The 72,089-nt window shown below is 39.1% G+C and overlaps 1 long non-coding RNA gene across 1 annotated transcript; it reads right to left on the bottom strand.

Annotated features, from left to right (window-relative positions):
* Positions 1-24,604: 24,604 nt before the first annotated feature.
* Positions 24,605-36,276, bottom strand: LOC106049334 (uncharacterized). The gene is made up of 4 exons (XR_001214443.3): positions 35,730-36,276; positions 35,014-35,184; positions 27,441-27,500; positions 24,605-25,124 (listed from the first exon to the last, which is right to left on the bottom strand). It is a non-coding gene; the product is annotated as an uncharacterized lncRNA (long non-coding RNA).
* Between the last annotated feature and the right edge of the window lie 35,813 nt (positions 36,277-72,089).

The raw sequence follows: 72,089 nt of genomic DNA, 5'->3' as shown, positions 1-72,089 counted from the left end.
ATCCATAGTCAGTCAGTCTTACGCTGATCAACATCTTCAAACACATCAAGAAAAATGTGTAAGTTCATGCTTTACTCTCAGAATGTGTAGATATCTTTTGAATGTTAAATATTTATAAATGCACACATCATTCTGAAAAATATAAAATCTGCAGTGGGAAATTGGTACAGTCTCTTAGTACAGAAGACAAGGTGGAGCAAACCTGGGGAATCAAGAGTCAGAAATTCTTCATTCTCCTTCTTTTTTTTGATTAGGGTGGTTCAAATGACTGAATTTGATTTGTTATTCATTTAGCAAGTAAAGAGTCAAAATTTTTGTTTGTTTTTGTTTTGTTTTCCTGGAGGCTCAAAATAAATAAAGAAAATCAGACTCACAAAACAAACAGTACCTGCTATATTCCATATAGTCAATAGTTACTTTGAATCTCAAAATGTGGAGGACATGAAACCAAGTGCCCTCTATATGATACAAATATACTCAGACCACAAATGTATAGAGGATTCTGTGCTAAATTTCAATCAATATCTGTAGACAAAGTTGTTCCAGAAAGAAAATAAACTTTGCCAGTTAAGTGACAATATGTGTTTAAGAATAAGCTATAATCACACAGCTTTAGGCATGGTACGTTTCACTCAGCCGCTCACTAATTATGAATCTTAGGACAGAACTAACTGGATAAAATTCAATAATTTCTCCAATATATGCATTCAGATCACACAATTCAGACCTTAAGCCTAATATCAAGCAGATGTCAAATTCTACTCGTCTAGATTCTTGTATTGACATTGAAGAAGCATTCTTACCATTAGGTAGGAATTCAAAGTACATCAGAGTCTGCTTAACTTATTCTCTGTTTAGCTCCATTGTCTTCACAGAAGATACATCACTAGATCAGCATCCACGTCTATGTTACAGATGGTTACAGCCAGGTGAAATGTATTCCACCTTGGGGGGCTGAGCTGGAGTGTAAGGAAAACTTTAACTTCCTTGCATTCCTCCTCCAAAACAACCTCTTTTCTAAATGCTATCCTTCATCCTTTCCCCCAGCTGAATGAAAGACCAAAAATCACAATCATGCTTTCATAACTACTATGCATTTTGTGCGTGTCTGGTAGCTGAAATATATGAAGACAAGGTCTATTCTTATGCCTGCAGCAAAGAATTTAAACATATTTTTGTTGACCTACACATCAACAGAATGGAAGACAGTTTATTATGTGCATTTTATTACAGATATACCCAGACATTTGTTATTCAAATCTTCATGATGAACTTGCATCATACTCTCGTTTCATGCAAGTTATTTTACCTTCTGCTTGGTCTGAAAGACAATCAGAAGAATAGAGTAATATCCAAAACAGAACTACATAAGCCATAGTCAAAGCTGTGGAGTTCACATAGCTCAAGAGTTTATTATCAGCTTACAAACAGAGGAAGCAAGTTATTCAAATAAATGGGCTGCTTGAGAACGTTCAGATTAGTCAAGTGATTTTGTTGGGTATAAATCACATTATGATACTTCTTCAGGGAGACCTTTCTGTGACAGATATTGAAATTTGCTTGGGAACCTGTAGAATAGCATTGATTTAATTAAAAAGGATTTCATTTGAGGTGATTTTTTTTTTCAGAACAGTTTAGTGTTTTATATTTAACGTGATGTTGATTGTTAAGAACTAAAGTAAGAATTTTCATAGTCAAAGCCCCAGATCCCAACTGGAAGAAAGCTAAAATAAGAATTTGATGAACTTTTTGCACCTCTCTTTAGAATTGCACCCCAAAAACTTCAGTTCAGCTTTACACAGTCTAACACTGTCTAACACAGATTTACCAAGGTAAATCAAACCTAATGTAAAAATTCTCAACAGGAAAATGTTTAATTTGCCATTTTTGTTTGTTGGATATTGTTCTGTTTGGAGAGGGGACACTATGAAGGGACACTGTTCAAAATTAACTAATGTGAATGAGATATGCATGTACTGTCTGTAAGTGGTACCGCTGTATTTGCTAGTCCTAGAACCTTGAAGATTTCCTTCATAAAGTACATTGTGACCATGAGCCTGTGCCCATGTTCACCCAATGCCCCAGTCTCACCCCAGAAATGTGTGTTAATTTTTCTTCTCAAGATTAAGGTGTTCAGATTCACATTTTATACCTCCTGTAAAACTAGCTAAACCACCATATTGTAGTTTTGGTCAGCTGGATCACCTCCAACCCTGGTGAAGTTTGCTCACTCTGCAGAAGGGAATGGAAGTCCAATGGTCACTTGGAGGATTAGTGATAGAATATCTCTATAGACTTTTGTTTTGGAAATTCAACTAAGAAAAGGCAATCAGAAAAAGAAAATCTTAGTTAACCATAGGGCTATAGATTTTGTGACAAATATATGGCTCTGGTCTGACTTACTCAAAGATCATTCACTTCAGTTATGCCATTTAAAATCAATTATATCATTTCCACTGCAACCAAATTCTGCAGGGACTGTTTAAGTTCGTCCACCTTCTGGATGGACACTGGGGCCATATTAGTGCGTAAGCATAGCTTGTTTGTTTGTTGTTTTTGTATTTCTTTCATTCCAGTTTAAAATACACCAGATATATACATAGGCATTTAGAAAATAATTATTTTAAATTGAAATCCACTTCTTGGTGAATTTCAGGTGACAATAATAGTACATAATTCATATTTTTGTGCATAAAATAAAAATCATACAAATGCAAATATATTTCACATTGTTCAAATAGAAGAAATGGTAAATCACAAGAAAATTTTAAAATACATCCCTTTGAATTGGGGTATCTAAAATAGGGGGCACTATACAGAACACTGACCATTCTCAGGCTGTACAGAAAGTTAGTAATCTGACTGAAGGCAATTAAAATGCCTGAAAAACACTGTCTTCACAGACCTCACACAAGATTTTGAAGCACAGAGCACTGGCTGAATAAATAAATAAATAAATAAATAAATAAATAAATTAAATGGCAGGTTTGAACAAAAACAGAAATGCTGTTTTTCTACAGTGCTGAACAACATTTGCCTGGCTCTCTTCTGGTGCTACAAAGATGCTGGCCACTCTTTGTGAATAAAATCAGCACTAACAAAGACTATAGAAGGAATTTCTCTCATTCTTCCGTTCTTTTATTTGTCAAGAAAAAGGTTACTGTATAGCTGAGATGAATAACATTAAATCACAAGATACAATATTGTTTCAATGTTTCAATGTCCCCATTGTTTTAGCTCAGAACATTCAACATAATAATATGTTCAATTTATTTTTTTTTTCCAATACAATACACGTATTTTTGTAAACGTAAATTGAGGCAGTAATTGTATTCACCAAGTCTTTGGGACTTTCATAGATTTTTAAAAATCTTTTCAAGCTATTGGATAGAAAAATAATATTTATGGAATACAGAAATATTTATGAAATACAGAAAAAAAAAAACATACATTACGTCATATTGAATCAAACTGTGGTAGTTTGGGGTTTATATTTTTATTAAATCCTGCAACCAATGCCAGAATAGACGTCCATCTGTCTTTCTCTATGAATTCTTCTACAGAGAAACAAGTCAGAATTTTCAGAAAGCATCTAGACAAGATATAGATTTCTTTAAAATTCTTCTTTTCATAAAAAGAAACAATCAAGCATCTGAACTGTTTTCATTTTTAAATGCCTGTGAAGGAAATGTTTTTTCATAAATTGGATGTGATCTAGCTTCTTTTGACAGAAGAATTCAATTGAATAGAACAAGTTCTAGTCAGTTACAGCCTGGAAAGAATACAAGTAAATCTTTTCTTATACAATTCACTTTTTAGCTTTAATAACAAAGAGGGTATCAAGTCCATAAAAATCAAATATAGCAATTTTACACTTGTGTAGTTTCATTGGAAACACTTCTATTTTTGAAAATTTTATGTTTTGCTTTATTCTTTGATGTACTTTTAAGGAGAGGAGAAACCGTTATTGGTACGAGATAACCAAAGACAACCTAATTTTACTGGATTTTAGAATATGCCCTTATGCCCTTTGTAGATGAAATCTTTGTAAAGTTATATTTAGACCTCTGGTATTTTGATTTACCAGTACACTTTGTGAATCACTTCTAGAAATTTACATTCCAGTAAGAGAAATTACTCTGTTTTGACAGCCAGCTGATGGCATCAGTTTGGATTTCAGCACAGACTGGGTAATGTTTCTCGCTGCCTCTTTCTGGACTAATTGACCAGTACACAGCTAGAGCAATGCATAATGCGGTGGGTGAACAAGGGGCTGATGGGTCGGGCTCCAAGGGTTATCGTAAACGGAGTTGCATCAGGCTGGCGGCCAGTCACTAGGGAGCTTCCGCAGGCCTCCATTTTAGGGCCACTTCTCTTGAATGCTGTCCTAACTGATTTGCATGTAGGACTTGAAGGCATATTGAGCCAGTTTACGGATGACGCTAAACTGGGAGGAGCAGCTGACTCCATTGAGGGTAGGGAGGCCTTGCAGAATGATCTTGACAAAGTAGAGAGCTGGGCAATCCCCAGTGATATGAGGCTTAGCAAGAGCGAATGCCAGATTCTACACCTGGCAAGGGGCAGCCCTGGCTGTACAGACAGTCTGGGGGGTGAAGGGCTGGAGAGCAGTCCCACAGAAAGGGATCTGGGGATTTTGGTTGACAGCAAGTTGAACGTGAATCAACCGTGGACCCTGGCAGCCAGTAGGGGCAACCACATCCTGGGGTGCCTCCAGCACAGCATCACTAGCCGGTTGGGGGCAAGGATTGCTGTGCTCTGCTCTGTGCTCTTTCAGCATCACCTTGAGTCCTGTGTGCACTTTCGGGCACCGCAATATTAGAAGGACATAAAACTCTTAGAGAGTGTCCAAAGGAGGGCTTCAAAGTGGTGAAGGGTCTGGAGGGCAGGACAGATGAGGAGCGGCTGAGGTGCCTGCGTTTGTTCAGCCTGCAGGAGGCTGAGGAGAGGCCTCGTGACGGCCTGCAGCTTCCTCATGAGGGAAGGAAAAGATTCTTCACTGACAGGGGGCTTGGCCACTGAAACAGGCCTCCCAGTGAAGTAGTGAGGGCAGCAAGCCTGCTGGAGTTCAGAAAGCATCTGGGCAATGCTCTCAGACACGTGCTTTGGTTTTCTGGGGGTCCTGTGTGGAGCCAGGAGCTGGACTCAAGGATCTGTGGGGGGTCCCTTCCATCTGGGGACATTCTAGTATTCAATGAAGGCTCCCAGTCACAGGCATCCATTGCATATCCATGCAGTGGGACAAGCTGGAATACACTGTGACCATATCTGGAAGATTTCAGAGCCTTTTTCCCACTTTCCCCACACATTTCTGCCCCGGCCACACCTCCCCATCCTTCTGCCACTTTCTCAGTGCTGGTGGAAATTCTGGCTGACTGCCTGGGCCCCCTGACCGCCAGCCTTAGCCCCACATGCAGAAGCACCGATGCCTGTTGGTCCAGGGGCTCTCTGACCTCCCTCAAACAAGCACCACTGCAGGAACTTGGCAGCAGCGCCCATCTTTTCTCCTGTCCCTTGAAGACCCCGCTAAGAGTGGCTGTCCAGCAGCTCCCGGACAGGAAGCCATTTTGGAAGGAATGGCCTGGACACCTCCCTCTTCCCAAAGTCTGGTGGGCACAAAGCCTGTGGCTGACCAGGCCTGGGCCACCCCAGCGCCATGACACTGGGCAGGGGACACACATGCCCACTGGTGAGACTCACATTGGAGCTGTGAGCCCAGGCAGCTGCTGGGGCAGACAGGGCTGTGATGACACCCAGCAATGGGCTCTGAGGTCACCCAGCAACTGGTTGTGACCTCACGGCCCTCGCTGCTTATATTGGGGCACCGGCAGAGCCCGTCCCAGCCTGGCTCGTGCCTGGACTCCCGCTGAGCGTGTTTGCGAGGCTTGGAGAGACGAGCAAGGATTTGGTGGCGCTGTGCTGTGGGGCCGTCGGCAGCTGCTCTCGGTGCCCGTCCCCGCAGGCAGTGCCTGTGTTTCCCCGGCCCTGCCTGGCTCAGGCAGCCGGGGCCCTGTGAGGCGTGCTCGCAGCAGCGCAGGTGAGCTGTGTGGGGACAAGTGCCCCGGGGCGGCCCGCGGGGGGCATGAGACGGCCCAGCCGCGGGGCTGGGGCTGGGGCTGGGGTTGGGGGGTTTCCTGCTGAGGGGCCGGGGCACTGCTGCTGCCCGCCCCGGCACAGCCACTGACCCTGGCCTCTCTCCTTCTTGCAGCGCGCAGCACCTGTCTCAGCGGCGCCAGCGAGGGGAAGCAGCTCCCCATCCGCAGCTCTCCCCAGCCCGCCGCAGCGAGACAACGCCATGGCCACAGAGGCTGACGTCACCTGCCCTGTGTGCCAGGGGACCCCAAAGGAGCCCAGCATCATCAGCCCCTGTCAACACCAGTTCTGCTTTGGCTGCATTATGCGCTGGGCCAAGAGAACCGTCAACTGCCCCCTCTGCAGGCAGGACATCACCTCCATCCGCTACTCCATCTGGTCAGAAGATGACTTTCTGGAGGTGCAGGTCACCCGCCGTGCAGAGACACAAGAAGAAAGCCACCAGGACGAGCAGGGAGCTGTAGAGCCGGTGCTCCAGACTGCTGTGAGCAGCCTCCTGCCTGAGGAATGGGCAGCCCTCTTCAGGGAACACCCCAATCTCCTCGGTCCGCTGCGGCCCTGGGTGCGCCAGCAAGCCAGGGAGTTGTTTGGGGCTGCCTGGTGGGACCAGGATGCGCTGGAAGCCAATGTCATTTCGTGGCTGTGCCGCTGTGGGCTGAATGAGCTGGCCTTGGTTCGGGAGCTGCAGCCATTCCTGCAGGGCCATACGGCGAGCTTTGTGCACCAGCTCATTGATGAAACTGTAGAGATGTGCACTGATCAGTTCCTCGAGGAGCTGGGGCTCCTGGAACCCCCTTCTGCCATCCAGCACCAGAATGGCCCTGAGGTGGACCTCGAGGTCTCCCAAGAAGCCTGGGAGACAGAAGACAGCCCTGTGGCCACCCCCAGACCTGCTGCCTCCTCCCAGGACACTCCTCTTACCATCGTGCTCTCCTCCAGCAGCCAGGAGGCTTCTGACATCGAGGAGCTCCCCAGCACCTCCAGTGCTGCCTTGCATGGGGGTCCTGGCAACCCGCCCACCACACCTATCCCCAGGGAGCAGGAAGAGCCCTTCACAGAGCTGGGACAGGAGGAAGCAGAAGATGCTGTGGTGCAGGGCTGCAGCCACGGGCCCTCTCCTCCTGGCCAGGGCAGGGACAGCTCTCCTGGGGGGCCGCAGCGCCCTCCAAAGAGAAGGGCCGACAGCAGCCCAGAGTCTCCCCAGCCCTGCAAGAGGCCGCCCCCCCGGCGCCTTTAGCAGGGCACATTTGGTTTTCATTAAAAAAAATAAAAGTGGTGACTGCTACAGACAGTGTCTTGGTATTCTTCATAGAATCATAGGATCACACAATCATACAATCATAGAATTGTAGAATGGCTCAGGTTGGAAGGGACCTCAAAGATCATCTAGTTCCAATCCCCCGGCCATCCCCAGGGATGCCACCCACTAGATCTGGTTGCCCATGGCCTCACCCAACCTTGTCTTGAGCACCTGCACAGATGGGGCATCCTCAGCCTCTCTGGGCAACCTGGTCTAGTGCCTCACCACCCTCTGAGTGAAGAATTTCCTCCTAACTTCTATTCTAAATCTCCCCTCTTTTAGTTTAAAACCTCTTTTCCTGTCATCAACAACATTGTAGCCCTCCTCTGGACCCCTCCTTACAGACCCACATCCTTCTTGTGCTGGGAACACCAGGCCTGGACACAGACTCCAAATGAGGCCTCCAGGAGCAGAGCAGAGGGCTGCAATCACCTCCCTCGTCCTGCTGCCCACACTTCTTATGATGCAGCCCAGGATGCAGTTGGCCATCTGGGCTGCAAGCTTGCACTGCTGGCTCATGTCAAGCTTCTCGTCCACCAGGACCCCCAAGTCCTTCTCTGCAGGGCTGTTCTCCATGAGTTCTTTTGCCCCAACCAAGGTGCAGCACCTTGCACTTGGATTCATTGAACTTCATTAGGTTCACGTGGGCCCACTTCTCAAGCTTGTCCAGGTCCTTTTGGATGGCTTCCATTCGTTCTCTTGGATCGACTGCACCACTCAGCTTGATGTTGTCTGAAAACTTGCTCAGGATGCACTCAATCTCATTTTCTATCTCATTGAGGAAGATATTGAAAAGCACCAGTCCCAGGATAGATCCCTGAGGTATACCACTTGTCACTGGCATCCACCTAGACATAGAACCATTGACCACCTCTCTCTGGGTCCAGCCACTGAGCCTTATTCACTGCCCGCTCAATCTGTATCTTTCCAATTTAAAGATTAGGTTGTTGTGTGGAATCGTGTCAAAAGCCTGACAGAACTTCAAGTAGATGACCTCAGTTGGTCTTCCCTTGTCGACTGATGCAATTACTCCATCACAGAAGGCCACCAGACTGGTCTGGCATAATTTGCCCTCGGGAAAGCCGTGCTGGCTGTCTCGGATCACCTCCTTGTCCTGCATGTGCCTTAACATTGCCTCCTGGAGGATCCATTCCATGATCTTGCCAGGCACGGAGGTGGGGCTCTGGAGTTCCCCCAGTCTTCCTTTCTAACCCCTTTAAAATTGGGAGTGATATTTCTCTTTTGCCAGTCACTGGGGACTTTGCCTCACTGCCATGACTTTTGAAATATGGTGGAGACAGGCTTGGTAACTACATCAGCCAGTTACCTCAGGACCATGGGATGCCTGTCATCAGTCACCAAAGACTTGTAGTTGCTGTATTAGGAGGACCCAAATTTGCTCTTTGTTTACAGTGGGAGGGTCACTGCTCCCCAAGCCCCCACGTAGAGCTTTGGGTTCTCAAGAGATGTGGGAATACTGACTACAAGTAAAGACCAAGGCAAAGAAGTTGTTAAGTACCTCAGCCTTCTACACGTCTGTTTCTACCAGTCCTCTGTCTTCATTTGGCAGAGGTGGTATGCTCTCCTTGGTCTTCTGCAGCCAATGTATCTAGAGAACCCCTTCTTGTTATTCTTTGCATTCCTTTCCAAGTTCAATTCCAGCAGTGCCTTGGCTTTCCCTGCATATCTGCACAGTGTTGCTGTACTTTTCCCAGGCCACATGTCCCTGCTTCCACTGCCTGTGCATTTCCCTCTTGTGCCTCAGTCTGACCAGCAGGTATTTGCTCAGCTATCCCGGTTTTCTGCCCTATCTGCTCGCTTTCTTACACAGAAAGACAGAGAGTTCTTGTGCTCTAAGGAGAACATCCTTAAAGAGCTGCCAGCTCTGCTCAGCTCCTTTGTCCCTGAGGACAGCATTCCAGGGGATCTCATTCACTAGGACCTTTAAACAGCTGGAAGCTCGCTGTTTGCAAGCTCACAGTCCTGACTTTGCACTTTGCCAGGCCTATATTCTTCCAGTGTGCTCCCAGTACTTGCACTCCTGATGCCTTTTACATCTTTGCGAGGGACATAAAGTCCCTTTTTATATTTTGGAGTCTCCCTGTTGCAGCCTTCTTTCATCCTGTGTGAAAAAGTAGGAAGGGGTGGTAGGGCGTGGATGGGCTTTTTAGGTATGTAAAGGCTGGGGGCAGCTTGGGATGCAGCAATCATGAGATGGTGGAGCTCAAGATCTGGAGTGGAAGAAGAAAGGCAAAAAGTAGGATTGCTACCCTGGACTTTTGGAGAGCCAACTTTGACCTCTTCTGGGACCTGCTTGGGTATATCTCTTGGGCTAGATTACTAGAAGTTATGGGTGCTTGTGAGAGCTGGGCAACATTTAAACAGCATTTCTTCCAAGCTCAGGACTGGTGCAACCCTAAGAGTAGGAAATCGGGGAAGGGGTGCAGGAGACCTGCGTTTTTTTTGTTTTAAGTATTTAAACAGTAAAAGGAAGACTAGGGATAATGTGGGTCCCCTGCTGAACGAGGGGGGTGTCCTGGTAAAGGGGGACGCTGAGAAGGTGGAGATACTGAATGCCTTCTTTGCTTTTGTCTTTGCTTCAAAGATTCCCCCTCGGCACTCCTGGACCCTGGAGGGAGGAGAGAGTTTGGGAAATGGATAGCTCCCCTCTGCTTGAGGAGCAGGTGGTCTGGGAGCATCTGGATGGGCTCAATGCACACAAATCCATGGGCCCTGATGGGATGCATCCATGTGTGCTGAGGGAGCTAGCAGAGGTGATCATCGAACTGCTCTCTATCATCTTTGAAAGGTCCTGGAGAAGAGGAGAGGTGCCTGAAGACTGGAGGATAGCCAATGTCACTCCGGTCTTCAAGAAGGGCAAGAAGGTGGATCCACGAAACTACAGGCCAGTCAGTCTCACCTCTGTCCCTGGAAAGGTGTTGGAACAGCTTGTTCTGGATGCCATCTCCAATCAATTGGAAAAGAAGTTTATGAGGAGTAGTCAGCATGGATTCACCAAGGGGAAATCATGTTCGACCAACCTCGTAGCCTTCTATGATGGCATCACCAGCTGGGTAGATGGGGGGAGAGCAGTGGATGTCATCTACCTTGACTTCAGCAAGGCCTTTGATACTGTCTCCCACAACACCCTGCTAATGAAGCTGAGAAAGTGTGGGATAGATGAGTGGACAGTAAGGTTGTTTGAGAACTGGCTGACTGGCTGAGCTCAGAGGGTGGTTATGAGGAAAGGCTGAGAGAGCTGGGCCTGTTCAGCCTTGAGAAGAGAAGACTGAGGGGAGATCTCATCAATGTCTATAAATACCTGAAGTGTGAGAGACAGAGGGATATGGCCAACCTCTTTTCAGTGGTTTGTGGGGACAGGACAAGGGGCAATGGCCACAAGATGGAGCCCAGGAAGTTCCGCACCAACCTGCGAAAGAACTTCACAGTGCGGGTGACGGAGCACTGGAACAGGCTGCCCAGGGAGGTTGTGGAGTCTCCTTCTCTGGAGATATTCAAGGCCCGTCTGGACGCCTACCTGGGCAGCCTGCTCTAGGGAACCTGCTTTGGCAGGGGGTTGGACCTGATGATCTTTCGAGGTCCCTTCCAACCCCTACAATTCTGTGATTCTGTGAAAGATAAGTAATGGGCAGTGAAACTTAATATTTGGAAAATTATGTTCTTAATTCTGTTTTTGTGAATATTTTTGCATGACAAATAAATGTCATTAGTGATAATATTCTCTTTCCCTAAACAAGTGTAATTAACCCAGACAGAACTGATAATTTGGATATTCCATGTCCATTCTGAAGGCTAGCACAGTCAGATCCTAAGACACTGTATGGTGTTGACACATTCTGAGTTAGAAATCAGAGAGAGGGGAGAGTTGATGTTTCCATATATTAACTGTTCAACTCCCAATATGGCAAAATCCCCTATGATAAATTCTTCAAAGATTGAATTTTCAGATTGAAATGGAAAAGATGGATGCCACATAATACCCTTCTATTCCAATGAAAATAGAAACAAGTTAGATCAGAGGATCAGTGAGGATACCAGGGGGAAAAAAAAAAAAAAAAAAGAAAAAACAGTAAAAACAGTACTTTATGATTAGTGATTATTCTTATTGAAATCCTCTTAATAGTTCTAGAGAGTCATATTCAAACAGATTCATTTTTCCTTATTACTTGTCTGATCATCTCCATGTACTCTTAAGATGCAACTGTTTGGGATAGGTACATGAATTGCAGAGAATATTTGCCTTTCATTACTGCCAGCAGCTATCTCAGGTTCAAATTTGCAGTGCAAATAGAGGTGAACATAAATTGGTTTTTATAAGCTTTCTGAATCTGTTGCTTAATATTCTCTTTCACTGAACTTATCAGAGACTTATTTATTTATTTTTTAAATAACTGCAAACAGGAAGGTGACAAAGATCTTCAGAAGCTATTTCATTTAAAAAATAGAGCTTTGTGAGACATTTTTCAATAGCTATGCATTTTCCTTACCATACATGACAATGGTTTATCATATAATGAGGTGTGAAGTTTTGTTTTGTTTTGTTTTGTTTCCCATATTTTAATCTGTAAAATGGACTTCAGACTGTTTCACTAACTTGAATAGACTTTTTGTAGATAATTAAGTCATCTTACATGCATCGGACTAGGAAGGAGGGAAGAATTGCATTGATATAACCCAAACCACTTCAAATCAATAGCAAGTAAAATAAATGATTTGTAATATCACATTCTTGCAGCAATCAGCGAGGAACATTCGAGAACTAAATATGTTGAATAACTAACCCATATATGAGCGTGGGGGAAAAAAAAAAAAATATTGAACATTCACGTTATAATTCAATGATGTTTTACAATATTTCATTCTGTAAAATCTTTAGCAGAAAGATCCTTTAAAAGATTATAATATTAAATCTTGAGAAGTTTGGTTACAGTACATGTGCAATTCAGAGAGGAAACATTCTGCATTGAGATGCTTCATTAGTTTTAGGAGGTAATGTATTTCTAAAAGTTTTTCAGTAAGCAAGAGTTACATGTTTCCAGTTAAGCTTGTTGGGAAAATATATCTTGCTGCCAAAAAGAGCAGCGTGTAAGACTTTCTTTTGTAGTGGCACCCCTTTGGTAGATATCCACCAGTTTTGGATGTATTCTCAGCTTCTCCTTCATTGACATCTTATAGTCACAAACAGACAAACAAATAAACAAATAAGCAAACCCACAAAATATGCTTCCCAATGATATGTTATTATTGGAACCTGTTAGGGAAACTTGTTGCTCTCAAAAACAATAAAAAGAAAGGTGGAAAGGACCACTCCTTCTCTAGTTTGTTGCATAATGATCAGAAAAAGGAGGATAAACACATCAAAATTATCATTAACAAATTGCAGCCCTGGATCACAGAAGAATTGCTGTGAAATAAGAAACACTGAGCCATTGTGAAACTGCAGAGTCTGATACATCCATTTATCTTATTCTGCAGACCTCACCAAGTCATTTGTACTGACCTCCACAGGGAAAATAGGCTAGAAATGCTGCCAGTAAATAAATTGTTGAATGTAGTTGTCCATTGATAAACTTGATCTGCCCTCCCCTTCCTTCTCCCCTTAAAATTTCACTGCCAACTTGTGGAAAAACTGAGGAACCTAATGCAGAAATTGAGACTGGCAGCACTATAATGAAAAAATTGTGTCACTTTTCTTTTGCAAATAAGATTATATGTAAGAACAAGTAGAAATCAATATTTCTCTATTTTTGTGTCAGTAAAATCCATTCTCTCTCTTAAGAAGTGTGTTACTGTCACAGAGACAAAATAAGAGTTTAGAATACTGCAGAGAAATAACAGCTGAGCCCTACCTATTTATATATAAGGTTGACATTTTCACAGTGGTACAGTGCAGCAGGACATTCTGCAGAGTCACATAGGTATATATCTGACCTCAGAGAATATCTGAGCATTAGTGTTTCACACTATCACTGAAATAATTTATACCGCCCTACTGGAATTACATGTAAATGTGCACAAGTAAACTCCACCAGGCACAGGTTTACACAGGGACTGATGTGCTGTTGCTCATGCAGTACCAGTCCTACCTCCTGCCCTGACACGATGATGGCTAATGCCAGCCAGCACTGCTCCAGTGTCAGGCACAACCTTAGAGCCAGCTCTTGCCAGAGAACAAAGACCAAGATTCAGGCTAGTGAAGAGTGTAAGAAAGAGAATAAATAAATAAATAAATAAACCCAGCTTTTTTGGATCCAGCTTCTAACCTGTAATTGAAATTTCCATTTGCAGTAGACAATATCGCTTTGCCAGACATTCAGCTAAGCTCTCCTTTTAAAGTCCTCCTAATTACCAAATATCAGCAAGAATATTTTACCTCATACAGTAACATGCAGCTCCAGAACTTTTACTCTGATGAATACTGAAACCAAGCTTTTCAAGGTATGTGGTGTACCTGGGAATAGTAAAACAACCTCATAGGGAGCTGTGAAGCAGGACGGTGGCCATGTTTCTGCTAGCAGCCTCAGCTGTCACAGAAAAGTAATAAAAAACTAAGATATTTCAATTTAAAGTGCTGCATCCTGGCCATAAATTAACAGGGGCAAGAGAGAGTAAAGGCTTCATAACTAGGCTATGAACGCTATCCATATTGTGGAATGGCTTTTCTTCCATCTGTACCTTGTTTCCTGTTTAATAAGCAGAATTGCTTCTCCAAGATGATGTTTCTCAAAAACAGCCTCATTCCCTTAGCTCTGGTTCTAACAGCGGACAGTTTATTTTTGTTTAACAGAGTACATCCTGAAAAAAAGTTAGACTTCCAGAAGTCTATCCTACAGGAATAAAATCTGAATGCTATGTGAGCTATTCCTTAAAATTGTGTTATAGAACTGACAGCATGCTTCAATAAGTTTTGACAAAATCACAGTGAAAAGTAAACAGAATAAATGATTTTTGGACAACACAAGGCAGCAAGCTTTCAGCAATGTTAATAAAAAGGAGGCTACATCAGGGGAAAAGAAGTTAGCTCAGAATGTTTCTTTTCCGTTTATTTAGATTTTTTTTTTTTTTGTGAACACTTTAAAGATTATCCACAGTGTACAATTTCTCCACGAAACAGTGAACTATGTTTGACTGCGTTAAAGTTGTAATGGCAATGGAAATATGCACCTTCAAAAAGGAACTACTTATGCTTTGTCTCTAAAAATGTCTCACATTGTTGCACTTTGCAGTTCAGCCTAACTTAAAGGTTTATTGAAAGAATATAGAAGAATACTCAGAACAATACATAAAATAATAAGTAACATAAAGTAATATACAATTTTGTACATATATGTTTTCTCTATTGTAAATAAATAAAGAAATGATCAAACAAGGAGGAAATAGTAACACCTCAATAAGTAATGTCATTATAGTTACACAAAAGGCATTCTGGAATTCCTGGTATCATTACCCTATCTCTTTCAGATATCACTTATATCAGAGACAACTGAAAAAATAAATAAATAAAAAACACCAACAAAAACACCAACAAAACAGTAAAAACACTAAAGGAGGTAGGTCTGCAAAAATAAATACTTAATCTGTAGCACTTTCTCATTTTTCAGTACAGTTTTGTTATTTTTGAGATTTATGTAATAGTTTGTCCAAAGTGTCTGACTGGATGAACAGCCTAGGGTAGATATTACACACAGCTACTTCTCTCACATCTCAATGTGGGCACTTATTCTGTGATTTTCTCTGACCTTCTTGACTTTTAGGAGAGGAATTGAGCTAAACTAGATAAAAGATTGCCACTTCATTCTGTATTTGTAGGAAATAATGTAGCAACAGCATAGCAAACATGATGCCTAGCAGGAGGGGAAGGTGATTTTTCCTTTGGAAGGAAATTGATTTCTCTCATTTTCATTCATACTCTTGTGTTACGTGCTCACAGGCAATATGACACGTGTTTGTCCAGCAGCTGGGTCTTTTTTGTGTTGCCTGAGCTCTTCTAAGGTGGGCTTTTGGATATGACTTTCGCATTCTTTTGAAGACAAAAGCCATCAGTCCACACTTTCCCTTCTCTTCCAATCTCTTCCTGTCTTCTGGGAAGCAGTATATAAAGATCTCAGTCATATCTTAATGGCCTTCTGCTACTGTCACACATATAATATCATGGCTACCAGCTTGCAGTTTGCAGATCCTAGGAAAGATATTGAGAGAAAGATGAATATATGTCACACTAGTCAGGTTCCTTGACTGTGCTGACCACATTATTCTCCAGTGAATGGTCGAGATGACTGCATATCCAGATCAGCATGTTTGAGAAGCATCTAGGTGAAACTGAAAGCCACAAATCCATCAATTGAAAAATTTAAGCAGATATATTACTGACTCAAACTGGCTCTGCTGCCTGTGTGGCTAAGAAGATAAGCCAGAACCCTCCACCATGCAACTGCATTGTTGGCGAGATACATACTCAGTGCATAAGCTCCTGGAAGAGGAACTTTGTTGTATGAATGTCAGTCTCTCTACATTTCTAAAGTAAGTAATAAAAAGCTCACTACACTGGGTCTGGAGATCTCACTTTGAGTATGACTACTAACCAGTGAGTGTAACATGCAGTCAGATAAGATATCATTAGAAGCAGGGACAGTCATGGGATTATGATGTGGACTAACAAATTCATTCAGTTTCATCCTCTGACAAATTTTGTAGTTTGAATGTCTAACATTAAAGCACCTCTGAAGGCTTTTTTTATTGTTGTGATGCATCTTCTGTGTTTATAGGTACTTTATTGTCCATTTTGTCTTGAAGCAATATATAAAAAACATCCTACTGATATCTCAGAATTACGTGATAACTGTGCTGAGCCTTAGTATCTTTTTTCATAGTTTTGCTTTTATTTATTTCAGAAACTTTATCAAATCTTTCTGTGATTTATTTTTTTTTACTAAGAAAGTGAATACTTCAGTTTTCACCTACTCCTCCTACACTTCTTGTATTCTTCCTCCACTCCTGTTAATACAGCCTTTTTTATTTTTCAGATCATGCTTTATTCCTCCTTCTTCTGTTTCAGACAGTGTCACAGACTGTGTTCTTTTCATTATTATTATTTTTTGATCTGTAAGTAATTTTACATAATAATGATAAAAAAAGAATTGTCAGTCTGGGGAAAAAAATAAACATTTTATATCCCAGAGCCTTTACTGTTACAATCTCACTGCCCCAAAAATTAACTGAGGAGAAAAAATTACATAGATGAAATTATGTATCTGAGGATACTATGTCAATTTAATAATTTTAGGACATTTTACCATAAGACATTTCTTCTGAATGACTTAGGATGGATGATTAAACACCAGCACAGAATTTTATTCTCCTACTTTTTCAATTATACAGCAGGTGGCGGGGATGGAGAGTAAAATGGAGAAAAATAAGCCATATGAAATGTACTGTGAAGTTTCAGATGTTTATGTATTTAATTGATGTTGTTTCCTACAAGAGTTTGTAAGCAAATTTAGATAATACCTTAATAATATTTCTTCACCACTTTGACACACATGTTATGAAAAAACAAGCATACAAACAAAGCAGGCTGAAGTCTCTGTCTTCTTTATTTTACCTTAGGCAAATCTACCCATAGCTGCAAAGTATCTCATAACTGGTTGCCTTTGTGCCTCAAGTAGGAGGCTAAGAAAACATTGAGCAGCCAGGTATGTTTAACAAACAGTTCAGTCTTGAAGAAGAAACTGCTTAGGATCAGTTCCAGTCATTAACTCTTTGACATTTCTAATGGGAGCCCTTCTAGGGATGGCACTCAGAGGCACTGAAGTGACATATAAAGCACTGCACACCATGCAGCCCTACCTCAGAAGTGAAGCAACAGCAAAAGGAAAAGTTAACTAGCATCAAATAGCTGTAACAAAAGCACTTGACGCAGCTCTCTGTGTACATGAGGGAAGTTGTCTTTGCTGCAGGCACTAATAACAACAGAAAAAGCCATCATCCCCATGGTGCATTAAAAAGGCAGATAGAGGATGGTACAGCTAAGACTTTCTGGCTCAGTGGGCTCTCAGAAACCACTGGACTGTACAATGTCAGAAGAAGACCATCACCAATTGCCACAGCTGAAATAATCATGTACAGAAGATGGCCAGAAATATTTTCTAGCAATCCCGTTTTGCAAAAAGTTTATATTTTTGACTATTATTTGCTTCACAGATTACATAGCATTATATAGACTGTATCACCTTTATTGCCTTGCACCTTTAGCAGCAACAATACATTTGATTTATGGAACTGATACATGACAATTGCTAGACAAACATGAACTTTTGTTAGAATAATTATTCCATTTAGAAATATGCTGCAGCAATTAAAATTCACTTTACCAATACAGCACAACAGCAATGGTTTCAGCATACCTCATAGTGCTAAATTACCAGCTGATAGTCTTTACTCTGAACTTTTTAGGAAAATGTTAGGATCCATGAACAGACATATGTGGTATACCTGATAGATAACTGATTAACATATTCTGTGCTTTTATTAAGGTTTCTTCCTTCTATTTAAAGTTATATTATTTTTTCTTCTAGGCAAGAAAAGCTATACCCATTATCCTAAACAGGAAAACTAAATTAACAGGACATATTCACTTTGCTAAAAACTAAAGAAAATGTATGTTAATGAAAAAAATGTGTTTCTGAAAAAGCAGTTCTCTCAATGTGAAATGCTAATTGGAAATGCAAAAAAAAATAAATATATATATACTTATATATATTGTTTAAAAAAATAGAATTGACATTACTATGTTAATTTATCCAATTAAAAATGGCCAAATATGCATTCACAGGGCTTAGGGTTAACAAGCAGGAGCTACATTTCACAGCCTGTTAGAAAACTGACAAGCTGGGTTCAAGGTTATTTTATGCAGTTTAAGTAAGTAAATGTCTGTTACCTAAAAATGAATTCATTCTGTGGCTGTTTTCTTTAACTGTATTGAAATTAATTAATTAATTAAGTCTTCGTTAGTCTGCTATCAGAGTTGCACTTATTTGTCACAAGACTAATATAAAAGCAAACCAAACAGTACTGCTGCACTCATGTTCTTCTTTCAAGTATGTTTAGTTTTGAGACAATGCACTTTCTTACTGCTGCCAGATGAAGCTGAATGAACAATAACCCCTTGTTGTCTTAGTTGTTTTCTTCTAAAGCTTTTGTTCTTTGGACAACTTAATTCATATTGAAAAAAGTAATGAATAAGTTAAACTCCCAATAGGTATACTTACTAAATAAATACAACTTGGAAAGCGTCCCTCTATAAAAGCTCAGGATCTTGGATTTTGAAAGCTTCCAAATCAGAATAAATTGGGAGTCAGTACAAAATTTGCAACTGAATAGGGGTTTCTTCTGTTTTACACTTTGTGGTTAATTTCTTGGAAACATTTCTTGCTTCCAAGAATTCAGTCACTGCAGCTAAGAAAAGACTCATCAATGAAAGATTGCAAGCTGTGAGTTTGCTTATGGCAATTGCTGTCCCATAACTGTTTATAAGTAAATAAAAATCCCCACCCCACTGTGGATAAAAAGTGAAGTCTGACTATTTAGATATTTCTATTTTGAGTCCCATTTCATTTTTAATATTTGAAATTCAATGTTTGAGTTCTGTTAGTTGCTCTCTTAGTCATTAAAAAGTAGAAATACAATGTCAGCTAAGTAACATAGCAGCACCTAATGGAATTTCAGCAGCTGACTGAAGTAGTCAAAAATCAATTTAAATGTGGGGGGAAAAAATCCTAAATAGAATTAACATATAAATGTAAATGAAGAATCAATTGGGACTGGCTAATCATATAAGAAAGGACATAAACTGAACATTCATTTGGTTGAATTTCCAAACGATGTTGCAACATACATATAGAACAGAGTATTTTCATTAGAAGGGACCTTGAGAGCTCATCCAGTCCATCTGCCTGACCAGCTCAGGGCTGACCAGAAGTCAAAGCACAGTACTGAGGGCATTGTCCAAATGCCCCTTGGACACCGACAGGCTCGGGGCACCCAGCACCTCGCTAGGAAGCCTGTTGCGGTGTCTGGCCACCCTCAGGGTACAGAAATGCTTCCCGATGCCCAGCCGGGCCCTCCCCTGGCGCAGCTCTGTGCCGTTCCCGTGTGCCCTGCCAGCAGCTCCCAGGGAGCAGGGGCCGGCACCTGCCTCTGCGCTTCCCTCCTCAGGGAGCTGCCGGGAGCAGTGAGGCCGCCTCTGGGCCTCCTCTTCTCCAGGCTGGGCAGCCCCAGTGTCCTCAGCCTCTCCTCACAGCACGGCCGTCCGGCCCTTGCTGCCCTCCTCTGGGTGCTTCCAAGGGCCTTAACACCGTAACACCCATTGTAGGTTGGGGAACCCAGAGTTGCACACAGTGCTCCAGGGGAGGCCTGCACACAACGTTGAGGCTGCATCAATGCTAAATACTGTGGGAACATCACCCCTTTAGACCGGCTGGCTGTGTTGTGTTTAATGCACCCCATTCTGGGGCAGTCAATGCCTCTGTTCCTTTTAACATCTGCAGCACAGCTGCAGTGCATCCAGAAAAGCTGGCTGGCCACAAGGTGTGTGACTGAGGCCTGTGTGCACACTCCCTGTGAGGTACCACCATGGTGCCGGAGCACATGCGGCTCACCAGAGACTTCATCTTGCAGGTGTTCATCCCAAGGCACCTGCCAGGTTCACTGCACCTGCGATATACTACAGCTCTGGGCCAGCATATTCGGTCCAATCTTTCCCTTGACAGCTGAATGTACTGTGTGTTTCCAAAGTAACTGCATAAAGATGTGCAAACTAGTCTGTTCAAGACTGGAATGTGGATTGTGACCCTTGTGAGCTCCAGCCTAAGCACCAGCTGGGTAAACACCAAGAAATGATATTATTTATCTGCAGGGGCTTCAGAAATCAGACACTTACATCTAGAAATTATTTTTCAAGGCCTGTTTTTTTTGTTTGTTTTTTTTTTTTTGAGCTACTTCAGAGAAATACTGAAACAGGGATGTTCAAGATACTCAACACCTTTTAGAAACAGGCTTAATTATTAAAATATGAACATTATTAAAGAGATTTAAATGTTTGTATATACCTCAATCATATAAAATCATATCTTCTGGACTTTTTTCAGATATTTAATTAAAGACTGATTCTTCAGTCACTGCTTTGAATGCAAAACTAGACTGAAATCATTTTTGAAATTCTTGAAATCATTTAAGTACACTGATTCTTTTTTTTTCCTGCGTCAGCTGTACAAAATATGTCTAATCATCAAGCATATATTTTATTCATAATTAACCCTTTCTTATATATTGAAGTACTTAAGTATGCATGAATGAAATATATTCATCCATAAAGCATGGTGATAAAATATTTTACAGATTTCTCTTCTGAAGCACAGTATTACCTCCATGAGTACAAGAGAAGGCCCTGGAAATTACAGACCTGCTAGACCTGGAAAAATTACGGAGATTATTCTGAGTGCCATAAGAAGCGACTTAAAGGATATTGCAATCATCAGGCCCAGCCAAAATAGGTTCATGAAAGGAAAGTCCTGTCTCTCTAATTTGATATCCTTCTATGATAAGATCATCTGCTTAGCGGATGAAGGGAAGGCACCGGATATAGATTTTCTGTACTTTTCTTCCAGCCACTCCAGCCAGTAAGACAGCTTCATGAGGAGCCCAACGTAAATGTCTCTATGCTAATGCACATAGCATGGGGACTAAAATAGAGATATATGCATGCCTGCAGGGCTATGACCTCATTTGCATGGCTCCCGTGGGATGGAGTATTGGAATGGAAGGATACAGGCTCTTTAGGAGGGATAGGTAGGGGACACAAGGAGGGGGCATCACCCTCTATGTCAAAGAGCAGATGGAGTCCATGGAGCTCTGCCTGGGGATGGGTGGGGAGCTGACCGAGAGCTTGTGGGTCGGGATTAAAGGGAAGGCAGGGACAGGTGACATTGTGGTGGGGTCTGCTGCAGACCACTTGATCAGGAAGACCAAGCAGATGAGGCCCTCTACAGACAGTCAGAAGCAGCCTCACTTTCACAAGCCCTGGTCCTCATGAAGGACTTCAACCACCACCATTGCAGGGAAAAACAGCAGGGCATAGGCAATCCAGGAGGTTCTTGGAATGTGTTGATGATAATTTACTTTACCAAGAGATAGAGGAGACAATGAGGACAGGTGCTTTGAGTGAGCTCAGGCTCATTCTCACCACCAAGGAGAGGCTGGTGGGGAATGTGAAGCTCAAGGGCAGTCTTAGTTGCAGTAATATTTCAAGCCCCTTCCCTTTGACTGGAAGGATTGGTGAAAAAATTACCTGTGCTCCGGAGTCTCTTACCAGCACTCTGAGGGTTCTGTAGTCCTTCTTGATACTCCCTAGACTGCTCCTGGCTGTTTCACTCTTACCCACCTGAAACTGCAGCAACAGATGAAACAAGTCGGAGGACTGTACTAGGCTGGGTAGTCTCTCTGATATTCTCTGTTACGAACCCCTCATAAGCATCACACCTCTCTACAGAGTGCATCAGGCTGGAATATAAGTACCTCCATACCTCACAGAAGAAATCCACTTTCTGCTATTACCTGTTGCCTTTTCTTGGTTGTTATATGGGGAGCAGACTGGGCTGCCTTACTAAGCTTCAGAGTCTCTCCTGGTCTTTCCCCTTCAGTCTGCAGAGAGGTGAGGAGGTTCTGCCATAGCACCTCAGGCTTCAGGGGAAGTCACTTCCTCCTGCTGGTCCTTGCCATTGTAAGCTTCCACTCTTCTGCATTATTGCCCTTGTTCCCTTCTGTGTGTGCCAGCTGGGGAGTTTTTGGCTGGTTGTCCGTGGGCAGTGGGTCCCCTGCAAACTGTGCTTGAAACCAGCTAACTCATTATCAGCCTCCTGATGTTAGCCTTCTCACCACACAGCCTTCTCAGCCACCTGCTGCAGGAGGTCCTCCACCCAGGCATGCTTTTTGCAGGCAGGTCTTCTGCCTGTCCCTGTCCCAGGAGAAATGTTTAGGCTCTTCCTGCAGCCTGGTGTCTGCAATGCAGCCTCTCCCTTCAGATCAAGGACAATCAACAGCACTTCAGTTGAAAAATGGGAACAAAGTGTCATTATTTACACACAGTAAATTTTTGAGTATCAACTGAATGTTTTTTAGAGCTGTGTTATCTATAGGGGCAAAGACTTTACCAATTTCAAATCAAATAATAATTTAAATCAGACAGCAAACATTATTTTGAAATTAGAAAACAATTTCTTCAGAACCAAACATTCACAATAAAATGTCAAGCTATATGCAATCAAGATGGGGAAAAAAATCCTTTGTACTCTTTCTGCAGAAAAGAATCTGGGAAAACAAACAAACAAAACCGTAATAATGGTAGAAGGTTTAATTAGTTGCTTCAATTTTTTCATTTCACCAAGGAGATGTAGAAAATGTCCTATTCAGCACATTATGATATAATTAAAAAAAAAAAAAAACTGATTTCAGAGGCTAAACTGTCTATCTTAGTATGTGAAATACTAAGCTACAGGACACCTTTAAGATTCGTATCAGGAAAAAACTGCAAACATCTCTCCATGCAATGATCTCAGGATATGTCTTCTAGCTGCCTTGCCTACAGGCACACCATAAATTTACCTGCTCAACTTTGACTAAGATGAAATAGTCAAAAAATGGCCAAACTAGTTTGTTCCAACCAAACTAGACTGTCAGGAGCTTGAATCAAATCTGGAGAAAATGTTTGTTCTGAGAAAAAATGGCAGGTAGATTACAAAGCAAATTATAGCTGTGAGTGAGGAGTCACCAAAATGGTTGTTAAGGTATCGCCGCAGACACAGTGGACACAATTTGAGAGGCACTGTAATATCAGCTTGGATTCAGAGCCTATATATCAAGTCTCACTTCCAAGAAGCAAATGGAACAAAAATGGGGAAAGGCTGCCTTTGATAAATTTTCTGTAATTGCCAGATATACTCTAGCTCTTAATCAGAATTCAAACAGATGAATAGTACTTTTCCGTATGTGCATCATCAAATCACATAAATGAAAAGTCCCCAAACAAATATTTGGGGATTAACATGAGTTAATTAAATTTCATATTTTATCACAAATTATGACAATCAGTCAAAATAAAGGGTTGTGTATAATGTTTAACTCAGAAAAACACAAATTTATTTGTGCTCAAGTAAATGAGCTCAGGTAATTTTGGCCTGAACTCAAATAAATGCTGAGTGCTGGCCAGCTTTGTATGTATTCATCTCAGGTAAACTTCAGTTCCTAATCGTTCTCATTTCTCTGCAGGTGAAAATTATATTTTCATGTACAATGGTGGATTTATGTTTTCCAGACATTTACAGGAGTTATATATTCATACAGTATATTTTTTACATTTTTCTTTCCTTTCTACATGTATATTTTTTTCAATGTTCTGAAACTTGAACTGAAATAAACTTGCAAGTGTGCTTATATATTTTCTTTTGCCTAAACAATTAGAATTTACTGGCTAGAACACATGTTGTTAGGATAACTTTAAATATATGTGGAAATCCATTATAAACAAATACTTAAATCTAGTCTTGCATATAAACTTGTAAATTGAGGTTTCTGGCATCTGTGATACCAGAAAATTTATCATCCATGAGGATTAAAAATAATTAAGAAAATTAATCAAGCTTTGAAAGATTGCCTTAGTTATGAGTTTTAACATATATTCCTGTGCTACAATCTGATTCCTTTGGGGAGAAAAAAAAAAAAAAAAAGCATATAACCTTCTGGCACTTTAGAGACAGATCGACTTTCATTACTGTCTAGTTTTGTCCTTCTGTGTCTTTTTTTTTTTTTCCTCCTCTGATGGGAAGTGGAATGGACTATCTAAATATTTATGACTCTGTGATCAGGCCTCCAGCTAACACTCCATTTACCCTTTAGCACTTAATCAGGATGGACATATTTAAAACATCTACTCTGAATCTTGGCCTTCCTGTAGTCAAAAGATATTTTTCCAAAAATTTAAAAAAGTTCATGAATTCATTCTTTGAGGCTAGCTGCTTTGGAAAATATTTTTGTGTTATTTACTAGCTATTTCTGGAAGTTAGTTGTTAGCAAGCTCTTCAAAGAGTGCAGGTTTAACAAGAAGTGTAAGATACTCTCAAACGTAGTGCTAGCCAGACTTCTGTATGAATTTTCAGATAGTCCTTTACACCTCTTCATGACTTTCAGAATTTGTTTTTTATTTTTCTCAGACTGCCTAAGTGTGGTTCACAATAAATTAAAAACAATCACTTTCAAGTAATTCAGATGCAGGTCTACCTCTTCATATTTCTTTATACTTCCATACTAAGAACTACTGTCCTTTAAACCTTTCATTGTATTTTACACAGGTATTTCTGTAGAGGTAATCACAGACTTTTACATAAATTAAGGAGAGATGAGCTAGTGAGAAAAGTTATTTCTGATAAAATAATTACAAAATGTGACTCATAGATATTGACAACTGTTTTCAGGTTTTATTATATTTTGCAATTCTAACCACAGAATACAACACACAGCAATGAACATAACAAAATAGTTAGAACCTCATTTAAGGATATTGGTGAATTCAGTTTAGTTTAAGTTCTAGTTAAGATCTTCAGTCTAGACCAGAAAGAGGTGTTGCATCCTGGAACAGATGAGCCTAAAACAGAGAAGCTCAATTTACTGTTTCCGTTGTGGGTGTATCAGTGGGATTTGATAGGTGCAAGACTAAAAGTGCCATCTGGATGTTAAATAATTTAGCAAATTTATCATTAATAAAGACAACAAATTCACAGTTCATTTCAAATTACTTCTATATAAATTGTGCAAGCTTTTCTTTCTGGGTTAGTTTTAAGTCTTTGTTGTTCGTATTGTTTTGTGGTTTGTTTGTTTGTTCCTATGGAATTTCACATACATAATGAATTATTTTTGCATTGACTGCATAGCCATTTCATATAAAACATACATATCACCACCTCTGCTTTGAAATGTTGGTGTCATTTCACTTAAGCTCTTAATGGAAAATTCAGGTGTACTGTTCGATGCTACATCAGTACAGTTCTAGATTTAAAGAAAACTCATATCAAGGATCAAAAGTAGTGGGAGAAAAATCACAATGTGTTGGATTGAAATGGTGATATATGATGTATAAATCATGTAAAATCATGTAGCTGCCAGGATGGAAAACCACAATTTGTCATTCTTTTATAATTGGAAACAACACTAATCCAATGGCAAGACCTATTGATCACTATAATAGAATTGTTGTCTAGCTCCATATAATCTGATGTTGCATCTCACTGATCCTAACCTTATAAGAAAGGTCAACAGCAAAATTTTAGCTTAGCCATTTACATGTAGCTCTGTTTTGAAAAGCAGACATGTCAGGTTACATAGCACACTGTTGTCAGCACAGATTCTGTACTCGTGAATGTGGTGGTTTTACCGTGCTAGGCAGATGAACACCACAACCGCTCTCTCACTCCCCCTCCTTAGATGAGGAGGGGAAGAAGTAAAGGAAAGAACAAATCACGGGTTGAGATAAGGATGATTTAATTAAAGGAAAAAAGAAATAATTACTAAGGAAAGATTATTATTAATTAAACAATTTAACTAAACAATTTAACTAAACAATTAACAATTTAACTAAAGGGGAAAAAAAAAAAAAAAAGGAAAGGTGAAAAGGGAGGGAGAAAGGGAAAACTAAACAAAACAAGTAAAGGCTATGTGGAAGTGCAGAGGAAAGAAATTACTCTCTACTTCCCACAAATGAGCGGTGCTTGACCACGTCCTTGAAGCAGGGCCTCAACGCACGTAGCCAGTGTTCGGGAGGAGGACAGACGTTTTCACAACAAGAGCCCACCCCTCCCCTCTTCTTCCTTTTTCCACCTTTTATTGCTGAGTGTGACATCATATGGTATGGAATATCCCTTTGGTTGGTTTAGGTCAGCTGCCCTGGTGATGTTTCTTTTCTCACATTTTTGCCCACCCCCTAGGAGGGTTACAGAGAGTCCTGATGCTGTGCCAGCACTGCTCAGCAGCAGACACAACACTGGTGTGATACCATTGCTGTTTTAGCTACGAGTGCAGAGCACAGCACTGTATGGGCTGCTGCAGGGAAAGTTAACATCCCAGCCCGACCCAGTACAGTGAAACAGACAATTATGAATGCCTATAGATATATGACTCCCAGTGAACAGCTACAAATTGTAGATACAAAAAGGTTTTATGCAGCAGCATTTGACTTGTTTCGACCCAAAGCAAGAGAGAAGAGGAAGGAAAGGAGAAAAGAGATTATTAATGTTCCCTGGGTATGTTGACATTTGGGTATGTTAGATTTGGGTATGTTAGGGAGAAATGTCCAGAAAAGTCAGAAAAACAAACAAAGAAACACAAAGTGTCAGTTATTAGCTTGCCCAGTATACAAGATGAATAGTATAGACTATTTTCTATACAGCAAATCTTCCTCTATCTCTTGTAGTTGACTGCAAGATGCCAACTAGCATCATGGGGGAGGAATTTATAAATTGAAGGCAAACTTGTAGACCCAATACCCAATTAACAAAGAGGAAAGTCTGTTTCATGCAAGGGATGCCCTGTACAAATTTCAGCATAGATTTCTGTCTGCCAGTAGCTGAAGAGACCAACCACTAATTAACAATGATCATTATGGACCTTCAGATTGTTTGTTTGGTGACCAAATTCAGATATGGTTTTACTCAAGTGAAAAAGGATATTGCCTACCATGAAAATAGCATCTTCTCTGAACAGCAGACCATGAGAAATATATGTAGGCATTTTTGTTAAATTTTGCAAGTATAACAGTATCTTGAAGTCTAATTAAAATAAGGCTCTTAAAATAAGAAGCATCATCATATTTACTATGAAATAAAATTTCAATATTATTTACACTAGCAAATATATTATTTACAATATTTATAGCAATTTATGGCTGAATTACACATTCAAAACTTGCCTGGGAACTATTAACATCTTCTCCCTGGAGCTTTCTATAAATAATTTGGTATAATACTCTCTGGAAAAAAAAAAAAAAAGACAGCTATTAACTCAGTGCTTTAATGAAGAGGTAAACTGAAATCAAAACTGATGGGAACAAAAGAGATACATATAATATTATTTCTGCATACATAATATTTTCATTATAAATTTTGTCAGTCAGTTTAGAAGACTCACCAAAGAACAAACATGAATACTTTTCCTGGTCTCTATTTTTGGTCACTCTTTGCTTTTAAGCACATTGAGAGCCCTAAAAAGGATAATTATTATTACTATGTGAAGACTGAAGTTCCTGAAGTCCACTGGAGAATAAGCTTGTTCTGTTGCCCTTCTACAGGGCCACCAGATCTGCCACTTCTCCTGGCTTATACTTCTGAATCGATCTCTGAATAGGGACATAGGAGAGGGTGATAGACCTAGGCATCTTCCTGTAACAGTCCCATGATTGCAACACACAGTGAGACCCAGAAGGTGAGAAATGCTCTCAGGTCTTCAGGACAGGTGTTGACACAGCTGTTAATTGGACTTGGTGTTGAGAGACAGGTGAGGATATGTTCTTGGAAATAAGGCAAGGATGCAAAGGAAGTCTTTCTGAAAGTGACTCACTCAGTAATTCAGCCAAGATAGTAGTCTGATGGATTATTTTATTTCATTATTAATCTTACTATATACTTTATTATTATTATTATTTGTTTAATGCTGAAAAAATATTAGTATGTAGTAATTGGTAGTTAAAATAATTCTTATAGGTCCCACTGTTTACCCATAAAATATTCAAAAAGTACTTCGTTTGAAAAAAAATTGCAAAATGTTTGTGATTGTAGACACACATGGTAGAGGTGTTCTGGTAACAGCCCTGGTAGGAAACCATTAGTACTACAGATAATGAACACTTTGGCATTTAGAATCTTCAACACTTCGCTGAATAGCTGCTTGTATGTCAGATTGTGCCTCTGAAAATGTTGAAGTTTTCCAAGCTTGGCCAAGCTGTCACCCATACAGAGACCACTGTTCTGTCTTTCCTAGTTCCTTCAAAGTCTTCCACTTGTTTTGGTTGGTTGGTTGGTTGGTTTGGTTGATTGGTTTGTTTTGTTCTGTTTTGGGTTGTTGCTGGGCTGTTTGTTGTTGTTGTGGGTTTTTGTTGCTGTTGTTTTTGTTTTGTGGGAAGGTCTCTTGTCAAAATAAACCCTGAATTTTTTGTCAGATTTTTTTTTTTTTAAGCTTTTGTCTCACATTAAATTTAGCGTAGAAATCATGTAGTTTGCCCAGCTCTCTCAGCTGAGGAGAATAACCTACAGAGGCACAAAACTAGAAGCTGAAATGACAAAAGTGTTTGAACTATAGCTTTCTGGTGTTTGCATCGTCTTGAAGTTTGTAGCTCCTGCTACATTTTTATGGCTGTATTTACAGCATAAGATTCAACGATTGCCTCGATTCTATTTCAGACTATCATGTGTTCAAAGTTAATAATGCAGTGTTTAGGATTAGAAAGCATGATAAAAGAAATAATATACATATATAATATATATATAATATATATATATATCCTGGCAGGTCAGAATTCCATCACAATGGCCCTGAGCAGTAACACTGGTCACTAGCTAGCTGTCATAGTTTCCAAACCACAATTGTGTCCTTCTGAAGAGAAGAGCTCTAGCATCAGTAGACTGTCAAGGAAATAGTATTTGCAACTTGCTGCCTTATGCAGCAGGAAGTTACACGGACAGGTTCAGGCTTCAGTAGGAAACAGCTGTCTGCACATGTGTGACTATAGCAAGCCAGCTATTTAGCAGTGTCTGAGGCACCATGGGGCTCATGTACCACAGCAAGTGTGAGCTATTACCACGAATATGTAGACAAAGCTCAAGTTACAGTAACCATTCTTTAGGTGGATGGCAAGCACTAACCTTAACATTTGAGATTATGCTCAAACTCTGTCTTTGGGTTTTGTTAACTCGTGCACAAGACTGACTTGGAAGATGAGAGAAAAACAGTGGGTATTGCCCTCCTGGACTTCCGTAAGATTTTTAGAAACTGGTTTGTGTAAGATCCTCATAGAGAAGATGGTGAAGTATGGGCTGGATGAGCAGACAGGTAGATTGAAAATAGCTTTGTTTTCAGTGGTGTCCAGGGACAAGAGGCAATGGGCATAAACTGAACACAGGAGGTTCTATCTGAACATCGGGAAACACTTTATTGTGCAGGTGATGGAGAACTGGCACAGGTTATCCAGAGAGGTTGTGGAATCTCCCGCCTTGGAGATCTTCAAAACCTATCTGGACACAGTCCTAGGCAACCTGCTCAGCATGGCCTTGCTTGAGCAGGGTGGGTTTTGATTCTGTGAAATTTCTAGTGGCATCCAAATCTTGGTTAAAAGGCATAATGTAACAGTTTGTATCTATCTGGTCTAAAAGAAAACCTTATTTTTATCTTTCACATTTTTAATATAGAGTCTTGATACAACAACACTGTTTTGGTAGAGAGGTAGAATTCTTATCTGAGACTAAATGCAGTCTCACTTCAATGGCTTTCTTCTATGCTTACGTCTATTCCATGACTGAATTACACATGAGCATAGCAAGGTATATTTGAATCATTTCTGTAACCACCAACCAAATAAAGTATGTCATGCAGGCTGAATTTATAGGTGAAAAATACACAAGAGTCTGTCCTGTTTCATATTCTTTTTAAAGGCTTAATAAAAAAAAAAAATCATTGACTTTAAAATAGTTCTTAGTGAAGGACAGCAGTAAAACTACTTCTTAAAATAACCTGGAAAAAGAAATCTTCTAACTACTAACACATGTTCTAAAGAAACAACTCACCACATCAGAACCATCCACCCTCCTTATTTGGTTTAAATGCATACATACCTCTACATACTAATGCAGTTGTAGTCTAGAAATATGAAACATTTTTTAAAGGAGCAATAAATTTATAGTGTGTATAAGTGAGAAACAATCTATTATTATGTAGGTTATTTATTATTATGTTAGTTATTAGCATATTATGTTAAATTTCCCTCCTGTTTTCCTCTCCATCTTTCTTTAGTACAGATGGAATTAATTACTGCCAATGAGTTAAAATTACTTAGATACGCGAGTCAGAAAAATGACAGAATTAGAAATAAATCAAAAGATAACTCATTAGTAGATATAATGAATTATGAATCAAACTGTGCTCTCCTAAGAAAAACAGCAACAAAATAGTGGAGACAGACACTACAATGAGACATATTGAAAAAATATTGAAAATATTATATTGCTAATCCTATTTCCTTGTTGCCTTGTTCCAGTTACAGCATATGGTAATGACAACTGACATTAACACAAGAGTGAAGGTCACGTAGTGCAACCAAACACATGTAGTCTATTATTACATAGGATCTCTCTCTAGGAACTTGGAAATATGTATCAACATAGGCAGAGTTTATTCAGCCTAGCTGGGTCTAGTTAAGCAAAGGAAAAATATAGAAGATGTTCAGGTTATAATTAAAAATAATAAAGATCACCTTTAAATGGAAAAATAACTTAACCTGCTGTAAGGGGTGATGGAGGAGGTGTACAGTCCTGGCTCGGTCTTTAGTATTCTGTGTGACCTTGTAGAAAGTTACTTCATCTCACCTAATGTCAGACATCTATAATACAGACATCTACAGCTAAGCTAGTTATCTGGACTCCCTTTACAGTTGTCTGAGAGAAATAGGCACAATTTATTTGATCTATTTTAGACACCTATTTTAGGGTAAAATTAATTGTGCTCTAGAAATGACCCTTTTCCTTCCATTGACTGTATCAGATATATGTGTGCCTATAAAACTGTTATCTAAACATGAACTGATAAATTCCACTTTTCCATCTCTATTTCTTCTTAACCTTTTTTCATGGTTACCTATCCAGCTCTAGGATATCTGAAGCCTCTTCCAAGCTGTCATGGGGTCTTAAATCAGTCAAGAGAGTACCATAATTGCGTCTCTAAACAACCAAGGCCCTCTTTCACGTTTGAAGTACCAGCATTGTTAACATGTTTAGAAATGTTTTCTCCCTAACCCCATACTTAGAGTTGGGATAATTTTGTATTCTCTGGCCCATAAACCAGCAAGCAGTCTTGTGTCTTTGATTGTTTTGTGAAGGAGGAGACCAACTTGATATCATGTGTTGTTTGTCCATACAAGCTCCTTACAGCTTTCATGGCCATATCACCAGTACTAGCCAGAATTAACCTGAACAGTTGTAAGACTCTTACAAAAATATTTGAATTCATCAGATGCTTCTTTTCCAAAAAACTACTGATATTTTTTCTTTTTTTTTCTTTTTTTTTCTTTTTTTTTTTTTTTTTCCTTTTAATCACAGGATCACCCTCTGTTATTTTTACATTACATATCATTTCTTTCTTATTAGGAAAATATAACCAGGAAAAAACTAGCCTTGATCTTGCTCTTTAAAACTCTTTAAACAGCAATAGCATATACTTAAGTCAAGCATGTGGCTTCGTAGAGTAAGACACCACTCAGAAGGTGAGAGAAATGTTAATGAGTAAATAACATGGGGGAAAAAAAAAAAAAAGAAAAGAAAACAAAAAGAAATACTCCTGATTTGCCATTTGACTGTCAATGTTTTTTTCTTTTATTACCTATTCCCTCCTCTCACAAGGTTGCATTCAATAGGATAGATTAGAACAGAACAGAATAGAATAGACTAGTTCAGCTGGAAGGGACCTTCAGAGATCACCAGTCCATCTGCCTGACCAGCTCAGGGCTGACCAGAAGTCAAAGCACAGTACTGAGGGCATTGTCCAAATGCCCCTTGGACACCGACAGGCTCGGGGCACCCAGCACCTCGCTAGGAAGCCTGTTGCGGTGTCTGGCCCCCCTCAGGGTACAGAAATGCTTCCCGATGCCCAGCCGGGCCCTCCCCTGGCGCAGCTCTGTGCCGTTCCCGTGTGCCCTGCCAGCAGCTCCCAGGGAGCAGGGGCCGGCACCTGCCTCTGCGCTTCCCTCCTCAGGGAGCTGCCGGGAGCAGTGAGGCCGCCTCTGGGCCTCCTCTTCTCCAGGCTGGGCAGCCCCAGTGTCCTCAGCCTCTCCTCACAGCACGGCCGTCCGGCCCTTGGGCCGGGCTTGCTGCCCTCCTCTGGGTGCTTCAGGGGCCTTAACACCCGCTGTATGTTGGGGAGCCCACGGCTGCACACAGTGCTGCACACAGTGGACTTTTATAACACCAAAGGCAATACTTTTTTTCCTGCTTGTCTCCCCTGCTTCTTCATGACTTAACACCTAGTTCCTTGAAATGACTATATATTGGAAATAGAGTACAACTTCTGTCCTTAGATGAACACGCATTTTGTGCTGATAGAGTTAATAAATGTGACTCACATCCTCCTTATACCTCTTCAGTTCTGCAGAGAATGTTCAGGAAAAGCAGATGCTATCCTCTTTGCAGAAGTGGTTCTGCCAGGCACAGTGATATTTACTCATCAAGATGAAAATAATGAAAAATTAATCCTGTTACTATTAGTGGTAAAAGGAAAAAAATCACACACACAGACACACACACACACACACACACACACCAACAACAACAACAACAAAATTTAAAACAGATGGGTCCTGCTACTCTTTAAAAAACAATGCATTTGTGTTTTGACAGAAGGAAGCCTACAGGCACTCGAAAATATCAGGCAGTGTCAGCCTGGGTTAGGATAAAGTGTTGTTTTCTCCCAGTATGTTTCTTTTCCCTTACCATGGCCCCCTCATCTATGAAAGGGGGGCAATGATATAACCTTTTCCTGTAAATCTCTGGATACCTGTAATTAAAGATGACATACAAGAGGGAGAGATTATTCTCCTAGCTGGATCAAAAGGTAATAGATACAATGAGAAATATTTGTTCATTGTTTGTTTATATTTTTATATATGACTACAACACCTAATATCCATAAATATGGGACACAAGGCTTCTATGCCAGGAACTAAAAAGAAACCTTTATCCAGGCTCTTTTAAATGCTATCACAAGAAAAAAAATAGATAAATATAAATGAAGGGATGAAAAACAGGTGATATCTCCATCCTCACTATTGAATACCTTGTACAGACATTAGAGAAAAAGAAATTTAAAGAGAACTGAATGAGAGAAAGAGGTAACTCTTCAGAAATTTAGGGAGTATATTTTCAAACATTATGGACAAACAAAAAAAAATACAAAGATGCAAACAAACAAAAAGAGATTTTTTTTTGATGTATTAAAAATAGGTGACAGAGTGTGGCATTGTAATCATAGAGTGGCTTGGGTTGGAAGGGACCTTAAAGATCATCTAGTTCCAACCCCCAAATAATAATGTGATCCATTGCAATAATCATTTCCAATAAAAGCACAGAACTTAATACTAATGTCCTATGTGAATACAAAGCTGTATAGTGGTTCTACCCCAATGAAAAATGTCCCAGATCGTAGTCTGAAACCATCAATTTCATTTCCCATCTAGTACGACTCAAATAAACTTCCTCTGATACTTTTATACCTTACAGCTTCTATCTATACTTTTCTATGTACTGAACCTCTAGAAGGGGGAACCATAAAGGTAGACAAAATGCAAATTACCCGTGACACACAATTATTTAAAGATAATTGATAAAAAACAAAAAAAATGTATTTTCAAATCACACTAATTAGCAAACCCACTGCTATTCCTGAACAAGAGTAATGTTATACTTCTGTGGTAACTCATTTCAAAATACATTTGAAGTACTAAAAGAATTAAAATTTACATCACATATTGATGCATTCTCTGTCAGCAAAATGGTAAGTGAAAATGTTCAGAGAAAACAGAAAATTCGGGTTGACTACTACTAATAACTATTATAATGCTTTTACTATGATTAGTCTTAGATACACAGAAGTTAAACACCTTGTTGCCAGAGGGCACAGAAAGCAGGAAAACAGCAAAGAGCTAAGCAAACAGCTCTGAATTTCTGTCTTGATTTCCTTCTTGCAACAGTTTTAGGCCTTTCCATGAATGACAAGGTTCAGCTACTTTTAATTATTTCTGAAACTTTGTAAACTTGCATATGAATACAAATGTGATCCATTGAGTTGCTTTATAACAGCATAGCATGAAATAAGACTTTCCGTGCTTTTTTTTTCCTGTTCAAAATTTGAACTTTGCAATATGAAGTCCTAAGAATTTGCAGAGGAGTTTTAAAAGCCAGAAGTAAATAAGTTATTAGAAAATGAATTTTTATTTTAATTATGACAAGAAATATCTTGTATAAGAAAATAGAAGAATAATAAATGTTTCATTCAAACAAAGTGCTTGATCTCCTTTCTACACATTCTTTGTGGACAGTTTTTGAAAGTAAACAGGTGAAGCTGATTAGAATATAGCATGCTACATATATTTCCCTCTTGTGCAATTATTAATATTTTTATGAGGAATTTTGTAAAAGGTTAATCTTTTTGTCAAATATGCTTGTGATAGACATTCTCCAACAAGACTAGCCCAGCTAGGAGGATTGAATAAGGTTTTACAAACTTACAGCCTCATGTCATTCTTGAGGTCTTCCAAAGCAGCCACATCACAGCCAGTACAGGAGTGGTCTTTGATTACAGTGAAGTATTACTGTAGGCAATATTAATGATATCAGAGCTGGCACATCATCCTCAGTGAGTTCAAGGATTTAGTCTGCTTCCTTCTGAGAAAGATATATCTGAGATGGAAACAGAAGATAGCTGTAGTTCAGTGAGGAAAGTGTGCAATACTGTAATGCAAATACAGGTTGAACAGGCTTGTTTTGTGATTACATGGAAAATGCACCGACTCTTATTTTAATAAAGTGTCATGCAGGAAAGCATAAGGGGACTTGTATCAAGATATATTTAATAACATTTCCACCCACCAACACCTCTCATAAAGCATAGTTTGCAGTGTTGCTAAGGAAATTTCAGAGGAACTATCTGCACACAATAGCCTGCAAATGGTGATAACGAAAGATTCAATCTGCTCTGAAGGCAGGGGGTAGAACGCCAACATCTGCTGTCATGTCTCTTTTCATTGTTAACATGTAAAAATGCAAACAAGAAGGATGAAAAATTTCTGTTGTGTTTAGTACAAATGACAAATACTATAAGGAAACAATAGTTCTTATTATCACATAGGAATCTGTTCAATTTGTGTTTATAAATGAGTATAGTTTATAAGTGAAAACAGACTGCAGGGATGTTTTCAGAAATAACTGAGCAGATGCTTACTTACACTCCCATATAACACAAAGAAATTCCTTTCCTAAGAAGCGGGTTGTCTTAGATAGATGAATCTTCATAATGTATTTGTTTTCTGATTAAGCAGGAATAAGCTGACAGTTTCCTGCATTATGTTGCTTGCTACATTTTTTTTTAACATCAACATTATTCTCCATAACAGTATGTTTTGCAGGAAAGTTTCCATAAACTCCATGTTTTTTAATGCACTACTTTAAAAAAAAAAAAAAAAACATAGGAAAGTGAGTAAGGAAATATTTTCCTTTCATATGGTATGACAAAAGCAATTTTTCACTTAAGAGTAAAATTAGCTGTGGTTCTCTGTTAGCAAGCCTATTTACTGTGCAAAGTTATGAGAAAGTCTATCTGAATATTCAGTCTAGCACTACTGTTTGATGCAGTATTTGTTGTAAACTCCTTTTATCAAGTACTATGATGTAAAATTGAGGAGATGAAAGAAAGAAGGGAGGAAAGGAGGAAGGGAAGGTAGACAAGAGGGAATGTAGACAAGAGGGAAGGGAAGGGAAGGGAAGGGAAGGGAAGGGAAGGGAAGGGAAGGGAAGGGAAGGGAAGGGAAGGGAAGGGAAGGGAAGGGAAGGGAAGGGAAGGGAAGGGAAGGGAAGGGAAGGGAAGGGAAGGGAAGGGAAGGGAAGGGAAGGGAAGGGAAGGGAAGGGAAGGGAAGGGAAGGGAAGGGAAGGGAAGGGAAGGGAAGGGAAGGGAAGGGAAGGGAAGGGAAGGGAAGGGAAGGGAAGGGAAGGGAAGGGAAGGGAAGGGAAGGGAAGGGAAGGGAAGGGAAGGGAAGGGAAGGGAAGGGAAGGGAAGGGAAGGGAAGGGAAGGGAAGGGAAGGGAAGGGAAGGGAAGGGAAGGGAAGGGAAGGGAAGGGAAGGGAAGGGAAGGGAAGGGAAGGGAAGGGAAGGGAAGGGAAGGGAAGGGAAGGGAAGGGATTTCTATGTTGTAATATCTATCCAGTTGCCATGCACTCCAATCTTTGTTTTCTTTAAATAAACTATGTCATTTATTCAATAAAGACGTAGAAACATGAACAGGAATGAAACATTTAAGCAAACAGTCATAACAGGTTTGTAGGAACTATTATTAAAAGTTATACAATGGTTTTCATAAAATTATGCTACTGAACAGATGATAAATAATACAAAAAAAAAAAAAAAGTTCTCATGTTAGAGAGCTCATAGTTAACTTCCACAGCAAAAAAAAGCACTTAAAACCTGAGTGTGTGATGGATCAGTAACAGCATTGTGGGTTTTCTCTCTGCATTTCTCTTCCATAGGTATTTTTAGCAATAAGTCTTCAGAAGAATGAAACTCCCAAAATAAATCTCAGCCTGAGCAGATTGAACTCCAGGGAAAGTATTTCTCCCCAGTCAATTTTGCACCTCCAGAATGAATACTATATATTTTTAGTGGAAATTAATGAATTTGGCCATATTACCCACCCCTTCATTTCCTTGGAGTCAGCACAGCAATTCAGTGTACTGTGCTTTCTGCTTCACTGACCCTCTGTGCCCTCTGTGCCCTGTGTTTCAAATGCCGCTTGGGGCATGGTTTAAATTTTTGACGAGGAGCTAGTTCCTGGATCTCAACAGCACTGACTTTAGGGTTAAGGTAGTAGTAAAGGGTGTCCAGATGCAAGCATCTGCATTACACTCTGAAATTACTCATCCTTGACTAGCTGAAAATATCTGCAAGATTCAGAAATATTAAGTGTTCAAGGAATGTGTACCATGAACAAAAAGAAAATTCTTTGTACTGTTGTAAAGCTCTTTGTTTTATCAGGGGACACTTGTTTATAGCAAAAATTAGATGAGAATTGAATTATTTAACAAAATTGGATATCATTTTACCTTAACCACAGAAAACTGGATGAAGTAGGGAACCATAAATGAAAAGAAAAAAAAGTTAATGCTATTGCACATCAGATAAAAAGTTGTTGGTAAAGAAGAAGGAATCATGTCATATGGCAATTAGAAGAGAAGAAGTTCCTTACAATCAAGCAGTAGGTGGAAGAAGTTACTTTAAGCAGTCAAAAGGAAAAGGGGGATGAAAGAAGACAAATGAACAGAAGGAAAGCAGGTAGAAGAATACTGTCAGCAACAGCAAGTCAGAAGAAAAGAGTAGATTTCCAGACTTTTGGAAGTAATAGAGCTGTGGCTGACATATATTTGGGACAGAAATCATTCCATCTGCCATGGACAAGAACTGGAAGAGATTTGGTATTATCTTTTACACAGTTGTATCAGGATTCATAGAGTAACACTGCAACTAAAGAAAAGAGCTACCAGGAATGCATGTTTACCCAGAGACATTGTTTTTATCCTGTTGTCACCATGGAATCACACTGCAATGGTATTTTAGGTTGCTTTGGAACTCACTTCCACTTTGTTTGCCATACCTGTCAGCCATGTAGAGAGGTGTTGAGGTTTAACCCCAGCAGGCAGCTTAGCACCACACAGACACGTGATCATAATTCTCAGGTGGGATGGGGGAGAGAATCAGAAAGGTAAAAGTACAAGAACTCATGGGCTGAGATAAAGACAGTTTACCAGGTAAAGCAAAAACTGTGTACACAAGTCAAGCAAAATTAGAAATTTATTCACTGCTTCCCATCATAAGGCAGATGTTCAGCCACTTCCAGGAAAGCAAAATTCTGTCAATCCAAACAATCTCCCCCCCCTTCCCACCCTGCTCAGCTCTCCCCCTTCTTCTGTACCTCAGCTTTAATTGGCAAACTCGATGTTATGGGACATCCCTTTGTCCAGCTGGGGTCAGCTGTCCTGGTTTTGTCCTCTCCCAGCTCCTCGTGGACCCCCAGCCTCTTCGCTGGCAGAGCAGTGTGAGAAGCTGGAAAGGCCTCGAGTCTGCGTAAGCGCTGCTCTGCAACAACTGAAATATTGGTACGTTATCCATGCTATTTTAATCAAAAATCCAAAACACAGCATTGTGTGAGCATGTTGAGGAAAATTAAATCTATCCCAGCCAAAACCATGGCAAGAGGTCATCTTTCTCATAGGGGTTCCCAATGGCCATTTGGAGAAGCCTGGAAAACTACATAGTGGATAGTTATTATTTGCTACTCTGTACAATATGTAGGTCTTTAATGATGATGTTACACCATACATTAACCCATATAGGCAGGATATGACACAAGAAAAATTATCAAATATTTTAAAAACATGAAATAAATATACTTTTTCTTAAATTGTTCATGGACTAGTAGTGAACATAGCTTACTTAACCAAGATATGACTCTGTTTAAAAAAAAAAAAAAAATCCAGATCAAGACATTTATTACAACAAATACATTCACAACTGCTACAATATAGCAAATTATATAGGAATAAGTACATTTCACTGAACTCACCTTCAGTCTATCCAAAAGCCATAGCTACATCTTTGCTTGTTGACCGTTATACTTTTCCACAGCAAGGACATTAAGTAAGACTATTAACTGAAAAACTCCTAAATTTGTCTTCATAAGTAGATGCAAAGGTTTTGATAATTCTTGTATTGGGTTTACGTGGCAAGGTTTTGGTAGCGGGGGGCTGCAGGTGTAGTCTCTGTGAGAAGAGTCCAGAAGCTGCACCATGGTGAATAAGGCCTGCTCCAAAGGAACCCACAACTGCTCAGAGCTGAGCCAATAAGCGATCTTGTCTATGCTTCTGTGAGAGCAGATTGAAGAAAGGGAAGAAGAACTGCTAGAGAACAGCAGCTGGGAGTGAGAGGAGTGAGCACCAGCCCTGCAGCCCCCAGGTGAGTGCATCAGGAGGGCAGGAGGTGCTCCAGGCAGGCAGCAGCAGTTCCCCTGCGGCCTGTGGAGAGGCCCCTGGTGGAGCAGGCTGTCCCCCTGCAGCCCACGGGTCCCACACGGAGCAGATCTCCACGCTGCAGCCCGTGGAGGAGCCCCCGGTGGAGCAGGTGGATGTGGCCTGGAGGAGGCTGCGGCCCATGGAGAGCCCCCGCAGGAGCAGGCCCCGGGCCGGAGCTGCAGCCCGTGGAGAGGAGCCCACGCAGGAGCAGGGGGTCTGGGGGGAGCTGCCGCCCGTGGGGGACCCGTGCTGGAGCAGTTTGCTCCTGGGGGATGGATGGACCCCGTGGTACGGAGCCGTGTGGGAGCAGTTCCTGAAGAGCTGCTGCCTGTGGGCAGCCCCCCCAGGCTCAGTTCGGGAAGGACGGCATCCCGTGGGAGGGACCCCACGGGGAGCAGGGGCAGAGAGGGACCGTGAAGGAGCAGCGGAGACGAAGCGTCAGGGACTGACCGCAGCCCCCATTCCCCGTTCCCCTGTGCCACTTGGGGGGAGGAGGTGGAAGAGGGTGGATGGGGGGGAAGATGGTTTTAGTTTGGTTTTAGTTTCTCACTGCTCTAGTCTTGTTAGTTGGCAATAAACTTGATTAATCTTCCTGTGTTGAGTCTGTTTGCCCATGAGGGTATTTGTTGAATGCCCTCTCTGTCCTTATCTCCCTTGGGCTCTTTCCATTGCATTTTCTTCCCTTTTTCCTTTGAGGAGGGGGAGTGAGAGAGAGGTTGTGGTGAAGTTCAGCAGAGGTTAAAAAGAAAAAAAAAAAAAAAGAAAAAAAAAAACTCCATTTTTAACTTTTCTCAATCTTTTCCTATGTGTTAACAACTAGATCAACTCGATTATCTATTTGAAATGTTCCATCTCAGTGAAGTGTGGAAGTACTTTGTTCTTTATTATATTTTTCTCATCAAGGACATTCTATAAAAAAAAAAAACAGACACCTTTCCGACAGCCAAGATGCTTGCTTCACGCAAGCTTGACGACTCTCAACTATTCCTATACCCTCTTTCTGGATGTAACAAAATAAAATAAATAAATAAATAAATAAGCAGAAAAGAAAACAACAGAGCTCTCATTTTTTCTCCCACCTCCTCCTGCCCAGCCCTAAGAACAGGAAGCATTTTCTCATATACCCAAGTCTGAGAGCACCCACAACTCTGGGCTCAGTTCAGTCCTTTTTAACAAGCTGAAAGGACTGCTACTGCTTGAACAAGGTTTACTAGAAGTGTGTAAGCCACCCTTTTTCTACTAGACACTACTGAATTTGTTTCTGCTTGAGCTCTTTGAATTGCTTAAACACTTTACTCAGAACTCTAAGTCGGAGTTGAAACTCCCTAAAACAACTAACTTGTATAGGGAAGTTTTATTCAAGAAAATTAAACATAATACTAACGTGAATATCTTACTCTCATTCATATTTTGAAATGTTTATCATCGGGCAGGATCTTTTTCTTCCATCCCACTTCCACAGATGGAATACGATTTGTTTCTCCATCGCCGTGTGGTGTGACAGACAGTACAATTAAAGATAAAAAACAAACGTCCTGGTGTTATTTAACAGATTACTCTGTCGTAACTGCATGTAAAACATATATTTCCCCTGCATTGCCGCTGAGCAGCTAGTCTATGGACCTCTGACACACCATTACACTGAGATCCAATGGACATGACAACACATACTCACTGTGGGTTAGCAGTGCACAAATGCGACAACTATTGTGGGAAGAAGAGGGTAGGTGAGCAGCCACTCTTCAGCTACAATTGTCACCTGCATAATTTTGCACAGATAGCATTTTTAATGTCTTACTGAAGCCAGGTCAAATAAAATCAGTACTTTTCAGCCTTGTTTGATTTCCTTTCACCTGCTTATTTAGCCAAAAGCAAAATATGCATTTCAAAATTCTTCACATTAAAATGTCAATAAAATATCAGCTCTCTATCAATCTATAGACCAAAATGTAATATTCACTAAATAATTTTTTAAATTAATTATGTGATTTTGTTAATCCAGGACCTCCCTCCAATGCTCAGAAAATGTATATTTATTTAATATAGAAGTACATACATCTGCGTGCATTTTCTATCATCATTTTTCCTGTAATTTCTTAATTAATCTTATTAATGGGAACTACTAAAATAAAATTAAAAAAAAAAAAAGTTATTTGTTTTAAAGGCACTGGGGAGCCTTCTTACATCGGGACTGCATGTAGCAATAATTTCTTTTGGGTAGAAATACTAACAGTGTTATTGGCCTTTGGCTTTCTCTTACAAGTACAGCACCACTAATGACCTACTAAGTCTGTCCCCTTCAGAAATTTCAGCAGAAATATAAAATGTGGAGAAGGGCACAAAAAGCTGTTTCAGAGAATGGAGATGGTGAGAAATAAGCTTGTCAGTCACTCTTGTGGTTTCCCCCTTAACTGACATATATCTGCATTAATACATGTTTTAGCTAAGTGCTAGTAATCTATCCAGGGGGAGTTAAAGGCTGAAAGAAAATGCTTAAAATGTAGGCTGCTGTCAATGACTGGAAACAGACTAGTTTATTGCCATATGAACACCAATCTATCACTCAGGGCATAGTATCAGGGGATTACAAGTGCTACTGATATTTGTCAGAATGCGTTTCCTCTTTTTACCTGCAGCTTTACTCTGTCTCTGTCCAAAATAATGATCGTGTTGATCCAAGCCTTTTGCTGTGATGAAATAGTGCTTGGCAGGTATGAGGCTACTGGGGAAAGTGCCGTACACTCAACAGTGCTTTGATGAAGTCTGCTCCCAAATAGGCTGCTACTGTAGTTGAAAACAGAACCATGACTAGGCCTTCTTTCTTTCCACCTGTGCTTTTATGACAAAAGATAGAAAAGAGGTTTCATAGAGTTAGTGAGATGACAGTACTCTTCTTGATGATTCCAACAGAAAAAATGGTACGCTTTCATGTGCAAAACCACCAAGCTCTCTCATGCATCTCCCCTTTTCCTTGACTTGTGAATACAATAAGCTACAGAAACTGCCCTCCCCACTCAAAAAAATAAATAAATAAATAAATAAAAAATAAAAAAAAACACTTGTGAGGAAAAAAAACCTGCAAAACTGAGTTCTACTCACTGATGCCACTATATAAGTTTTTCTTATTTTTTTTTTTTTTTAGTCTCTTAAATTGGTTTATTGCTGAAGGTTTACCTAGAGTCTTCAGTTCTGAGGAAGCTTGAGCAGGATGGGCTAGATGTAAAGAAAGGTAACAATACTGGATTAGAAATATCAGGAATACAAAAAAAAATGTATATCTTTCTCTTTCATCTTTCTTTTTTCTTTATCTTTCTTTTTTTTTTTAATCTTTCTTTTATCTTTCTTTTCACATATGAGTTCAGGATTTTAGTTCAGTTAATTTTGCTTTTTGAATTATAATTTTAAAAGATTTATAGAGATAATAAAAGAATTATAGAGATAATAAATGTTGGCAATCCTAGTAAGCATAATAGTAAAACGCTATTTTAGCAATGCATGTTTCTCCATGATTAAGGCGTAAAACAAAACAACAATAACAAAAAAATAGATTTCTATACTCCTGGAGTTTTAATAACCACAGCTGGAATCATCAAATCCAAAGACTGGAAATTTTTACAAAAGGTTGCCTGGTGGTTTTTGTTAAAAGAAAGTTAAATATGCAATTTAATACAGTTAAATAGTTACTGGAGACTGGGAAAAAAAAAAAAAAAAAGAAAAAAAAAAGATGCATACATTCCTCTTTGATTTTGAAGAGTGGATATTTTAGTGGATGTGGTTAAAAGAAACACACTAATTCAGTTTAATCTGACTTTGGAAGTTACAATATAGATTTGTTTATCTGAACTGTGGCTCTTTCCTTAGACAATAGACATAAATTAGCATATTCATTTGTCAGCTTTAGAATGAGATTATATAAATTACAGAAACAGCTCTTTTTTACATTTACATTTTTTTCTGCCTTAGATTCAGCTAGGCTCAGATGTTGAATGCAGACATCTAGATTTGGTCAAATTAATCCAGTTTTAATGATATTCCTATATCAATAAGTAAAATAGGTAGAGGGAGCAGCTTTGACACAATGTCGCTTTTAATCCATGTTCTGTAATTGACAGCATGCACTTTGTAATAGTTTGGTTTCATCCCAGTCAGCACCATCTGAGAAGATGCCTTACAGCATGTTGGAAGACAAAACACATGAGACAAAACTCGTTGCAGGCTGCAAATTATCACTACTCATCACTGGTCTCCATCTGGACATTGAGCCTCTCTCTGCAACTCTTTAGATGTGTGTGGCCAACCAGCCAATTCCTTATCCATCAAATAGTCCTTCCTTCAAGATATTATCTGTTCAATTTAGAGACAATATCTTCATTTTCATGCTACAAAAATGTCATCTAGTGGATGCAGTCCTAATTTAATCTCAGACCAGTTTAACAGGGAAAAAATACATTTACATACTCAGCTACAGAGGAACAACCTGAAGCCCATCAGAACACTACGACCAAGCTCTGTGTAGTACAGATGCAGCAGGCTGTTCAAGTTGGTCTTACATCAGAAACCAGTCCTGATCCTGTTTTATTCAGCAGCATGGCCACAATTTTGGGTGGGTGAGAGTTAATTTTATTTACAGAGGCTCACGTGATGTCGTGTTTTTGATTTTTGATGAAAAGGCCGTTGATAGCACACCTGTATTTTAGGTGTTGCTGAACAATGCTTACACAGAGCCAAGCACTGTCCTGTTTCTCACACTGCCCTGCCAGCAAGGAGTCTGGAGGTGCAACAAGAGGTAGGAGGGAACACAGCCAGGCCAGCTGGCCCAAGGGGGACCAAAATGATGTCCCATTCCATATGGCATCATACTCAGCAATAAAAGCTGGGGTAAAAAAGGAGGAGGGAGGGAGGAGGGGATGTTCAGAGTGATGGCATTCGTCTTCTCAAGAAACGTGATGAGCCCTGCATTCCTGGAACTGACTGAGCAGCTGCCTGCTGATAGGAAGCAGTGAATGAATACTTTGTTTTGCCTCCCTTTTTTACACAGCTTTTGCTTTACCTAGTAAACTGTCTTTATCTCAGCCCATGAGTTCTCACACTTTTACCTTTCTGATTATGTCCCCCATCCCACTGGTAGGGAGAGAGCAGGTGGGTATTGCTAAGCTGCATAACAGGGTTTAACCATGACTAGGATATAGCCTACAAAGCTGTTTAGAGTGCTGAATGTTGGTCCTACATAATTAATTTGAAAATCAGTCAGAAATCAGAAACAACAAATGCAGACGTGGTAAGATGACTGATCAAAGAAAATGTATATAGCTAACTGTCATAGTTGCTAAATAAGTGATGTTTTCTCTGGTTGTTTTCTCAGAAAGTTTGATCTGTCTCAATCGCATTATTAGTAGCTACATGCAAAATACAAAACCTTGAGGCGTGAGAAAAAGAACCCATTTTGCTACAAGTGCTGCAAAAAGACTTGGCATTTTCCTACTCTTTCATAATCCTTGAAAACTGAGGGTGGTAATTGACTTCTGCTGAATACAAGATGTCATTTTCAAGGAGAAAAGAAAGTTTACATGGTTATAAAGTTTAGAAGGAAACCAGAAGTCAATTTTTTTCAAATTGTCAGAAGTGACCTTGGTGTTTGTATGCCACTAATGAATCACTGACCTTCTGCCAAGGTCATTTCCCATGGTTACAGCAAGAATCATAAGATAAAGATCCCAGGTTTCTTGCAAATTTGAGCGAGGACATGCAAGACTATGCTTGTGCTGTAAAAGCTTAATATTATAAGAGGGGAGAGTAACATGATTGGATGTACACAAAAGGATCCTGAAATAGGTAATAAAATTAAGTATTTAGGTAGTACTAGCTGATAGGGATTCTGGAACTAACCTCAGCAGGGATTTGCAGACTTCTACTTAGCATTGCAATTTCTCAGCAGGCATGCACAATGTAGCTTTAATAGTCAGTGTTCTTCCAGGTCAATCTCCTGCATCAAGCAGATCTGCTTTTATTGTAAAAAAAAATATATATATATATATATATATATTTTTAAGGAATAATTCTACAACCTGAAATTCCAATAAAAGCATGAGTTTGTACTACACAGAGAAAAGACAGCAAAATCCAAAACAATGGGCTAGCTTTAGAACTGGTGTACAAATGTCAGTCTGAAAAAGGCTATCACCTAACTAATGAATACCTATGTCTATAACTGGTTATAGCTGGTTACTTATATACACTAAAAGCTCACTTTAAAAAACATATGTATTTATAAACAAGCCAAATTCATTATGGTATTTAAAATCTCGATGCTACGAAATCCGATTGTTTCCTGTGAAATTCTTGACACTCTTGAAGCGAATGTACTGTAAAATAAATGGAAGTGTCACCCATGTTGGCATAAAATTACGTTCAGCAAGAAGGAAAGGATATTTTAAGGAACGATTTGGTGTCATTAAAAAAAAAAAAAAAGTGTAACCAATCATGTGTAACCCTGGACATAACGGCTATTTCTGGATTTACTTTGTAAACAGCTAACTTCTCTGAAGTTTAGAAACTGTAGCTTTTATTAAGCACTTATGAACCAGGATTAAATGAAGAAAAAATGAAATTAATATGTAAATAATTTATGTAGCCAACTCAGTTCATGTTTTTGGAAATTTCTCCTCCTACTATACTGTTCAGACCTTTACTGTAAGTGTTAGCATTGTCAGTGCCTTCCAGAACATTGACTGATCAGAACTTAAAGGTATGGCAGCAGAGAATTTATTTGGATTCATGATAATAATGAGACAAATATCCTGAGAATGTAAGCAAATTCAATTTCATTAGAGATCTACTATCGTGCAAAAGTCTTAATAGTTTTGTAATTAATTGGATTGATGTTATTAAACTAAGAATTTAGGCATGCATATGTAAATTAAACACAATAGCAACTATGCTGACATATCCTCTACTACACATTATAAATACCCTCGAATACTGATAACTCATCTCCTGGGAGAAAAGTTGATCAGCTTAACTGTGGGAGTAAATTGCTGAACTTCCCACACAGCTGCTTGGTTGCTTGGTCAAGTTTTTAAAGCATAATATGACTACGTAGGAAATCATTCCTGGTTTTCTGTAATTACAATACCACTGTTGTCACTTAAAAATTAACAAGGTTCTAACAGTCAAGATAAATTGTAATTCATGGTTTGGATTGCAGCCTTCATCACAGTCATACACCCAAACAGGTCAGAGCTGGAGCTGGTCAAAGAAACTGCAGAACTTTTCTCATCAGAATGCACTGTTCTGCAAACATTAAAAAAAAAAAAAAAAAAAAAAAAAAAAAAACTATTCATGAAATTAGGTGATTTTACAAGTATTTCAATTAATACTATGTTTAGGAAATAAAATTGGTGCAATATGAAATAATTTCCAGTTAAATATTTTAATATTATCTCTCTTTTTTGAAAGTTTTATTTTGTTTTTACTTCCATATATTTAAATCTCATATATATCAATGACAAAACATAAAATGGATTTAAAATATTTTGAGTCAAACACTTTTTGAAAAACTTGGAGTCATCAAAGAGGGAAAGGTTTTGTAATTTTTGGTTTTCTTTCTTTTTCTTTCTTTCTTTCTTTCTTTCTTTCTTTCTTTCTTTCTTTCTTTCTTTCTTTCTTTCTTTCTTTCTTTCTTTCTCTCTTTCTTTCTCTCTTTCTTTCTCTCTTTCTTTCTCTCTTTCTCTTTCTTTCTTTTTCTTACTTCCTTTCTTCCTTTCTTCCTTTTGAAAAAGTCGTGCAGTATGCACAAACTCTCACATTAATATAAATCTGTCCCCCACATATACCTCCACGGGGTCCTCTCTTTGCAAAATAGTTTTTCTTCTGCTACACCCACCTTTCTATTATTTGTCTATCTTAGATTTCCAGAGGACATCCGCACAAAACTGTTATTTTGTTCATTTCCTCTTAAGAAGAGAAAAGAAACGCAGACAAGGTTTGATTCTTGCTGGTCATCTTCATCCTCAAAACTGTAGGAAATAGAAGGACAAGCCATGCCCAGTGGACCCTTAGCTGTATTCCACAGTGATGCTCTGGAGCTTGCACAAGTCTGAAGGAAGTCTATTAGTCTGGAGCTCAGAAAATGTTTCCTGTGCTTAGGAGTATTCTCCTACAGTAGTAATACGATTCAGAAAATATAATATTTAGATAGCTCATCCCTAAAGTCATCCTGAGGGAAAGTTTAGAGCACTGATGATACAACTATTCAGCAACCCACCTCCTATCACTACTGTGATTATGAGGTTTCTCTGAAGCCATCTGTTCACTTTTAATAAATGCAATCGAGTACTAATAAGTGACTAAAGACAGTAACTCTTTATTTTAGTGCTACATTAAATTAGCTCTTTATTACAATAGAATTTTATGGCTGTATTCATGACATACAAATTAATTTTAATTGAATGCATTGTTATTAGTAAGATTACAGTGCATACCAAGGAGTTAAGAAGGACATGACACTCAAAAAAATAAAATATAAAAAATAAAAAATAAATTCAGTAAAGAAATGCATTGCATTTCAAAGCTATTTTATTCTTTGCTGTAGCTTTTAGTTAGTAAATCCACATCACTCTAATACATGGATATATAAAAGATAGCGAGATCCTTACCATCCACAAATCTTGGACAATGTTTTGACCTGTTTTCTTATTCTTCATTTTTCTTTGTTTCAAGAGCCATTTTAAGTTATCTTTACAAGGGTCTGTGGCATCCTTCCACACTGGTCATCCTGTTTAAATTTATAGAGCTTGGACAATAAAATCCAGTTTTCCTGACATGTCAGACAGGAAAATATTGCCATATTAGGTGGGTGTTCTTGAGCAACCTCTGAATAGAACAGCTTTAGGACCAAGATTTCAGAAGGCTTATACCAGATCTACCATGAACAATCCCTTAAATGCATTTCATAGGTGAATAGTCCATGCAATATTTTTTTATTTTATGCATTTATTTATTTTTAATAATTACACAGTCAGCTATGTGCCCTTGCAAAAAGAAGGTAAATGGTATCCTGGGCTGCATTAGGCAAGTGTTGTGGTTAAATCGTGTTAGGCAGCACAGCAACACCTAACTGCTTGCTCACTCCCAGCAGGATGAGGGTTGTAATCAGAAAGGTAAAAGTGTGAGAGAACTCATGGGTTGAGATAAAGACAGTTTACTAGGTAAAGCAAAAGCTGTGTACACAAGCAAAGCAATTCAAGAAGGATCGTTTCAGCAATGTTGAAATTTCTTCTTCTCCTTTGTGGACATCTTTTAGTTTAGTTAAAATCCAAAATAAAGCCTTTTACTGGAAACTTAACAACAACTCATCTCACATCTTATTTAAATATTGTCACATTCAAATTGAGGATTGTACAGATTGTAGAAACTCCACTTGTAAAATAGTAGAAATTCCACTTTCAAAGAGCTGGCTATTCCAGGTGCTGTGATTCGAAGGTCATAAAGTTATCTAAGCTATTTATGTTCTGACCTGTGTTTTCATACAGATATAGAGGGCTCAACAGATTGGTCAACTAATGCCTGTGATGTTTGCATCACAGGGCATCATTTGAACTAGTATTAAAATTTATAATAAGTAAATCCTTTGTTTCAGAAACTGAAGAAATAATCTAGCAGTGGGTCTGAATATTCTTGCCTATTTACATGTCAGTTGCTCTTTGATACCTCTTAAAATTAAGCTATAAACTTCTTTGCGCTAAATTGCTGCTTTATGAATCTCTGTGCAGACGCAGTACAGTTCTCAACATTTGATACTCTTTCTTTTACAAACTTAAAATTAATTGGATCACATACACTAAAAGCCAAAAATGAGTAGGCCAAGACAAAATATCAGTCCTCTTCCAACTTGCAATAATTTGATATTGAGAAAAACATTTTTTTTTGGCCTTTGTGATAGTATGCAAATCTATGCCTCCATCTAAAGAGAACTTTATTATTATGGAGCTACATTTTGATGGCTACGCCAGACTCACACAGCTTGTTTATTTCTCTGTCTAGACTTATTTATAAATGTCAATGTAATATGTTACATTACTTCCTTTTCATGGACTGACAAAACAATGAGATATTCCAAGCAACATAACAGCCACACTGTAGTTAAGATATTCCCCAGTGGCAACAGCTCATATTATAATGTTAATAGTGGAGAAAAACACTTCAGACACTTCTTCTCAGAGTCAAAACCTGAAAGTTGTTGAATGTGTCACAACACATTTTTACTTTCAAAGAGTGACTCTAAATCTTTAACCTGTATCTTCTATGGGGAAAGGATTACACATTGACATCAGAGAGAAATAAGAATTACTTAACACATTGCAAGAGCAGGATAAAGCAAAGTACTACCAGAAAGCACCTTGCAAGACTAAAATCAAATAGTTGCATGTGTGTGTGTGTATACACACACACATATAGTTGTCAATCTCAAAGATTTGGGTCTGTTATAAGCCTGTTTCAAGACTATCAACATTTATGTTTCTAAGTCTGGCGAAGGGACTTAAAAATGTAAAGTAAGTAAAGACTTGATCTATTTTTGCTAGTGTTTTGTTGTTGCTGTTGTTGTTTTTCTTTTCTATCATGCCTCCTACATACCTAGTTGAAGATGAGAGAATATTACAGATCAAACCTCTCTGGTCACAGCTGAGAATACTGCAATGTCAGTAAAGATAAACAGAATTGCAGACGAACAAAAGATCCTGATATGCTGGCTGAGACTTTGTTGTTCTTGTTGTTTCTTTTCTTTGTTCTTTATTTTATAAGTGAGTGGGATAGAAATTAATAAATAGGAAAGGCCGGTGGGGAATGTAAAGCTCAAGGACAGTCTGAATTGCAGTAACCATGAAATGGTGCAGCTTAGGATCCTGAGGGCAGTGAGGAGGGCACACAGGAAGCTCACTGTCCAGGGCTTCAGGAGAGCAGACTTTGGCCTCCTCAGGGATCTGCTTAGTAGACTACTGTGGGATAAAACCTTGGAGGGAAGAGGGGCCCAAGAAAGCTGGCTAATATTCAAGGATCACCTCCTCCAAGCTCAGGAATAATGCATCCCAACATAGAGGAAGTCAGCCAAAAATGCCAGGAGGCCTGCATGGATGTACAAGTAGCTCCTGGGCAAAGTCAAGCAGAAAAAGGAGGTCTACAGGTGGTGGAAGCAATCACAGGTAGCCTAGAAAGAATATAGAAAATTTGTCTGAGCAGCCAGGGATCAGGTTAAGAAAACTAAAACCCTACTAGAATTAAATTTGGCCAGGGATGTCAAGGGCAACAGGAAAGGCTTCTGTAGGTACATTGGTGATAAAAAGAAGACTAGGGAAGTTGTGGGTCCTGTCTGAAAAGAAACAGGAGACCTGGTTACTCAGTATATGGAAAAGCCTGAGGTACTCAATAATTTTTTTGCCTCAGTCTCCATTGTCAAGAACTCTAGCCACATAGCCCAAGTACCAGAAGGCAAAGGCAGGGACTGGGAGAATGAAGAACCACCCTCTATTGGAGAAAATCAGGTTTGAAACCATATTAGGAACCTGAAGGTGCACAGGACCGTGGGACCTGATGAGGTGCATCCACAGGTCCTGAGGGAAGTGGCAGATGAAATTGTTAAGCCACTATCCATCATATCTGAGAAGTCATGGCAGTCAGGTAACATTCCCATTGTGGGAAGAGAGGAAACATAACCCCCATATTTAAAAAGTGGAAAAAGGAAGAGCCAAGGAGCCTTCTAGTACCTAAAGGGGGCCTACAGAAAATTTGGGGAGGGTCTCTTTGTCAGTGAGTATAGGGGTAGGAGTTGCAATTTTAAACTGAAAGAGGGTAAATTTTTATTAGATCTTTGGAATAAATTCTATGAGGGTGGTGAGGCAGTGGAACAGGTTGTCAAAAGAAGCTATGGATGCTTCTTCCCTGTTCAAGGCCACGTTCAGTGGGGCTTTGAGCAACCTGGGCTGGTGGGAGATGTCCCTGCCCATGGCAGGGGGCTTTGAATTAAATGATCTTTAAGGTGTCTTCCAATCCAAACCGTTCTCTGTTTCTGTGATTCTGTGAATCACAGTTTCTAAAATGCTGGGGGAACAACTGAACAGCAGTACTTACCAATTCTATACTACCTACTGCTATTTTCACATGTAATATCTTTCAATATCCACTTATCTTCAACAAGAATTATAGTGGAGAGAGCCTCTTAATTCTGTTTTGAGTATCCAGTAAGTAAAACTGTTTATTCAGCAAGTGTAACTATTGCCTATAATTACTCTGTCTTGTCATCACCTAAAATAATAATCCGTACATTGTTGCAGTAGTTAGTGTCTGGCCATAAAATACAGGACTATCAAGGAAAGTTTTCAGTGTCTGGAATATATAAGTGGATTACAGATAATGCTTAAAAAAACTAAAAACTATTCTGCTTCACAAGATCGTTATTAAAAGCAAATGGATGGATTAAAGCAAAATACTGAATAAATCTGATAGACCTTTTATTTTTCTCTATTAAACTGTTTCAAGCTTATAAGTACGCATGCCAGAGGCTCAATCTCCAAGTGAGACCAGAAAAGACACAGGATTTCATTTATTGGATTAGCTATGTGGAATGTTTGTTGTTTACGATCTATCTGTGGTGTCATTATTGTGTGATATTTTATTCACTGACTTTTAAAGGTCTTTTCCTACATCTCTCCAAATCATAAAAAAAAGAAAAAAAAAAAAAAGACAAAGACAAACCAACCACAACTAACCAGCAGACCAAACATAAAGAACCTTTAAGACTGTAAGAAATGCATGCTTTTACTTTGAATTGCCTATTATGAATTCTCTAACTCAAAACTATTTTATACCTTTTTTAATGTACACATTCCCAATACTTTACAATGACAATAAGGAATAAATAGACCTTGCTTTGTTTAGTGATTCTGGTTGTTAAATTTTTCATGAATCTATAGGCTATCAAAAATCATTTTAAAATTAAGAAAACAAAAAAAAAAAGACTTCAAGAATTTGGAGGTAAATTGTCACTTCTAAGTTAACACTTATGAATAAAATTTTTGGGGAAAAAAATATATATATTTATTTATTCCTTAAGAGGTGGAGGTGCTTCCTAACACATCCCAGACCCTTAGATTTATACTACTTTAATTTTCAATTGTAAAAACATTTTTCATATCAGATCTCAGGTGGAAGTTCATCATCTGAGTTGCAAGAATTTAGATCATGTTACAGCTAATGCTTTCGGAGCAAGCACAGCTGAAATAGTACCCTCTGTCCTCTACTCACCTTCCCGATGCTTACAACTATTCCTTAAACTAATAGAAGTGAATGGGAAAAATGATTTTAAAAGCAGATTAGACACATTCATGAAAAGCACTTTCATCAACATCTGTAAACATGACCGAGATGCAATTTTTACCTCTGGAAGTCTTTTAACCACCTGGGCAAAGATCACCATTTTTATTTTTTTTTCTATTTATTTTTCTTTGTTCCCTGGGACAGGAATGACCCCTGACAACAGATTCTGAATTAGATTAATCTTTGATTTGATCTACCAGACATTTTCTCATGTTCTTAAGCTTTGTTTTTCTTACATTTCATGACCAAGACTGGATAGGAGAGATAAGAGTGTAAAGAAAGGTAGAGCATTACAATTCACTTCTTAAATAAAAATTCTTCAATAAAAATATATAACAATATTAAATTGCTACTTATAGTGCAGTCTTTTATTTACACCTTTGCTAACAACAGTCTGCATAAGGAATTATATATTAAAAAAATAAATAAATAACAGTAGGTAAAAAACACTCCCCCCAGTGTTAAAATCCACATTAAATCTTCTTTAGAAACAAGTAAACTGGTCTAAGTCTAGGCTTTTGTTTACGACCCCATTTGAATAGATGTGTGTGTCCTACCTTAACTTTCCCTTCCCTAATTCTGATGCTGGGACAGAAGTAAGATTTTCAAGTAGACTTGTCAGTGGTATTAAAAGGCATATACTAAAAAGAAAAATAATTATGTGGTATGTAACTATTTTCAGTTAATCTGCATAGCATCTTTATTTCCATTGCATTAATAACATCTGCAATTTTATTGTTATATTAAAGATAATGAATGGAAATCACTGACATTGCCAAAGGCATAAGTTTCATTACTGAATATTGAAAATATTATTCTAATAAAAACAAATTAACACCACTTGAAATAATATACCACTAATCATTCTTTCAGATAAATTCTTTTTTAACTGTCTTGGTGGAATCTCATTTGCAAACAAAACATATGAAAGAATAACAATTAAATTTGCCAGTATCTCCAAAGAAATTTGTCTAAAGTTTAAAATAGCTTGGCATTTGCTGTCATTGGTTTTATGAATTTTTTCCAAGATAGTCAGGATGAACTTGTAATCTAACTCCCTTTGCAAATGTAAGATTTAATGCTTCTGATCTTGTTATTATAAGCTTTTCCTTGCCATTAAAACCTAATACTGCTGAAGCTGATCTCAAAGTCTGAATACAGAGTTTCAGCTGGCAATATTGTCTCTTTAAATCAAGTGGTAAAACTCATACTTTTAGCTCTGGTTATCTCCAATTCTATCTGGTCTGTGTCAAACCAAAAGTAGCAAACATTGTAGAATTATATTTTTAATTTTCACATTCACTTCTTTTGACATATTTATGTGGAAAAAAAATCAGTCTTTCGTTTGTTTGTTTGTTTGTTTTAGAAAAAAATAAGTTGAAAGTGGCACAGGATCAACTTCCCATGCTATGATTGTTAATACATTCAACAACATTGAGTCATTCATTGATAGATGACTTAAATGGCCTATGTTGGTAAGGAAACTCCATTCTTGTTTAGTTAGAAAATATTCTCTTTACATTCTTCATAACAAACTCTACATATTTATAAAGGATGAATATATATGAGCAATTCACTCGACTGAACTTGTTTGTAGCCTTTATTTTACACAGAAATTAAGATTGCTTTATCTGATTTTGCATGTTCCCTTCAATTAGTGACACATTTGTGTCTTGTTTCACACAAACCTCTAACTGATACGTTATCATTATTTGCAGACCTTCACCTTATGCAAGCTGAATGCAAACTGTTCAACCCACTATATGAATTAAATGTTTTCTGCAATTCACTTCATATTTCATTTGCAATTTTGTGGTAATAGATTTGAAATCTTGAAACGTGAGGGACTGAAATGTTTTATTGATAATTATTATTACACTTTATAAGTTAAATAAATTGTTAATAGCTTGGGTCCCATTATGGTCATAATAGAGTACTGCCTCTGCCTCTGATTTTGATTTAATTTTTAGCATTGGATTACACCTCCATTCCTAGTACAATTTACATTTGTTTCACTAAACTATATTTCAAGTAATGTGTTGTATTTTACTTGTCTTTTAAAGAAATCTGAAAATTATTTCAAGAATCGTCATTACCAGGACCTATATATGTCATGAGATTATTCTATATTTTTAGAGATTATTTTACTGATAATAATATATGATTCAACATTCTATTGTATCATTATACACAATTACTTTTTAGTGTGTACTGTTGTGTCAGGTATAATATGAACAGTACATGCCGATACTTTTTCTCTTTCCTGCCAAAAATATAATAATGTTCTGCAGAAAGATGAAATATCAAAACTAATATCCAAATTTATTCTAACCAAGTTAAGAACTTCTTACAGAAGACAGTAATGACAGATTCATAGAATCATTAGGGTTGGAAAAGAGCTTCAAGATGATCTGGTCCAACCATCACCCTACTACCAATGTCACCCACTAAACCGTGTCCCTAAGCACCACGTCCAACCTTTCCTTAAACACCCCCAGGGATGGTGACACCACCACTTCCCTTGGCAACTTGTTCCAATGCCTAACTACTCCTTCTGAGAAGAAATTTCTCCTAATTTCCAACCTAAACCTCCCATGGCACAACTTGAGCCCAATCCCTCTAGTCCTATCATAGCTATCTTCGAGAAGAGGCCAACCCCCAGCTCCCCACACCTTCCTTTCATGTACCTGTAGAGAGCAATAAGGTCTCCCCCGAGCCTTCTCTTCCCCAGACTAAACACCCCCAGAGCCCTCAGCCACTCCTCACAGGACTTGTGTTCCAGGCCCTTCAACAGCCTTGTTGCCCTTCTCTGGACACACTCCAGGGCCTCGATGTCCTTCTTGTACTGAGGGGACCAAAACTGAACACAGTACTTGAGGTGCGGCCTCACCAGAGCAGAGTACAGGGGGATGATCACCTCCCTGGTCCTGCTGGCTGGACTATTCCTGATAAAGGCCAGGATGCCATTGGCCTTCTTGGCCACCTGGGCACACTGCTGGCTCATGTTCAGGTGAGCATCGACCAGCACCCCCAGGTCCTTCTTCCCCTCACAGCTTTCCAGCCACTCTCCCCCAAGCCTGTAGCACTGTGTGGGGTTGTTGTGGCCAAAGTGCAGGACCTGGCAGGCACTTAGCCATGTTGAACCTCATCCCATTGGCCTCTGCCCATTGACCCAACCTGTCTAGGTCTCCCATGAATGGCGCCCATAGGGTGCTTTTGCCATTCATTCCCAGTTAGGCTCAGGCTGGTATAGGCCTCGGGTAGTTCTTGATGCCCTTATGATATCTTCCTCTTCATCTTCCTGTACCTCTGATGGCCCAGCCACTTTGGAGTAGCCTATCTCGTCTTCTTCTCCCTTTCCAGTCTGAGTAGGAGTTCCTCTGCTTTCTAAATGACCTGACTTTCTCATCCCTTTTTAAAAAGCAGCGTGATGTTTCCCTTTCTCCACTCACCAGGGACATTGCCCGACTGCCAGGACTTTTCAACTACGATGGAGAGAGGCTTGGCCACTACATCAGCCAGTTCCCTCCGCACCCTGGGATTCGTGTCATCAGGTCCCACAGACCTGTACCTGTTGTTTAGATTCATCAGGTGGTCTCGAACCTGCTCTTCGCTTACAGTGGGTGGGACTTTGCTCCCCCAGCCTCCATCTACGGGTTCAGGGAAATGAAAGACTTGGGAAGCCTGCCTACCAGTGCAGACGGAGGCAAAGAAGTTGTTGAGTACCTGAGCCGTCTCCATGTCTGTCTTCACCAAGTACTCAGCTAGAGGAACTCACTCCTAGGATAAGAAATTAGCCACCTCTAATTGCTTACACACTCTTATTTTCACCCCTCAGTCTATTTTCACAAATGTTAGAGGTGCATGGTGGCCCTCGGGGACTCCTGCTGTCACCCCAGTGTAGCAGCCCGAAGGAAGCTGGGTCCTCTCTTGTGCTGTTCCTCGAGGCTCTGTACAGAAGGGATGCCACCTCCGGCACAAGGGCTGGGGGATGGGAAAGAAGCACTCACACAACCCCTGAGAGTCGGCAACAGAGTGGTTTATTGCCGGGATGTCTTGCAGGTAAGCCTGCGGCACGTCCATGGTGTTTGGGGGCTCCAAGCTAATGCTTGGGATGGAGCCTGCGCGACAGTGAGCAATGCATTGTGTGGTGAGCAATTGCATTGTGCATCACTTTTTTTTTAGACATTATTATTATTAGTTATGCTATTATTGTTATTATTATTATTTTCCCGTCTTAATAAACATTCTCTATCTCAACCCACAGGCTTCATTTTCCTGTTTCTCTCCACCATTCCAGAGAGAGACAGGGAAGGGGGAGCGAACAGCTGTGTGGTGCTGAGCTTCCAGCTGGGTTCGACCAAAACAGAACCCACAGAACAACTGGTCTTGCTGCTAAAGACTGAGGCAAAGAATGAATTTCATACCTCAGCTTCTTCCTAATCCTTCATCACTGTTTTTCCCCCTCACATCCAGTACAGAGTGGAGATTCTCCTTACTCTTCGTTTTTTTTGCTAATGTATTCACAGAAGCATTTTTTAAATTATCTGTAACAACTGTATCCACCATGGCTTTGCCGCTTCCAATTTTCTCCCTACACAGCCTTACAACATCTTTGTATTCCTCCTGAGTGGCCTGTCTCTTCTTCCAAAGGTCACGAACTCTCTTTTTCTTCCTAACTTCCAGTCAAGGCTCTCTGCTCAGCAAGGACAGACCTCTACAACAGCTCATCTTTTAATACGTGGGGACAGCCTGCTCTTCCACCTTGAAGATTTATGTTTTGAAGAGTGACCAGCCTTGCTGGACTCCTTTGCCCTTCAGGATTGCCTCCCAAGAGACTCTGCCAACCAGTCACCTTAACAGGCCAAAGTCTGCCCTCTGGAAGTACAAGGTGGCAGTTCTGCTACACTTCCCTCCTTCCCTCCCTCCCTCCCTCCCTCCCTCCCTCCCTCCCTTTCAAGTTATTCTACTTTTACAAGTCATATGTTATTCTATTGTTACTCTAGGTGTATGTCAGCAAAGTAGTGCCTTGAGGCTTTTTTTTTTTTTTTTTTGTGGTTATTCTCCCAGATGAAGGGAATGGTTAGAAATATTAAAAATAAAGGCAACATTGAACAGGCCAGTACTTTCACACTATTTCATCTTCAAACTTGCCCAGTTTGCAAACTTATATGATGAAATTCTTAGTGACTTCAATACAAGTAGTATTTGGCCCTGTATTTAGCTTTTCTTAATTAGACATATTCTGTCTTTATGTTTCTCTTGTGTTTATGAAAGAACACTGTCCACATTCTGATTACAGTTTTAGGAGTTCAAGAATAAGAGGTTATCCAATTTACATGTACTTGGATACAGTCAAGATGAAGGTGCTGAATTTTTCTATGCCCGTTAGCCAGACTGGATGGTTCCATCTTCTTATTTCAGTTACCTGTTTTGGGACACTTGTTAAAGAGAATAAAATTTAATGCACAAAAGCTAGCTTCTCCTTTGTTGTTTCAACGTCCATAAAGTGTTCAGAATTTATTCACCAGAGCATTTATAACTAAATCAGCAAACATGAAAGTTGCACTTATTATTCTATTTATTTATGTTCTGGGCCAATGGGCTCTCCATTACTTTGTAAGATTTGGTTCTGATTATTACCCTGCCCTGACAAATCCCACATCTGTGATGTTCATTCAATTACTTGGCTGTATAAGCATTGTCCTGTAACCAAAGGACAAACATTTCTTGCTGTATATCAGTGTTCATTCCCATCTGTGAATATATTACATAGTCATGATTTGAATAGTAAGACACAAATCTGTTCAAGCTTTGCCAAGAGCTATTTTTAACTTTCTTCCACTCTCTATTTTCTACTAGGTATATGTGACTGAAATATTAAAACCACAGAATTATTTATGTTGCAAATGGCAAGTGTGATTTTGGAATGAAGACCCCATTATTACATTATCACTCTTGGAATCTACAGTCATATAAGTTTTTTCACAAGAGCAACAGAAAGCATAATAATAATATGGTTGTCCTAACTACTATGCCATTATAACGTAGGAGAGGAGAATAACTTGTGAAGAGCTATTTTATTTTGTGGAGCCTTCTGGCATCACAAATAAAAGAAATCCTTTCGGGCTGAGGGAATAAAACCAAACTCACACCAGCAGAATCATTTTTCAGCCTAAATAAGCCTAATATTTTTTAAAAGCAAATTAGGTTAGAGCCCCATCCTGGTAGTTACACCATGGAAAGAAGCTATGTAGATATTCAGAAAATCTCCTTCACAGAATCACAGAATCATCTAGGTTGGAAGAGACCTCCAAGATCACCTAGTCCAACCTCTGACCTAACACTAACAAGTCCTCCACTAAATCATATCACTAAGCTCAACATCTAAACGTCTTTGAAAGACCTCCAGGGATGGTGACTCAATCACTTCCCTGGGCAGCCCATTCCAATGCCTAACAACCCTTTCAGTAAAGAAGTTCTTCCTAATATACTTGTACACCTAAATTGCATCTTGGACTTTTAGTGAGGAAATCTCAGAGAACCAAGGTTACCAGGTGGGAATGTGTGCTTTGCAGAACAGCTTGCGAGGTGCAGCTGCTGAATTAACTGACATCTTCAATGCAGAACAGACACCTTGAACTTTGGCATCCCAGACCTCTGCCTAAGCACACAGGAGGACAGTCATTTCATTACCAAAGAGAGAAGACACAGCAGATATGTGTCCATTTGGAAACAGTGCGAGAAACTGCCACCACTCCTTTGCATCATAGATAGCTGCTGAAGAAGCCCCACAAAAGTGTCAAACAAATTCAATACCCTTCTCAAGTGCTTTTCAGACCTGAAATTCAAGCCTATCAAATCATTGGGAGAAACATTAAGGCACATCCTTTTATTTATTTTTAATTATGATTCAACGAGGGTGGGTGCATTCTCTCCCACTCCTTCGAGCAAAGACAACCTGAGGCCAAAAATCCAAGTGTTATGAACCCAAGAGAGGACCCACCACCACTCAGTAGGTGAGGAATTGGCTGGATGGTCATCCTTAAAGAGTTGTGGTCAAGAGCTCAATATTCAAGTGGAGATCAGTAACAAATGGTGTTCCTAAGGGACTGGTACTGGAACCAGTGCTGCTTAACATCTTTGTCAGTGACATGGACAGTGGGGTTGAGTGCACCCTCAGCAAGTCTGCTGATGGCACCAATCTGTGTGGTGCAGCCAACACGCTGGAGGGGAGGGATGCCATCCAGAGGGACCTGGGCAGGCCTGAGAGGTGGGCCTGTGAGAACCTCATGGAGTTCAACAAGGCCATGTGAAAGGTCCTGAACCTGGGCCAGGGCAATCCCAAGCCCAAATACAGGCTGAGTGATGAGTAGCTTGGGAGCAGCCCTGCAGTGAAGGGCCTAGGGGTGTTGGTTGACAAGAAGCTCAACATGAGCCGGCAATGTATGCTTGCAGACCAGCAAGTCAACCATATCATGGACTGAACCAACAGCAGTGTGGGCAGCAGGGTGAGAGAGGGGATTTTTCCCCTTTGCTTTGCTCTTGTGAGACTCCACCTGAGTTCAGGTCTGAGTTCAGCACAAGGACGGGGACCTGCCAGAGTGAATCCAGAGGAGACCACGAGGATGACCAGAGGGCTGGAGCACCTCTCCTATGGAGACAGGCTGAGGGAGTTGGGGCTGTTCAGCCTCTGGGGAGACCTTATAGCTGCCTTCCTAAAGGGGGCTACATAAAAGCTGTAGGGACTCTTTGTCAGTTAGTGTAGGGATAGGACAAGGAGTTACAATTTTAAACTAAACAAGGGCAGATTTTGATTAGATATTCGGAAGAAATTCTTCCCTCAGAGGGCGGTGAGGCCCAGGCCCAGGCTGCCCAGAGGAGCTGTGGCTGCCCCATCCCTGGCAGTGCCCAAGGCCAGGCTGGATGGGGCTGGGGGCAGCCTGGGCTGCTGGGAGGTGTCCCTGCCCATGGCAGGGGGTGGTGCTGGGTGGGCTTTAAGGTCCCTTACAACCCAAACCATTCTATGATTCAAATAAAAACAAGCTGTACTGCAGCCCTGTAACTCACCTGGAAGAGCGACACTCTTTGTCCTGGCCGTTGCCCATCATTATGAAATCCCCTTAAACGATTATAATCTCAATACACCTGCATATCCTCAGCATGAACTGCCTCTGTACAGTCTCTGTCTCCTGCAAGTCTAAACTTAAATAAGTGCACGTGTTCACAACATACATACACAAGAGCAGAAGCTGACATCTGATCATTAGGAGTGTTATTGCTATTTCAGTGACAGCAGCCAAAGGGTGTCACAAACTTCTGAGATGAGGGAATATTATCTAGCACAAAATTACCAAAGTAGTTCTTTGACACCTCTTTCATGTACCAAAAGCTGAAGCAATGATTTATTTATGTATTTATTAACAGAGAATATAAGATTTGTTTACTAATGTGTACGGAACTTTCCTCAAAGATAACCTGCAGCTACTGATGTCATACAAGGAAAAACATGTAAGTCTTTTTTATTCTCTTCCTTTGTCTCTTCACTTTACAACAGGGGAAAAACAACACAAACAAACCAAAAAAAAAAAAAAAGGGAAAGAAACAAAAAAACACCACCATTCTGTAGCAGACTTCACCTCCCTTTCATTTCATTGCTTCTTTAATATCCAGTGGAGATTATGTATACCCAGCTTGGTAATTTTTAGCTTTTGGGAGCATAAACATAAGACAGCTCTATACCCTGTTTCTGATTTATACAGGCAAATGCTATACATTTCCTCAGTACACATTAAAGGGTACGCAAGCTTCTTTGATAGGCAAGTTCAAAAGAAAAATAAGTTTAATATATCTTCTTTACCTGATAGACTACTATACGTACTTGGGTTAAATGGTTTAAATATACTGATTTGTCAGAAGATTTAAAATTGAGCAGAAAATTCAACCATATTATGAGAATATAACCAGGTTTTATATATAGTACTCTCCAATGTTAGGCAGCTGTAAAATAATGAATCATCTTTGGTGCCTTATAACTAATTAGCAAGCAGCAGCAGGGAGGCTTTTACAAGTCAGTAAGGTCCTTGCATCAGTTCTCAAGCAAATATGTAAGTAAACCTTTAAAATCTTTTAGACCTATTTAGATACTATTTATATGTGCATCAAGTTTGCTGCAGGTTTGCTTATTTCTTGGATTTTTTTCTGTTTTCAACAGTCCTTGAAGCAAATATCCTAACAAATAAATAAATAAATAAATAAGGGTTAAAAACTTACCTGATTTATTTTGTTGTTATTAAATATATTGTTGCACAACTCATTTAATCAGCAGTCAGATGAGCATGCAGGATGTCTGCTGGCTTTCACAAGACATTTAAAGTCTGTCAGCACCTCTGCTAGTTTACAAATTAACACAAGATTTTCAGTTTCTCAGGATACACCCATTTTGACATTTATTTATAAAGTTAACCTTAAAACCTGTCACCAAAGCACAGTCCCTACGATTACATTTCACTGCAGAGATCCTCCTGACTGTTAAAGAACGAAGTAGCACTCTCCCCAAATGGTGGGGCAGTCACACATCTGTACCATGGTCAGGACATCTCAGGTAAATAGTCCTGCAACTTCTACAGACTGAAGCAACAGGGCACCTGCGGATGGTCATTGAATTACACTTGAACAGAAGCATTACTGACTTTCCCTGTATTGTACATGCCTGTCTCCTGGATGGAGCTTTGGGTCCATCATGTAACCACCTCTCCAGTTCTGTCTCTAGGCCTGGTTACTTGAGCTCCTGGCCAGAACCCATGCATGACCTTCAGGCCTGGTTCACCACCTTGCCTCATCTGGGACTGTTGATGGACCTTCTAACTTGCACCTGGCTCTGTGTGTTGTGCTCAGACACTGCAGATCTGTGCCGACGGCCCCAGCCCTTGGTGCTTCCTAGCTAAAAACAGCAGTCCAAACTGCTGCACAGTTATGTGCCACTATGCCAACGAAGTGCCTGTACTTAAGAACACAGCCCAAAGCATTAGATAGGCCAAATAAAAAATGTTGTTCAGGGTCTGTTTCTTTATATTAAAGCCACAGATGCTAATATTTAGCAATTGTAAATCTCTTCAAATATCTGTTTCACCCTGCAGCCTGAGAGGTCTGTGCAATATAAACACCTTTAGGATACCATTCATTCGTTTCACTGACATCTACAACAGATGGTAGACTTCACCCTGCAGAAATGCTCAGTGACCACAAAGGGAATCCACTGATATCTCAGAGTTAGGCATCTCCAGAGCTCTCACCTTTGGTGCATGTTAACTCAGTGTATGGGAGAATCAGTAGGAAATGCCTGGCTGGGCATAACATTACACCACAACTATGAACGTATTGGCTTCCCCAGGCACACAGGTCACATACAGAAATAATAGAGCAGTCCATATGTTCTGCTTTGAACATCCGATAAACTTTGTGCCATTGTTCTGATACATTCTAAAGAAACATGAAAAAAGTAATGATGGGAAGATATGATCACAAAGAAATGTCTGAGATGTTAGAAGCTCATAATCTATTATGCTTATAAAATCAAGCCCAGCTGCACATTTTCAAAGTCCTGCTCCTCCATGCCTTCCTGTCTGGAATTTTAAAGTGCTGTGAAAACACAGCCAGTTACACAATTCTGTTGATCAAGTAGCATAGACTTTGTGAAATCTGGCACTTTCAATATATTTCAGCCAAACTCAAATCTCTTTACTCCTTTATAAAAATGACTGAGATTTTTTTTTTTCTTTTGTCTCTGTTAATGCATTGGGCAAGTGGTGGCCAGAGAAGAGAACGAACTGAATATTTCAGTGGAGGCTCTGTTCTAATGACTGTAATTGCCCAACCAAATTTAATGAAAGCTTTAATATGCTCTAAGTTGTATCTGGAAATGTATGCTGTACCCAGTGCTGTGTGCATGGGAACTGCATGTGCTGTGATCTATAGCTCCTTCCTCCTATCTTAATCATGACTGAAGCTAACGTACCTAAGAAACATTAAAAAGTGCTTGTCTGGTCAACAGGATGGTTTACAAAACCCTACTCTACAGATTCTTCACAGTCTTCTGCTTTCTTTAAAAAGTCAGCCATTGGGTCATGCTTTGAATGAATATGACAGAAGTAATATTCACCCTTAAAAACATATGACTTGACAATCTATTAAGCCACCATTGTATGCCCTGTTAAAATAAAGTGACACAAATATAGTGTTTTACCATAAAACTATAAATATATATAGAGAAAGAAATTGTTGACAAAAATAATTGGTACATGTATTTGTGTAAAACATGGTTCTAATTAATGAAGACTTTGTTACAGAATTTTTACTCAGCTGGAATCAGATGCTTTTTTAATGGAAATTAGATGCAAATATAATGATTCAACTCTGAAAAATAAAATGTTCACCATCAAGACAGCAGGATACACAATGAAACTGTTCTGAAAAATAACCTACCACAGCCCTGTTCTCAATAAGAATCAATAATTTCATATTAACTTTATATGTACTACGGAAGTCCATGCACAAAGCACTGGAATTATTGAGTTCGTTGTATTATTAGGCACTTACTCATTATCAGGTAATTCGATGTGTTGTGGAACTAAATAATCTAACATGTTTGTGCAAACGCCTAAGCACAGGAATCAGGACAGATGGTTTATTTATTTTTTTTTTATCTTCATTGAAATCTGGGGAACTTATAAACAACGAGATAAATAAAATGAAAATAAAATAAAATAAAATAAAATAAAATAAAATAAAAATATAATAAAAGTATAATATAAAATAAAAATATAATAAAAATATAATATAAAATAAAATAAAAATATAAAATAAAATATAATATAAAATAAAATAAATCCCTTATAAAGATACTAGTTTCATTAGAAAAAAAAATGTGTATGTGCATATATATATATATATATACACAGAAGCATATATAAAAGTGTGTGCATGCTAGGGAGAGCACACTGTTAGAATACAGCACTCTTACAGACTCTCCAGATATCTCTAACATTCAGAATGTCAACAGCTGTAAAATGAAGATGTAAATCCATATAATCCACATAGCTGCGCATAACGGCAACACTGTTGTAAAAAGGCTATAAACAAGACTCAGGAGACTGTTTAAAATTACAAAGCATCAACTCGAACATATGGATGGTGTTAAACATTGTTTTTCTTTCTTTTACTCATACTAGAGAAAGTGAAATAATGTAATAAGATGTACAGTGCTGACCATGAAAACTAAGACATAAGTTTCTTAGCCAAACTAGACACGACTTTATTTAGAAAAAGTAATTTATAACACAATTAAAGAACAAATTTATGTATCATGATAGATAAATAAAAGGGTAGCAATATTAAAATGTCTTACATTAAAATTTATTTTTGTTTTGTAGGTAAGGTTTATGAAACAGTTTCAGACATTCTTGAGTAAACTAAGAAGAAATGTTATTAAGCCATTGAAATCGTTTAAAGGTCAGTGTACAGACTGAAATTCATATTTACATTCAAGTTCTAAATTCAGGCACACAGGTACCTAGTCTCCCAACAGGGAAATGTTACACTATTGTTCTCCTTTGAATTGGACTCAAAGGTATTTGTGCTAAGCACTGCTGTTCCCAAATCCATTTGATGATTTATATGGTCTTACACAACTCTTGATGAAAGGTGAGAGCAGAACAATTTTCATTAAATTAAAGTTTTCAAAGCAATTTGGTTGTATAGCAGAAAGATAAAGGATGCAAAAAAACCTTTTGTATGGAAAAATCCTGGCTTTCAAAAGCATTAATAGAGGCTGGGTGCTGTACAAATGAACACCTAAATCTGGTACTGTTCAGGGGAAAATGTAGGATTTTTTTTTTTTTCCCATAAGACTATTTTGGAAATACATGGCTTTGTCTTGAAATAGTATATGCCAAAAGAAACTAAAGAGTCGGCTTAATTTGTGGAGAGGACATCCCTGGTAAAAGGTCTGCAAAAGTGTGAAGTACCTCTGTGTGGCCAGGAAGTCTCACTCTGAAGACACTATGAGGTTGTGCTCTGATAACTTGCTAGCTAACAAGGTGAGGTTAGATGTACACCATTTGCTCAACTTCAGATGTCATGGCATGTGTTATTAAGAGAACAAGAATACAGAAACTGTAGTCACTTTCAACTGGGGCACCTATGGCTATGAAAATTACCCCAGGAGTAATGCACAGTCTAAGTGCGCTTTAGAGTATAAGTGTTGTTTAAAATTGTGTTAAACCATCCACCACAAGACTGAAATCTTGTGCTTCCCTTCTAAAGAAATGTTCTGCCTCAACATCTGGAGAACTTGCAGCAGTGGGGGTTTGTCTACTCTGATCCTTCTTCCAGTGCCATTCAGGGATGGCCAACAATCAGAGCAGTGGCATTAACACAATCCCACAAGCAAGCAGGGAAAACACAATACTGCGAATTAAGTTATCTTGTCTTTATGTTCTTTTTTCCCTTCCCTTCGCTTCCCTTCCCTTCGCTTCCCTTCCCTTCGCTTCCCTCTCCATTCCTTTTAATTTCATTTCATACCTGTTTTTGCCACTTCTGTATTATCTAGTTATTTTCATCATTGTGTTCATATCCAAATCCTAAACATGTGTTCATGAAGCTATACTTTCACCTGAATGGCCAACCTGAAATATTAAGATTTTTTGTTGGTAATAAGACTTTTTGGACATCTTACAGGAAAAATGTTTGTTCTAGTGAGAGTCTCAGACCACAATAATTCTGCTACATTAAGATATACATCCATCTAAATGTCACTTCTGAATGGTTTGAAATTATCACCATCCATCATTTTTGTACACTTACAGCAATTTCAAGTAAGTATTTTCATAGCAAATAATTTCTTGTATCATAAAAAAATCTGTGTATTATACATTATTTTAAAATCAAGCTTACTGTTAAGTTCTGGAATGCATGAGAAAAAAAAACCACTTTCTGGTCAACTTCAATTAATACCTTACTTAGAGAACACTTTTGAGGATCATTCTCTTTTACATTTTAATTCCTCCACTGGTCATTACCAGGTCATGAATTAAACTGTAATGAACAGAAAACATTGAATTCACTGATTCATATGTTCTATGCAAATTTTTGTGCAACAGACAACAATAAAGTTACATTTGATTGTTGAATAGCAGTAGTATATTGTTATCAAAGCATAAAGTGATAGATCACAAAAAATCTTCTAAAAATACTGTTTTTGCCCCATGGCTGATACAGAGTTCTCACTGTGATTGATCAAAAACTGAATATGTAGTGTTTTTTTCTTTCTCTAGTGACGGACTTGTTAATTTTTTTGAATAATTTCTTCACCAATCATAATCTACTGGTATCCTTATCATATACAGACACCTCAAAGAGTATACAGCATACTTATATCACATTAAGTAAGTAAAGATACCTTTGCATGCTGTACAATGCGTTATAGAACATCTACGTTATAGAATATATGGACCCACCTATGTGGGTATTCATTGGTACGAAGGTTGACTCAATTTTGGACAAAGCCTTTTTTAAGTCAGAAGGCAGTTTAATTGGCAAAATGTATCCACTTCAAAAAATACAAGTTGGCAGAGAGAAGTTCATCTGTGCACATGTGAATGTGCATGTGTGTGTGTGCATAGGTGTGAGATTTCTTGCAAATGTGTTTTTCAGAAAAATGCCCATTAAAAGAATATAACTGTAGGTTTAAAGAAAACGAACGTAGCAACTTATAATGGAGGTTAATCCAAACCAGTATATTCTTTGTTGTTGTTGTTGTTTAGTTATTTTGTTGTTTTTTTGTTTGTTTGTTTTCCCCAAAAACATACTCTTTGATTAACTATGTCATAAAAGCATAAAACACTTAGCTACCGCACAACTGAGATTTCTAAGGGCATTCAAATTTAACTTCTCGGTTTACATATATCTATTGATAGTACTTAATTTTCCAAGTAGATTTAGCATCAGATTCCTCTTATCTATGTTTAACTATTTTGGCAAAGGTAGCTTACTGCTTCCTGCTTTCACTTGAGGTCTGAACTGGAATATATTTATGCACACTGAGTGGATGCAGGGGATAGGAAGATATCTATATAGAATCACAGAATCATAGAAAATCCTGAATTGAAAGGGACCCCCAAGCATCATCAAGTCCAACTTCCTGGCTCCATATAGGACCACCCAAAATCAGACCAGGTGTCTGCGAGCATGGTCCAAACGTTTCTTGACCACGTGCCTGGGGAGCCTGTCCCAGTGCCCGACCACCTCTGGGTGCAGAAGCTTTCCCTAACCCCCAGCCTGACCCTCCCCTGTCCCAGCTCCATGCCGTCCCCTCGGGTCCTGTCGCTGTCCCCAGAGAGCAGAGCTCAGTGCCTGCCCCTCCGCTCCCCTCGTGAGGGAGCTGCAGGCCGCCATGAGGCCTCCCCTCAGCCTCATTTTCTCCAGGCTGAAGAAACCCAGGGACCTTAGCCACTCTTCATATGTCTTGACCTTTAGACCCTTTACCATTTTGAAGCCCTCTTTAGGACATTCTCTAACTAATAGTTTCATGTCTTTTTTATATTGCGGTGCCCAAAACTGCACACAGTGCTCAAGGTGAGGCCTCACCAGCACAGAGCAGCACGGAACAATCCCTTCCCCTGACCGGCTAGCAATGCCTTTCCTGATGCACCCCAGGGTACAGCTGGCCTTCCTGGCTGTCAGGGCACAAGGTTGACTCACGTTAAGCTTGCTGTCAAGCAAACCCCCCAGACCCTTGTCTACTGGGTTGCTCTCCAGCCTCTCATCTCCAAGTCTGTACATATAACCAGTTGCTTTGTTAACTATACAGGTGAGTATAAAGAACAAGAGGGTTGTGATAGCACTAGTCTGCAACACTTCTCTAATGGCTCTACAATAAAAACAGGATTCTTCTATTAAAGGGCATCGATATTCTATATAATGAAGAAGAAGAAAAAAAAAAAGGCTGGAAAAGAAGACAAGTTTAAAAGTTTCTCAGAAAATTTGGCTTTGAAAATACAGTTGCGCAATTTGAAAAAAAAAAAAAATCTTAGAATTTCCGTGTGAAAGTACAATGCTATTCTTAAAAATAAAAGAGGTGAAAAAGACCTTTACAAAACAGGATACCATAATCAGATGTGCTCAGAAGTAATTAGAAATAGTTAGAACTAGAAAATTACAAATAATTCCTGCTTTTTCAAACAGCAAAAATGAGCAAGATAAGCATAGAACACATCTTACTTCTCCTTCAGTCTTTTTTGAAACTGTTGTCAAAACTTGGAAATCTTTATGTGCTGAAGTGTGAGAACAGCAGCCCCAATTCAAAGCACATACATGTAGTAACGTGCTAATTAACCATAATGGGATCTTGATGTACAGGAGTGCAATTAGTGATGCTTGATGTTGAAAAGCCCTTTAGAGATGCTCTTCACTGAAGTCAGGTGAAGCTGCCTCTGCCCTAATGATGGGCTTTGACTGCAGAATGTACTTTTGGGTCCTCACCTGATTAACTGCAGAATGTAGGTGGAAAGTTCTGGCAAACAGAAAAAAGGAACTGATTTTCCCCCAGAATGGAGCAAAATGCTTTTTATTCAAATCCAGTATTATAGGAAGGGCTTTATATTATCCTTACATGATGCTAGAAGTGAAAAACAGAGAATATTTATAGTATTAACGTAAAGTATTATTTTGGTGACACTATTAACTGGCATACATATTCCACTATTTCAACGGATTTTCTATGGTGATAATTTCTAAGTAATCTGTAAGACTATATATTAATTCATATTGATTTATATCAATGTATCACTTAACATTTAACCATGAAGATTTATTTTAAAAACTAAATGCTGATTACATAGATGTTATTTATTGCTATCAGTTTAATTTGAAAAGGAAAATATATGAAAAAATATGAGATACAACTTGCAAAAATTTTGCAAGCATCTTTAAAAAAATCATATTTTTACATACATGTATAAGAATGTAAACACTTCAAGTACTATAAGATTCATAATCCTTAAAAAATTGACTTCGAGTTTATAAATCAAGCATTACAATTTTACCAATTTTTGTCTTCTTACAAGTACTGAAATAAATAATCCTAACCCTCTTTACCTTGATTCTAAGTATCTTCATGTTATGAAGATTTAATGGTTTTACTTTTATTAAATCCTTATTGCTTATCTCTCACCTAATCATTTTATTTCTCATAACTGCTTTTCACTAGAGATTATTATTTGTATGGTTTTCATACCATTTTAAGCTTTATAACAGGTTTACAATTAACTCTTCCCTTTATATATTATCTCTAGTAAATATGTCTATGTGCTTTTCTTACTGTTATTGATAATTTCATAAGCATTTCTTATTTTATTGAAAATTTCTTTCACTCAGCTTCATTTTTCTTTATTCTAAAAATTAGACACATAATATGGCACATATAATCTATTTTAAGCTGAAAATCTGTGAACCACTGCTTTGTGTTTTGCATTGCTTAAATCAGGCAGCTTTCACTTTAAGGGGGATTAAATTATTGCTAGTCCTATCAAAACACTGTTTCATGGGAATACCTAAATGGGTGTTATTTCTTGAGTGTATTTCCAGGATATTTTCAACATATCTGTTTCTGATTGCCTGCTTACATCAAAAGTTTCAAAGGCAAAACTAGATTATATTTTTTCTTCTCTGCCCATTGTTCCCATGAATCTATTTCAATGAATTTTTACCCTCTGCTTTTGCAGATATTTGGGGTTCAGAAGGACAAAGAACATCCCTTTTTGCATTCCAGATTATAGGTGGAAAAATTAGGAACAGTCAAAGGTTAAAAAGACTTTAAGATGATTGAGGCCACAGTAACTAAGCAGACATCCTAAATATTCAGGAACACACAAAAAAAAAAAAAAGAAAATTAAAAAAAAAGTATTTTAAAAATCATCCTAACTTCTGCTTTTTTTCTTTCTTTCTTTTAAAAATTGTGGGACTAGATCACATCTTAGTCTATGTGGCTTTCAATCTTTTCTGTTTTAATAAGTGAAATAATCTTTTCTCACAGAGGAGGATTAAGAAACTTTTCAATTTTTTATTTCTTTTTATTAAACTTTTCTAATCACTGCAAGAATAGTAAAGGGAACTTCAAATTCTCTGTCATTAGGGGAACTTTAATACTTCATAGTACAGAATAGTGATAGTTACTCCCAATAAGTAAACAGGCACTTATTAAGTACAAAATAGATAAGCAAACACTGAGAGCTGTTTTGCTGTTTCCCAGGGGTAAGTCTGGTTTTATGTTTCAAAAATTTCTCCACATAAAGAAAAACAAGACTTGCATTGATTTTGTATGCTCAAAACTGGGCTTTAAAGTAAGCAGGCAGCAAAGTTTGGATCTGAGAGTCTCGACAGCCTTTGTTCAAAAGAATAATGTCCTTAGTGCCAGCAAATAACAATATTTTAAGTAGAAAGCTGCTATATTTGACATTGCCTATCTCCACAAACACATTCTTCTAAAATAATTCTGCAGGCAATCTGGGAAATGCCACCACACTAAAGGTTAATTAAGCAGTAAGACACGACAAATCATGCTGTATTGCAAATCTGTATATACCTCGAGAAGACAATGAGGCAGAAGGTAAAGCAAAATGCCTCTGGTGTTCTAAAGCTATCTGTTTATTAAAACGAATACAAGCTGAATTAAAAAAAAAAAAAAAAAAAAAAGGGTTTGAAATACCCATTTGCAGTTTTTAAATCCATAAGTAAAATGCTGGAGTAAAATTTGACCAAACATATCCAAAGGGTTAGAGTTCAATTCTGAGCCAAAATACCAAGGGCTATACAAGCAACAGGATGTTACTCAAAAGGACAATATATTATGGTGCAGAAATGCTTCTGCTAGTGGATAATGAACTTCAAAGTAATGACAAGTTTCAGTGGTTTTCCTTTCTCTAACAGCAGAGAAAGCTATCAGGTCTACCCATGGTCATATTAACTAGAGGTATTCACTGTAATAAACATTGGTTGAAGTCCCGAGAGGGGCTGAGACGTCACTGTCAAATCTAACTACAGGAAAGAAAAAAAAACACGGAAAACAAAACCACTTTCTGTATTTCAGACTGTATGTTCTATCTAG

Source organism: Anser cygnoides, chromosome Z (genome assembly GCF_040182565.1).
Source record: "Anser cygnoides isolate HZ-2024a breed goose chromosome Z, Taihu_goose_T2T_genome, whole genome shotgun sequence".
Lineage (NCBI taxonomy): Eukaryota > Metazoa > Chordata > Aves > Anseriformes > Anatidae > Anser > Anser cygnoides.
Note: the sequence above shows the minus strand (reverse complement) of the source record. Positions and strands in the feature narration are given on the sequence as shown.